General features: G+C 41.9%; 1 long non-coding RNA gene across 1 annotated transcript; it reads left to right on the forward strand.

Moving 5' to 3' along the window:
* Nucleotides 1-24,522: 24,522 nt before the first annotated feature.
* LOC138762690 (uncharacterized) lies at nt 24,523-60,160 on the forward strand. Its single transcript, XR_011357056.1, has 4 exons — nt 24,523-24,584; nt 33,354-33,525; nt 45,382-45,550; nt 60,078-60,160. It is a non-coding gene; the product is annotated as an uncharacterized lncRNA (long non-coding RNA).
* The last annotated feature ends 7,096 nt before the right edge of the window (nt 60,161-67,256 follow it).

Consider the following 67,256-nt stretch of genomic DNA (forward strand, 5'->3'; position numbering starts at 1 on the left):
CTGCCTGTGTTCTGGACAAATCAACTAGAAGTGTGGTTTGGACAAGCTGAGGCACAATTCCACGTTTGTCAAGTAGTGGCAGGTAGTACTAAATACTACTATGTGGTAAGGGCCCTTGATCAAGAAATGGCAGGTCGAGTAGTAGACTTCATCCATGATCCATCAGATCATGGGAGGTATCTGGCTCTTAAAGCCCTACTTCTCCGCACATATGGTCTCCCCTGTGTGGTAGCTGCCCATACAGATGCTCTGTGGTGCGCGAAGCAGCAGGGCAGGGCAGGTGCCCTTCAAGGGTTTTCCATTTCCTCTGTTGATGGCATTGTATAAATGGGGCCCAAAGAATTATTGAGGCCCCTTTCCATCCAGACACAATACCTTTGACCCACTACCATCAGGAAAGGGGGACAGGAAAATCAAATTCAGGAATGCCAGGCTGGGAAATAACTTCTTCCCACAGGCTGTGATGTTGATGATGTCAAACTGAGTCAATCATAACAAAATATTTATGAATATTTATTTTAATTATCTGTACGTATATATGTGCAGATTATGTCCTGAGTATTGTGTGTATATGTGTGTACACTGTGGTCTGGAGAAATGCTGTTTTGTCTGTTTGTATATGTACCATCAGTTGATAATAAACTTGACCTTGAATTTGAGAGTGGTGTGCTGGATTGGGCTTCAGAAGCAGAGTGAGGATTCAGGGTGATACACAACTCATGGTTCTGGAACTTCCTTACCCTGCCTGCACAATTGACTTACCTCTTGCATTGGATTTGTAGGGCAACCACATGCCTCCATGCATGGAATCATTGTCCCAATCACTCACACCAATGGAGTGGGGAGCTAGAAGGTCCAATTGTAACAGGGTGATCTGGAGGTTGCTAGTAAAACTGGGGGGAGCCAACTATCCTCCTGGTGTTAGCTTAGACATAGGGCGAGGTTCCCTGATCAGCGAGATGGTTGTTGTGTTCAAGAAGTTCACTGCACCCAGGAAAAAGCAGTTTGATCACCAATCCTCTGATCATAAATATCCACTGACCATCACTGTGCACCATTGCTGCAAGAGATACCATCTCCTTGAGTTGAAGGAGGAATGCACCAATTCCACTTATACTTCAATTCAAGGCAGTTTCTCTGCAATCAATGAATGTGACGAAAAACTAGGATAGTAGCATTTCACCTAAGGCAGGAAGGCAGGCAGACAGGATGTATGACAGTCATAATTCACTGGTAATTGGAATTGAACAGTCTCAGGACTTGCATTCGGTGACATTTGGACCAGCGCTGTTAGAGTAGTGGTCACCACAAAGCTATTACAGCACCAGTGACCCAAGTTTGAATCCACCGCTGTTAGAAATGAGTTTGTATCTTCTCCCCATGAATTGTATGGGTTTCCTCCAGATGCTCCAGTTTTCTCCCAGGTCCCAAAGACGTACAGGGTTAGTAGCTTAGTAGGTCACATGGGCTCATGGGCCAGAAGGGCCTGTTACCATGTTGTACACCTAAATTAAAAAATAAAATAAAATTAAATCAAATTAAAATTCAAATTTCAAGATCTGTGAGTAACTATAAGTGGGAGCAAAGTAAAATAGCAAAGAGAGTTAAAATCTAAGTGATATTACATGAAACAAACACAAAGAATGGAATGTTAAAGTCAGACAGGTGAAAAGTAGATCAAAGAAAAGGAAATAATTAAAGATGAGTGTTTAATTAATGTAAATTGAAATGTAATGCCAAATTTAGAAATGTTTTATCCAGAAATATATAAATCTTTAGAGAAACTAATCAAAATTCCTGGGTAAAATCAATAAGGCTCCACTTTGTTCAGCCAATAACTTTCTTAGTCCATCCTTTTCGTGTGAAGTTTAAGTTTGCATATTTTCATTCTTCACATTCAGGCAGGTAACAGTGAAGAAAATAGAAGAGGTGAAGAGCCACTTCATTTTGCTGCAACCAAAATCATGAGGGACAAGCTGACTCTGGCACAAATGATGGTGATAATGATAAACAAGAAGGGACCCTTCATTAATGTCATAACCACCACTCTCTTCATGCCTCTCACCGTCTTCCTCCACAGGGCAGGACAGGGCAGACAGCTGGGAGGTGGGAGTGCAGGTTGGAATAGTCCCTCTTTTCACCCAAGTGCTTGGACTGGGGGTGGCTCATCAGACAGGGCAGGGAACGTAGCTGAGTGGTGGGGGAGAGTCCCATGTTTGATCGGGGCCTCTGTTGGCAGAGAAACACAAAGTTTTCAGTGCCATTTCTGATGTCCTTACTCTTTTGGAGTAATTCTTGGCTTGGGGTCCCATGAGTTGATGAGGGCATAATCTATTTCAAGGAGATTTCTTTGTTGCCAAAGGTGTAAATATTTATACATTTTAAAGGTTAAAATGAGGGAAGAAATGCTACGTTCAAGTCTGCTAATGAGAGGAAACCAGACAGAGAAATGTGAACAGTTCACAAAAAGACTACAAATTGACATTTTCAGGCACCTGCCTGCTTTTTGCTCATACCTTGATGAAGGGCTCAGGCCCAAAATGTTGGTTTGCCTTTGATTTTACATATTTTCAAACAAACAGCCCAGTAAAAGACCCTTCTGTCCCACAATCCTGTGCTGCACAAATATTCCCAATGAACCTACAACAACCCCCTCCCAAAGGTTTTCTTTGAAGGGTTGGAGGACACTGAAGCATCCGGAGGAAACCCACACAGATATGGGGAGAGCATGCAGACAACACACATACAGACAAACAATAAATATGCAGGACAAGTTTTATAGCTATAAAAATAAATAAATAAATAGGATTTTGTACAGCTGAGAGTCTCGGATGGTTAGTGTGAGCAGTTCCTTTGGTCGTTCAGCATTCTCACTGCCTGTGGGAAGAAACTGTTCCTCAGCCTGGTGGTGCTGGTTCTGATATTCCTGTATCTCTTCCATGATGGGAGCAGCTGTAAGTTGCTGTGTGCAGTGTGGAAGGGGTACTCAAGCATTTTGTGCGCCCTCTTCAGCTAATAATCTCGGTAGGTCATGTTGATGGGTGGGGTGGGAGGGAGACTCCAGTGATCGTCTCTGCCACTCTTATGGTCCTGTGGATTGACCTCCGATCCATTTCTCTGCAGCAACCATCCCACATTGTGATGCAGCTGGCCAAGATGCTCTCGCTAGGGCTCCCATAGAAGGTTGACATAATGGTGTCCATTTTAGTCTTCTCAGTAAGTGCATTTGCTGTTGCACCATCCTGACAAGTGAGGAGATGTTGAATGTCCTAATGTGGTAACTTGGATCCACAAGTTTACATATGACACTAAGATTAGAGACCTGTTTTACTCTTCTAGTGAAAAGATGTGGGCTGAAACTCTCCCACCCCCTTGGAAAATCAGATGTTATACTGGGGAAGGTGGTGGGGGGGAGGGGAGGGGAATTAATGTTTTTGCAGATGCCCACTTTGGAGGTTGGGGGAACTGGTTGATGGAACAAGTAATATCAGCTGAATTGTGGTGAAGGTGAGAAAAGTGACGTGTTCCTTCACCAAAGGCTGAGGGGGTGCTTTCCAATTGCTCTGAGTTTTCGTGGGATGATATGGTACCTGAGATATTCTGCAGGACCCAAGCACCCAAAGACAGGAGCTGTTAATTGGGGATGCAGGAGGATTAAGAATTAGAATCAGGAGTAGGCCAATCATTCATCCCAGAACCACTTCTCCTGCATTTTACTTCTATCCCTTCATTCGTTTAATATTGAAAAAAATTCTTTCCTCTCATATCAAACTGAGCCTCTGAAACCCTCTTGGGTATGTAAACAAAATATTCACTATCCTCTGCATAAAGACCTTTCTTCTTATTCCAATTCTGAATGGCTGACCTCTCATTTTGAGAAGTAACGCATGCTGTGAATGCCTGATTCAGAAGGAACACCACTCTTACATCTTCCCTGGGAGAAACGCAAGAAGTGCCTATGCCTGAATCTTTCACCAAGCCAAGCTGGAGGGATTCAATGAGTCCAGGCAGCATTGATGGGGCGAAATGGTCTGTCAAAGTTTCGGGTTGGGACTCTCTTTGTGCCGACCTGTAACATTGATTGACCATTTCCCTCTCTGGACTCTCTCTGAACTTGCAAAGTCCCACCAGCTTCATGTTGCCTGTACCTATCCTGTCAAGCTCTGAGACTTGTTTCAATGAGATTGCATCTCATTTTTGTGCGTGTCTCAGGATGAGTTGAAGACAGTGGGTGAAGAAGTTATAGGTGTCAGGTGAAGTTCTGAGCCCACCTTCCATTCAATTTGACAGTCACTGCATTTATTTCAGCATTGACCAGGATAATCACCAAACTGGGATACACGCAGCTGAAATATGGAACAAAACACAACCTGCTAGATAAAATCAGTATCAGTTGAAGGCAAAGAATGTCTGAAATTTCGTGTTGCGACTTGAGGATCCCTTTATTCAGGGTTCTGACCAAAACACTGACCATTTTTTTTCCCTATTGATGCTCGACAACCTGTTGAGTTCCTCCCTTAGACTGGAGTAACCATCCAGCTGATTGAACTAGTTCTGTCGGTATGTGGCAATACATTTGCACATTGCTGCTCTTTGGAGCGTGTGGTTAATTTCAAAAGTAAAATACTGTGGATGCTGGTCATCTGAAAAGAGAACATTCACAGCAGGTCTGTGGAGAGTGAAAATTCAGCTGTCAGACCGACAGGATGATGACAGTTGGGTGTTGTATGACAGATTATAGATATGTTTTTGGGAGATAAATTGGGGCAGGTTTTAGTGTAGGTCACATACAAACATTTTAAAACAGATCTTATTTAAGTTACTGGAGCTCTGCTCATGCTAGATATGTGGGCCCCAGAGCATTTGAAAAAGCTTTGGAGAGTACCCAAGAGACTTCATTAATGGATTGTTGTTTACAAAAAGGCAACAGATGAAAGAACTTGTTGGAGCCGCAGACTCACTGGAGTGAAACTTGCTGTTCCACGAGGGTCATGTGATTTTACAAGCAGAGAGTCAAACAGGCTTTTTCTCTGAGAGAGAGGAGAGAGAGAGAGAGAGAGAGAGAGAGAGAGAGAGAGAGAGAGAGAGAGAGAGAGAGAGAGATCAGTTCTGCAGCAGCAGCGAGGACTGGAACAGGACAAGCTGGCAAGCTTGTGGAAAACCCCATTTGGAAGACAGGTTGTGAGTGTTTAGTTCAGCCTGGTCAAAGCCCTGGTGGTTCATGCAAGAGGAGAGGACTGGCTGTCTAATGTTACACTTGAAATAAGAGAAACAAAAAGGAACTCTGTGGTGACCTGAAATAAAGAGGTTATCATCTGGAGAACCCTGAGGGGGCAAGTTTCTTCGGCAAGACACTGAAGTGGCTAATTAAAAAGGAATCAATTGTGGGTGTCCAGCGTACAACAAATCTCTCTCTGAAAACCTTCAAGAACCTTCCTGAGGGGCAATCATTTACCTTTCAAGCACCAAAGCCTGGTGAACTTTATAAATGTTAAATTCTGTGAACAGTATGAGAATTGCCTGCTACCAATGAACTTGGAAGAATGAGAAGTGAGATTGGACTGTGAACCAAAGAACTTTTCTGAACTTACACACACATGACATAAACATGCGCTTAGAATTAGAAGGGGGTTAAGTTAGGTTAGTTAAATCAATAGTGATAAGTTAAAGTGTGATTCTGTTTTCATGTTTAGAGATAATTAAAAGCAACTTTTGTTTAAGTAACCATTTTTCTTGGTGTATATCTATTGCTGCTGGGTTTTGGGGTCCTCTGGGGTCGTAACAGTTGTCAATCCATGGTTCGGGATCTCAAATATAAACAGAAAACTCGCTGCAATTCAGGCTGCATCCGTGAAAAGAGAAACAGAATTGAATACTTTTGGTCATAAATCTTTCATCAGAAATTCTCACGAGATGTCATGAGGTCTTCACGTCAGAGATCTAATTGCCTTCTGTGATCTGAAAAGAACTCCAAGCCAATACAATATCTGCTTTAATATGTGAGCAGGATTTTTGAAAAAACATTGATCCTAAATCGAATTCTTTGGCATACCAGATTGCTCATCTGGTTAAACAATAAAAGAGTCATGTCATAAATACAAGGAAGCTACTAAAAAGTTTGCAAAAATTGAAGTTGTCATGTTACTAAACGGGATGATGGAAAATAATTTGTGGTAAACAGACAAGAGGTCTTTGGATTTATTATCACCAAACAGTCCAAAGTTTTACCTTTGACTTTGATGGAGTGTTCAATTTTGGTTTCTGTAAAAAAAAACCAGACAGAGCTAAATTGAAGTTATTTTGGGGAACTTGGCAGTGGTTAGAAGGAAAATGATGTATGTTATGCTGAGCCATCTATACTGGAAGGTTCAATCTCATGTCCATGCAGAGTAAGCTTCTCTGAAATGGATGCTGGACCAATCTCCAAGCTTGTGTACCATGATCAGATCATGGTACCATACTAAGATTAGACCTATATTTCCTACAAAAAAAATTACATTGACAATTCTTCATTAGACATCAAATATTGAGAGACTCTCTGGCATTATGAAGCAAACTCCTGCCTTCTTTCCTTGGCAGACCCAGAAATGGATGCATGCAAATATCATTGCAATGCTCCCCAATTGCCTTGTGAACAATTGGTATTTCAGATTTGGATAATTATACTTTTAATTGGTTTATTAACCAATTAGACATGCAGTTTCTCTGCTCATTAACACAGGATGGGAACAGGAACATTGACCTTCTGCTTAGTGAATTGATGTGAGTGCTTTGCTTCCTTGGCTATTAAGAGCTGTGTGTGATTTAAGGAAAGTTCCATGCACCTTGAAGTCAGGGGGCAGAGGGTCGCTTCATCGGAGGGCAGGAGCAAACAACCCCATGACTTTATGACTTCAGAGGTGTGGGGGTGATTTTGGCTTGGTGCCGTGTGGGGCTCTCTCTCTGTCTCTGTGAGATGCAGACTCACCTAACTCTGCTCTGTGACCAGCTAGTTATGTTGGGGCCACATGAAACAGATTGTGCAGAGGGATGCCTCACTGCAGAGGGATTTCTCTCCCAAGAGGGTCGCCTCTCCCAGACCAGTGTCCCTCTCCAGAGTGATTGCCCTCCACAGAGGGGTGTCTTTCTCCAGAGGGAAGTATCAGTGCAGAGGAGTGTCTCCCCATAGAAGTAGGCAGACCAAGACAGCCCACATTCCATCTGCTTCCTCTTTGAACACTTAAATGCAGGTGCACCCAGCAGTGTGAGAGACTGAGAACAGGACAAGGTGGTAAACCTTGACCTTGAAACAAACAAGCATTTATTGGAAGGGGGAGTCTGGTGAATTGCAACCTCAATTTATCACAGAGGATTATATAAATTTAATCTCATTTTCACTTATTTTTGTTTTAAATTTAGAGAAACAGCATAGTAACATGCCCTTCCGACTCACGTTAATGCTGCCCAAATATACACGTGACTAATTCACTTACTAACTCTAAGTCTTTGGAACGTGGAAGGAAAGTGGAGCACTTGGAGGAAACCCATACAGACCACAGGGAAAACATACAAAGTCCTCACAGACAGAGCTGGATTTGAACTCAGGTCGCTGACGCTGTAAAAGTCTTGTGTAAACTGGTATGCTAACCATGCTGCCATAAGGCATGAAAACAGGGCCTACTGCCCACTGAGGCCCCATAAACCCCCAAGCAGCCAGCTGCACTCAACCATTCTCCTGAATGTCACTCAAATTCTCCCCAGAATATGATGCTCACTGACACACTGAGAACAATTGGCAGAAGCCCAGTAATGTGACAGCCAGCACCTCTTATTTGGATGTGAGAGGAAACTGGAACATTGGGGTTGGGGTAGAGGGGGCAATCACAAGGAGAACTCGCAAACGCCGTTGTCACTAGAGGTGCGATTGAACCAGGGTGACGGGACCAACTCCACCCACTATGGCCACTGTATCATCCATCCATCTGCATCATGCTGATACCAGTGAGAAGTGTAGTCCCCAAATTAGCTCACCTTCCTTCCACAGTGAAAGCAGCAAAGGTTGCTGTTTTTATTTCACCGAGTTTGTTGACAAGACCTTGGGGAGATAATTCATTCTTGGAGACTAGCAGCAGTGTGTTGAGGCTGATCACTGAAATTCTTGGCTGAGCCGCTCAAAAAACAAGTACGGCAGAAGTTGGCCTGCATTAATTCACCTGGACCACAGAGATAATTATTTCAGCAGATTGGGAGCCTGTCACATCAACGGGAAAAATCTCGAAGAGCAAATGATTTTTAGTGCTAGTAAAATGTGCTCCTTGAGTTTTTCAGAGGCCTTGCGATTGGGATCAAGGTAAAAGCATCTCGGAGGATAACTCCGTGACCGTCAGCTTTCCCCCGCTGCACTGAAAAACTCATCTTGGGGAGAAAGAGACTTTGACAGAGAGTCGGACTTGAAGTAGCCTTGCCATCTGATTATGGTGCCTCCAGCAGTATTGGTTGTGGGAGCTCTCACAGTCACAGAGCAGGCGTCTCATCCCAACTCATCCAGACCAGCATCATTGGTATTCTGGGCGGGTCCTTTTTGCCTGTATTTAGGTCCTTCTCTGCTTTTCACTTTCATCTCTCCATCCAAATGTATTTTTCGGACATTGCAGTTGTACTCGCTTCTCCAGCTTTCTCAGGCAGCGTATTCCAGATATGGACTGACCTCTGAGTGAAAAGGTTGCGCTTTAGCCCCTCTTAAATTTTTCCTCTCTTCCCTTGAACCTGCGTCCTCCAGTTCTGGATTCTTGCACTCTGGGAGAAAAAAAAAGATTGTGAGCATTCACTTTGCCATGCCCCTCATGATTTTATACATCAGGTCACCCCTCAGCCTCCCAAGCTCCAGTTAACTTCTCCTTAGAACTCAAGCCCTGCTGCCCCAGCAATATCTATGCTATTGATTGAACAATGGCCGTGTTTCTACTGAGCGATGAAAATTCGGGGAAATGCGAGGTGATGCGAGGCGATGCGCGGTGATGTGCGGTGATGCGAGGTAACACCTCAAATTTTTCCTCAGTAGAAACACATCAGGTTGTGGCCGATGCACGGTGTTGCGAGGTGCTCTGTCGTCCACCTTTTGAGGTGGTCGATGTGCGGTGATGCGAGGGACGATTTTTCAGTAGAAACACAGCGAGTAACGAATTCGCGGTGTACTGGAAGTCTCGATTTTTCGCCCGCGCTTTTCAAATGATCATCGCATGCACGGCGCATTATCTTATTGCGTATATATACTGCACAAGCTACCTACTAGCTAGCTATACTGCGTTCATATCGCCTCCGCTGTTTCTTTGTTTATCATTAAATTGGAGTAATTTCCCTGGACAAATATCAAGCTTGTCTGTCGTTATAATAACTTTTTCGTTTCTTCGTTGGAATATGTCGGACAGTATCAACTGGACATTTGATCTTCAGCGATTCTTGATCACAAAATGACAGGAAATGATGGTGAAGGGCATTTTGGATGGGAAAACAAAATGACCTGATATGTGATCTTAAAATACACGACTTGCTGGTCACCTCGCATTGCCCCGCATCACCGCATATTTATCGCTCAGTGGAAACAGTTCGGGTAGTCGTAAAATACGCGGTGATGCGGGGGACAAAAATTCGCGGTGATGCGAGGTGATGCGGGGTGATACGAGGTGTCCCAGTAGAAACACGCACTATGTCGCAGTTGAAATGTCCTTGAGAACTCAGTGTTCAAACCTGCTCACTGCACAGTGCAGGCTCCAACCTGATGTTCTGAGACAGTTGAAAGGAAATCCCATTCAGGCAGCTTGATTTATTTTTTTTATGAAATAACAGAGAGAATAATATTTAATTTCTTTTTACAATACAGCATGGCAGAAATCCCTTCCAGCCCTTGAAACCCATTCCACCTAATTACATCAAGTTAACCTACAAACTCCACACAGAGTCACAGAGCAGGCCTCTCATTCCAACTCATCCAGACTGGCATCATTGGTATTCTGGGCGGGTCCTTTTTGTCTGTATTTAGAGGGTGGGAGGAAATTGGAGGATCTGGACAAAACTCACATGGTCAAGGGGAGAACGTGCAAACTTCTTACAGGCAGCAGCAGATTCGAACCTGGGTTGCTGGCGCTGTAATAGTGTTATGTTAATGAGTATGCCAACTCTGCTCCCCAAGATGTGGGGTGGCAAAACTGATATCACGTACAATTTTCTAATAGTGCTTGACAATAAGCCATACCATCGATTACTCAGCAGATTTGATTCCTGTGAAATTAATAGACGTGAATGAAATTGGGCAGGAAATCAGAAAGCAGAGAGTAGTAAGCAGTAAATGGGTATCTGATTGGAGACAAGTGTACAGCAGTCTCTTCAAGCAGTGAAATCTGGATCAAAAAGTGCCACATGAGGTTTCCCATGAGACAGGATATTTCAGAGTCAGGACATGTGGCATCCTCTGCCATCACTGTTTCCCTGGGCTAGTCGAGCTTCTCTGGCCAAGCTGTTGACATTAGTGTCCTTGAGGCAGTCCGTGATGAATCTGCAGCCACATATCACTGGGTTAACAAATTTTGTTCAGATGGAGCATTGCCAAACAGACCCAGCACACCTGAATGATATTGGATGAGCATGGAGATGGTAAATGTGTGTAGGTGTGCGTCCATTTTGAATTGGCAGACTTCTGGCTGATCCAGCTTTGGGCAATGTCCAGGTCCAGGTCTGGAATGTTGCTTATATTTTACTTCCTATGGATGCTACGTGACCTGCTGAGTTTCTCCAGTACATTTGTGTATTCTCTCTGAAGTGAACTGGGGTAGCTGAAGAGAACAGACAGCACTGTGGCACACCAGCTAGAGCTACTGCCATGTAGTTCAATCCTGAACTCAGGTGCTGTCTGTGTGGAGTTTGCAAGCCTCTGTGTGGTTGTTTGGGTTTCCTCTGGGTGCATCCTGAAGATTCACAGGCTGCTGGGTTAACTGACCTCTGCAAATTGGTCCTCATACACAGATGAGTGCATCTATGGGAGTTGATTAGAATGTGGGGACAATAAAGTAAAGGGAATTTAGACAGGGTTAAAGGCTAATTGATAGTTTGTGCGGTCACAGTGGGGCTGTTTTTGGACTGTGTGGCTTGATGATTCCATGGCCCTGATCTATATGGTGATATTGGGAATCTTTCCAACTGCTGATCCTGTCTCCCCTGTCCACCGAATGGATATTTTAGATAGAAAGGAAGGAAGAAGACACAAGGGAGTAGGAGTAGGCCACTCAGCCCTTCTAATCTCCACCGTCCCACATAATGGGACTTGATGTGCCCGAGACCTCATCCTCTGTTCCACCTCCTTTTCTCCACCTACAACGATGCCACCTCCTCCACCTCTCCTCCTGTCTTCACCTTCCATGTGGTCTGCTACCTTTATGACTCCCTTGCCTACTCCTCCCTTCCTACCAATTATCCACTTGGCACATGCCCTTGTAACCTTAGGAAATGCTACACTTACACCCATACCTTCTCCCTCATCACCATTCAGGGCCCTAAACAGTCCTTCCAAGAGAAACAGCACTTCACTTGTGAATACACAGGGTCATCAACTGCATATGGTGCTCCCATTGTGCCTCCTCTACATTGGAGAGACTACATCGTTGAGCACCTTCACTCTTTCTGCTGCAATAGTGTGGATCTCCAAGTGGCCACCCACTTCGATTCCTCACCCCATTCCAATGCTGACATGTCTCTCCATGATCTCATGCACTGCCAAACTGAGACCGACCGCAAATTGGAGGAAAAACACCTCATATTATATAACCATATAATAATTACTGTATGGAAACAGGCCATATTGGCTCTTCTAGTCCGCACCAATTTAAATGAAACTCCACTAGTTCCACCAATCTGCTCCCTGCCCATAGCCCTCCAACCCCATCACATCCATGTACTCATCCAATCTCCTCTTAAATGACAGAATTGACCATGCTGTAACTACCTCTTCCAGAAGGTCATTCCACTCAGCCACCACTCTCTGAGTGAAGAAGCTTCCTCTCATGTTATTTCTAAAGTTTTGCCCCCTAATCCTTAACTTATGGCCCCTCATTCCAATCTCCCTGACCCTCAAGGGGAAGAGCCTATTCACATCTATTCTATCTATTCCCCTCATAATTTTATATACTTCTATCAAATCCCCTCTCAACCTTCTACGCTCCAATTAATAAAGACCCAGTCTACTCAATAATTCTCCGTATTCTAGATATTGCAATCAAGGCAACATTTTTGTAAATCTTCTCTGCACCTTCTCCACATTATTGATATCCTTTCTATAATTTGGAGACCAAAACTGCACACAATACTCCAAACCTGGCCTCACCAAAGCCTTGAATAATCTTAACATCAACTCCCAGCTCCTATATTCTATGCTATGATTTATAAAGGCCAGCATACCAAAAGCCTTCTTCATCACCCTATCTTCATGAGACTCCACCTTCAAAGAATGCTGAACTGTTATTCCAAGATCTCTCTGTTCCTCAGCATTCCTCAATGCCCTCCCCTTCACTGCATATGTCCTATTTTGGTTATTCTTCCCAAAATGAAGCACTTCACACTTATCTATACTAAACTCCATCTGCCACCTTTCAGCCCACTTTTTGAAGCAGTCCAAATCCTTTTGCCGTCCATGAAAACCCTCCTCACTATCCACAACTCCCCCTATTTTTGTTTCATTCGCATACTTACTCACTCAATTTACCACCCCATCATCCAAATCATTAATGTAAATGATGAACAACAAAGGACCCAATACTGATCCCTGAGGCACACCGCTCATCACTGGCCTCCATCCTGACAGACAGCTCTCTGGTGCCTATCTTCTAGCTACCATTGAACTCATCTGACTAGTTCAACATCTATTCCGAGTGACTGAACCTTCCTCACCAACCTTCTTATTGAACCTTATTGAAAGCCTTACTAAAATCCAAATAGACTACATCTTCTCCTTTACCTTCATCAAATTTTCTAGTCACTTCCTCAAAAAATTCAACAAGATTTGTCAAGCATGACCTACCCCTCACAAACCCATGTTGGGTGTCCCTGGTCAATCCCTGCCCCTGTAGATACTTATACATACTATCCCTAAGAATACTTTCCATAGGTTTACGCACCACTGACTCAAACTTACTGGCTGATAATTGTTGGGCCAACACCTTAAGCCCTTTTTAAACAGTGGAATAACGCCAATCCCGCGGCACCACACCCTCCTCCAGTGACTGTTGAAATATCATTGTCAGAGCCTCTACTATTTCCTCCCTTAAGGTCCATTAAGGTCCTGGGGAAAATCCCGTCTAGACCCGAAGACTTATCCACCATTATGTACCTCGGAAGTTCTCTTTCCTAATCCCTATCTTTTCCGTAACTACCCCTTTTACCTCAATTATCCTACACAATTCCATATCCCTTTTCTTTGTGAATACCAACAAGAAGAATTCATTCAATATCTCCCCCATCTCATTTGGCTCCTCACACATTCGTCCGCTCCGATTCTCTAGTGATTCTATCCTTCGCACTCCTTTTGCTATTCACATATTTGTAAAAACCCTTCAGATTTACTTTCACCTTATTTGCTACAGCCACCTCGTATCTTCTTTTCGCTTTCTTGATTTCCTTCTTAAGCTTCTTTCTACAATCGATGTGTCTTTCAAGCAACTCATCCATCCCTGGCATCCTGTATTTAATGTAAGCCTTCCTCTTATCTCGAACCAACTTCTTAATCTCTCTTGAAAACTATTATTTTGAATACTTGACCCTGCATTTTATCCTAACAGGAACATAAAGATTTTGCACCCACAAAATCTCACCTTCAAATGCCCTCCAATTCTCCTCTACTTTCTTCCCAAAAAACAAATCTGCCCAAACCACTCCTTACAAATCCCTTCTCATTTCATCAAATCTGGCTTTCCCGCATTCAAAGACCTTCATTGTTAGACCAGACTTATCCCTTTCCATAATTAAGTTGAAACTAATAGTACCATGATCACTGTATCCAAAGTGCTCCCCATCACACACCTTCGTCATCTTCCCTATTTCATTCCCCAACAGTAGATCTAACACTGCCCCCTATCTAGTGGGTACCTCAACATATTGCTGCAAAAAGCAATCCTGCACACATTCTACAAACTCTAAGCCATCCAGCCCTTTCACTGACTGTGTCTCCCAATCTATGTTAGGAAAGTTAAAATCCCCAACTAACACAACTCTGTGCTTATTGCACATCTCAGCTATTTCCTTACAAATTTGCTCCTCTAGTTCTCGCTTCCCACTAGGTGTTCTATAATACACCTCTATAATTGTAACCTCACCTTTTCTATTTTTTAATTCCACCCACACTGTCTCCCTTGATGAGCCCTCCAATCTATCACGCCTCAGCACTGCTGTAATATTTTCCCTGACAAGCAATGGCACCCCCCCCAACCCTCCAATTCTATCACATCTAAAGCAGCGAAATCCCAGAATATTTAATTGCCAGTCACATCCCTTCTGCAACCACGTCTCACTAATCACCACCACATCACACTGCCATGTCTATCCACACTTTCAGCTCATCAACCTTCCTTACAACACTCCTTGCATTGAAGTAAATGCACTTCAGAGACCTTCCACATCTTACCTTCTGCCTATTCCCCTCTTTACCTTCCACACTATTATTTATTACCATCATCCCTCCCCCCATCATAGCACCTATCCCTTTCCTCCTCGATCAAATTTTGTCTATAAGCCTTTTCTCTTTGCCGACAAAACCTCTCTCTGCCGTTCTCCCTCACATGGACTCCTATTCTATCTGGACACCCTCCAAATAAATGACATAACATTGAATTCACCAATTTCTGTTAGTCCAAACCCTCCCCATCCTGTCTCTCCCTTTCTCTATCCCTTTTAGAACTATTAGTTCTGCATTCACAGAATGATCCCCTCCCCTGATCAATCCTCAGCTTTTCTCTCCTATCCATGTCAATCCATGTAATCTTGGCTTTTGGCCTATGCTCCTCTTTCTGCCCCTTCTTCCCTCCTCCCTGCACCTTTTTACTCAGATGCCCATCTTTTTTTTGGTCCTACCCTGAGGAAGGGCTCAGGCCTGAAATATTAGTTATTTATATTTGCCTCCTATGGACACTGATAGACCTGTTGAGTTTCTCCAGCATATTTGTGTATTAACTACAATTACAATGTACACAGACTTCCTTGTTTCACTCATCCTCTGTGCCAGTTCTACAGAGCCCTCAACTCCTGATTTTCCAAAAAGCAGAGGAACTGAAGAGTGTGAAGATATTCCTCAACATCTGTAATTGTGATGTGAAAGATCTCTGCAGAAGCAATCTATCTCTGTCTGATGTGTGGCGGTGAATCCTGAAGCAGCTCCCTCAGCAAGTCTGCCTCACACCATGTCTCGAATGGATTCACATTACTCAGCAATAAGCATTCTTCCTTGTTGGCCACAGCCAGCTGGATGCATATTTGTGTTGTTCAACTCCTCCCCACATGTGCAAAGTACAGGAGTTAATTTCCTCCTGCAGTCAGTCCCTAGATTCAGCACTAGTGAAAAAAAATGTGTGCAGCAATAATTTGTCCCTGTGCCAATATATATATTTATCTCCCTTGAATGCCTGGTGGTATGAATATATATAGAGCTAGAGTAGGTGTCCTGGTTACCTAGAGAGAGTGTTGGGTCTGCATATCCAATTGCTGACAGTTGAAATTTTTGGCACTCCTGAAAATATTTGCAGTGCCAGAATTCCACTTTCTCAGGAGTTTGCGGAGTTTTGGTATGACGTTGAAAACCTTGGGTAACTTCTACAGACTTTCAGTGGAAAGTGTGCTGACCAGATGCATCATGGCCTGGTATGGGGGCCCCAATATCTCTGAGTGCAAAGCCTTGCAAAAGGTAGTGGACACAGCTCAGTACATCACAAGCAAAAGTCTCCTCACCATTCAGATAAACTACTTGGAACGCTGCCTTTGGAAAGAAGCAGTGATCATCAAGAATCCACACTACCAAGGACATGCTCTGTTCGCACTGCTGCCATCAGGGAAGAGATTTGGGTGCCACAAGACTTGTACCACAGTTCAGGAACAGTTGCTACCTCTTCACCATCAGACTCCTAAACAATGAACTCATTAAGAGACTCATTTAAAGGCTCTTACTTTGTGTAACAGGTTTGCATAGGACGTAGAAGAAGAGACAACTCATGGAACTGTTTTCCAGCATTTATTCGCTCCCTTTTTGAAGAAAAACTAATATAACCATAGTCGACTGAGCTTTCTTCCTTTTCTGCCCCTTTTTCTCCCTTATTCACACCACTAGATAACAGTAGTGTGATTCCCATTCACCCTTTTCCACAACTGCACACATATACTTTATTTTAATGTTTCAATATGTACTCAAATCAGTGTACATGGTATTAGCCAAGAGATTTTAAGATTTGCCCAGGAAAACATTTTTCATTTTAAAATCTTTTCAAACTATTAAAAAAAACCACTATATTTACAAGGTGGAAACAGTGGCCCCTGGTGAGCAAGTTCAGAATTGCATGGAGAAACTAACTGGCCACAATCATACATTTAACAAGAAAAGCCTGTACCTTTTTGAAGACAAAATAATGCAACCATTGTCTTCTGGGTTTTCTTTCTTTTGTGCCGGATTTTCTCCTAAGCATGTAAAATTACAGAATTTACACTGTGAAATCGCAGCACAAGTATGTTGATCACATGACCAGCACGTGGTAGTGGAGTCAAAACACCAGTCAGATAAAAGAAATCCATAAAACTTATATTAATGGCTAAAACAACATAAAACCAACTGTGGAACATACTAGTATTAGTAATGTAAAGTATACATTAAAATTGATGACATAATCAATTAATTTTCCAAAGAAATATTTAAAATGACCCAATAGCAATCTTTTCCCCCATTTACCCATAACAGCAGTGTGAGAAACAAGAGGGTTTGCACTGCCAAACTTATTCCCACCAGAAACATTATTGAAATGATAGCAAATACAAGTAACTCATTGAGATAAAATTTACAAACATAGCATTGAGAATAGAAATTAATAAAACCCATTTTTAACTCTGTTATATTTGCACATGATTCATTATTGAATATTTAGTTTCTGTATTGCTGTTTGTTTGTACTTGCTTTTTGTTTACATTTCCCTCTTTTGTAAATGGATCTTTTTTGAGTACAGTTTATTGCACAACTGATAAGTAGAAATTCTACCTGGCCTGCAGGAAAAAGAATCTCAAGGTTGTATGTATATATCACGTATATACTCTGACAATAAGCCTGAAATTTGAACCTTTTGAACTTTGAATTCTGACAGCTGCTGGCACAGATTTGACAGCCAAATGGTCCGCTATTTTGAGAAGGTTCGATTATTTTAGCTCAATACCATCCTCACTGATATGCAGAGCCATGCATATTCACTCTCTGACATACACGGCCACACATGCCTGCTCACTGATACAATATACAGAGGTGGTCCTTTCTGAGCCAGAGACTAATGAGTACCTGGAATGCACTGGCTGAAAGAGAAGTGGAAACATCATTGAAATGTGTATGAGTGAGCACTTAAGTAGGCCAGGCAGTGAAGGCAATGGGCCAAGAGCTGGAAGATGAGATTAATGAGGATGGGTCCTGACTGACTGATGTGTGCATGGTGAGCTGATTAGGCTCTTTCCAAGTAGCAGGTCCTAATTGGCTGGTGTTTACATGCTGAGCTGATTGGCACCTTTCCATGTAGCAGGTCCTAATTGGCTGGTGTTTACATGCTGAGCTGATTGGCACCTTTCCATGTAGCAGGTCCTAATTGGCTGGTGTTTACATGCTGAGCTGATTGGCACCTTTCCATGCTGCCTTACTCAATGACCAATTAATCCAAACATTCAGATAATCTGAGTTCCAGAGTCATGCCTGAACATTTGAATTTGTAGTTAGTGCATAAATAATAAAGCTGTTGATGGTGAACTAGGCAATTAAATGATCATTTAGACCAAGTGATTCAGTGAAATAAAAACAAAAAATACTGGAACCACTCAGTAAGTCAGGCAGCGTCTGAACCTTTGAACATTGCAGCATAAAAACAGGCCCTTCACCCCATCTCATCTGTGCCACTGTTATTCTGCTGGCCCTATTAACTTGCACCTGGACCATAGCCGTACAATGTAATTTTTGTCTTAAATGTCAAACCAAATTTTCATAACCAAAGCAAAACATGAAAGCTTAGAAACAGGAGATTAGATCAAGATACCCCTGAAAGTATGTACATGCTGTACAGGTTATGCATTGAAGGTTGCCCTAATATGTTTCTGGCATTTGGAATATTACATTCAGTTCTGGTCACCTCACAACAGGAAGGATTCTACAAAGAGGGTGCAGAGGAGATTCACAAGGAATTTGCCTGGATTGGGGACCATGCTTTATGAGGATAGGTTGCAGGGAATTTGGTCTTTCCTCCTTGGAGCGACAGAGGATGAGTGGTCATATGATAGATGTATACAAGTTGATGAGAGGCATCAGTCGTGTGAATGGCTCAAGGCCTTTTCCCAGAGCTGAAATTGCTAACACGAGAGGGTAAGTACAAGGAGATGTAAAAGCTAAGTTCTTCACACAGAGAGGGGTGGGTGCATGCAATGTGCTGCGGCAATGGTAGTGAAGGCAGGAACAATAGGATCTTTTCAGAAAAATGGGGGGGGGGGGGTGATGCAGTAGGAAAATTCCAGTGGGACCACACTGTTAGTGTAGGTTATTAGGTCGGCACAACACTGTAGGCTGAAGGGTATATACAGCGCTTTAGATTTCCATGTTCTTTGTTCTATGAGAGAAAAATTAGACTGTCGATACCAACCTGAACTTAGAAGAATGATCGGTTTTCCCACAAAAAATGTTTTGCAGAGCTTCACAAGATAGAGCCAACGATGATGTCTCCCTTGGATAGGGTATGTGAATGGCCTTCATGTAACATAAGAATATGATAAAAAAGATGTCATTTGGTTCTTCAATAAAATGATTGATGGGAACATTTGATTTAGAAACGATGCTGCCTAAAGTCTAAGGGGCCATACCCCAAGTCCTTTAATCCATCTTGGATATGAGATGGGCCAAGACAACTGGAGCACTGCAATAATGTGCACTTGTTAAAAAAAAAATCCTTGATAGTTGTGAAACATAGATAGAATTCAATAGAAACTAAATACCTTTTTTTGGTTAAATATGGGTAAATAAATGTAAGTCAAAATGGACATAAAGGGAAATTTGAAAGGGCTGGATAAAGTAGATGTGGAGTAGATGTTTCTGGCAGTGAAAGAGTTCAAGACCAAAGGCCACTACTGCAGAATAAAAAGATATCCCTTTAGAACAGAGATGAGAAGTTTCTTCAACCAGAGCATGTGAAACTGCTGAATTTGTTGCCACAGACAGCTGTGGAGGCCAAGTCAATGCGTTTATTTAAAGTGGAGGTTGATAGGCTCTTAATTAGTGAAAGGTTATGGAGAAAAGGCAGGAGAGGAAGGTTGAGAGGAAAAGTACATCAGCCATGGCTTGAAATCACATTTATGGATATCACATTTTGAGCAAAGTCTTTGATGTCTAGAAAAAGTTTATATGAATTGTACTGTTATGCGTTTACAAAAGGCATTTGCTTGTGTCATTGACAAGTTTATAAGATTAAAGAGACAATGACAGGATGCTTCGTTAAATGGAAAAGAAATAAAATGCAGAACTAAAACGGAATGATTGTCTTACAGCACAGAGGGGAGTCAACACCTGTGATCCTTGGGGATGAGTTTTAGAACCAATGAATTATATTGATTTGAGCTTCGCGAGGACGTTACTTGTATCTGAGCAGCCACATGGCATGTGAAATTTAGGGCAGTAAAGAGATATATTTGGGTGGAAAGAATTAAAGTATGAACTAAACAATGCAATTTTGAAGAGACTGCAAAAATGGAGACCAAAGGGTACACCCTCATAAATCTGAGAAGAGATGGAATGTTGGCTTTATTTATTACTGAGTAGATCATAGAAGCAAAACAAATGATGGGAATCCTTTACAAAGTACTAATTCTGGCTCAATGAATAATCTGCATAAATCTGGCAACCACAGGTCAGGAGGATGTCATGTTGTGAAAAGGTTGTGCAGGAACTTTGTTGGAACACTGCCAGGAATGAGAAACTTTTGATGTGGAGACACTGAAAGAATGGAGATTGGATTTTGTGGAACAGAGAAATTAAAGGAATTATGATGGATTCAAACTCATTTGGAGATAGAGTTAATAATGAGAACTTATTTCTAGCAGAAGGAGGTCATAGGTTTCAGATGATTGTGAAGCAAATCAGATGTGCCCTGGTGGAAGATGAGGTGCTATTCCTCAAGTGGATGTTGGGGGTTATTGGAACACAGAAGGAGGTTAGAGGCAGAGAAGTCCAACTTAGAGCTATTGACAATGGAGAAACCAAACACAGGTGACAGCAGAACATCTACAGTCAACCCTGAACTTCCAGTTACCTGTCATATTAATTCTCTACGTGATAGGACTCTTGCAATCCTTGCATGAAATTTTACAGAATTAGATTAACCTGTGTTTTCTATTCCCATTCTTCATGCCCATAAATGGCAGTGATGCCGGAGCTGCTGTAACGGCCGAATTACCACTGGTGCAGATCCAGGAGAGTGGGGAGTGGAGACATAGCATTGCTCTGCAGGGTCCTAATGCCTGGTTCTAATGCTGACATCACAGTGGCCTGATAAAGGAGATGGCTTTTTAAAAAAAACTCTGCAACCTCGGGATCTGTACCCAAAACGGCAGCACTTGCACTGGGCAGTGTGTCATGAGGGGTTGCAAACACCGGAGGTGCAGCGGACCAGCAAAGGGCACCAGAAATAGGAAAAATGTCCCTCGTTCAGAAGGAGAAGCACAAGAGACAACCCTACAAGATGGTGACCATGGCAGTGGACCAGCAAGGGGCTCTGCAGCTGAAGAACCCACACAGGTTGTGGGCTGTTGGTAACTTGTGTTTTTTTTTTAAACTTTATTTAAGATTTTATAACATGAATAACATATAGGATTACATTAAAAAAAATTAAGAATAAAATAATAAAATTACAATACAGTATCAGTAATCTAAATAAACTATACCCTCCCCAACAATTATTACACATTAATAACCCAACTCAAATTAGTCCAACCCCCCCTTTCCCCCCCAAAATAAAGAGTGAAGAATTAATAAAGTTAATAATATATGTGAGAAAAAAAACCAACTGACAAAAAACAAAACAAAAACATAACCAATTAAAATACTAACAAAAAGAAAAGTAATTAATACTAAGATATCAGACTTAAAAAACATATTTAAATCAAACTTAAATGCATATATTTAACAAACGGAGTTAAGATGAAACATATATTTAACTCAAACTTAATGTAAAAAATTAGTAAAGTTAATAACATTGTCTATCAAAAATTCTTAAATAATAATGAATTCTTAAAAAAAATTGTAGCATGAGAAAAAAAAAGATGAAAAAAAAACTTTCTCTATAGAGATAAACCTTCACCAAATATCAACTAACTTCACATCTATCATCATATTAGTCACATAAACCACCATCTTAAAACAAGATTCAAACCTCATTAAGCATTGTACAATTTAATTTTAGTACTCTTCCACCATTTTTCCCTTTTATTCTTGAATAATTATCCAATAAAAGCACCAATACCACATTTAAATATTCCAAATCATTATGTTAAAAGTCAGATATCCAAGTAATAAAAACACATCTACAACGAAATCTATATCTTCAACAAATGGAGCATAAACCACAAACAAAATTTAAGCCTCATTAAGAATTGTACAATTCAATTTATAACTTTCACCAATATTCCCTTCGTTCTATAACTAAAATAGCAAAATAATATACACCAAAATTACCACTCCTTTCACCTTAAAGTTAAAGAAAAAATATAAAAAAACTTATCCATCCCATTCACATTTAAATTTCAAATATTCCTTATCTACTGAATAAACTTTACAAAAAAAACCACATCAATTTTTAGTTTTTTAAACAATCAAATACTTTCTTATGCTTTTTTTTAATAAACACAAAAAAACCCTTCACTCTTTAATCTAATAATACAAAAAAAAGGAAAAAAACCAAAACGGGTAGGAGGTTAAAAATACCTCCTCCCGTTTAAACTGCGTAATGCGGTAACTCCCAAAAAAAAATGGGTGTGAGATAACTCACACGTAGCAGATGACTTTCAGGAAATAGTGCCTATCCAGTTCTCTCCCCCAACTCTCACTTCATCTTAAACTAACATCATCATTATTTAATATCCCTTTTTTTAAAAAAAAACATTAGAAAAAAAAAAGGACAACTCTTCTTTTAATCAGCTCCAACTGCCGAGTCACCATTACAACCATTCCTTCTTGGAGCACGGCTCTTTTCTTCCATCTCTTGTCTCCTTAGAGATCGCGGCGGACTATGTCTCTGTTGAAACTGAGTAATTGGCAGCTCTTGAGCAAATGCTATAGCTTCCTTTGGAGAATCAAAAAACTTTGGTTGGCAACCATCTTGAAAAACCTTCAAAACAGCTGGATATCTAAAGGTTGCCTTGTAACCTTTCTTCCACAACAACTCTTTAGCAGGATTGAATTCCCGTCGTTGGAACATAACTTCTTGACTCAAATCCGCATAGAAGAAAACTCGATTATTTTGAATCATCAAGGGTGATTTTCTCTGTTGTGCATTTCTAATAGCCACTCGTAAAATTACTTCTCTGTCATAATAATTCAAGCAACGAACCAAAACAGGTCTTGGACTTTGACCTGAAATAGGTCTTCTACGCAAGGCTCTGTGAGCACGTTCCAGTATTATACCTTCCGGGAAATGTTCTTGACCCAGCACCTGCGGAATCAATTCAGTAAAAAATTTTCTTGGGTCTGGTCCCTCCATACCTTCCGGCAAACCAATAATCTTTATATTGTTCCGTCTGGATTGGTTTTCCAAATAATCAATTTTTTTCACCAAATTTTTATTTTGAGTTTGTAAGTCTTCAACCATTTTGGTCACATCAAGAACTTGATCCCGTATTTCGTCTATATCTTCTTCACACAAATTAAATTTATCTCTCACTTCAAGCTTAAAAGCTCCAAACTCAGCCATCTGTTGAGAATGTATTTTCACCAGGTTATTAAACCTAGTACCAAGTTCAGTCATAATCTTGGATAATCCCTGCATTGTATAAGATAATTTAGATTCAAGATTCACAAGAATCTTTTCAATTGGAAGAGATTCTGGCTCAACAGATTCCTGCTTCTTCTGCATAACCAAAGGATCTTCTGTTCCTTCCTTCATTCTGTTTGCCTTCCTTGTAGTATGACTGCGTGTGGAAACCCCAGCCACAGCCTCTCCAGCAATAACTGGAGGACACTGGCCGGGGTTTTCTCCAGTCCATAATATATTAAGTTCTCCCAGTACATCAAGTTGTATAGGTTCTTCCATCTCAAGAGGTGCAGTTTGCAGCGCCACCACTACAGTTGACAAATGCCTTTCCCCAGCCGATGTTTCAGCTGGTAATACTTCAGCTGATGATACTACAAGCGGTTCATTCATAACATTGCCGTCAGATGCTACTGCGCATGTGGGAACCTGAGTAACTCTTTTTTCTAAAGGCTGTTTGGCGCCCTCTTTAGGGGGCTCTACCGATGTAACATAGAGCTCTGCATCCGAACACTGTACCTCTCTCCTGGGATCCATTTCACGCTGAGTCCCGGTGTCTTTCCTGTAGGTAGGCTCCAAAACTTTTGGAAAATGTAGTTTTTTGATGATCTGTTGTCGTTTTTTTTTGCTCTTTTCCACCAATTGTACCATCATAAGTTAAATTAACAGCACTGAAATTATCTAAACTTTTAAAGAATTTTAACGGGCATTTCTAGACAAAACAATAAGATAGAGTCAGGAGAGGACTGGAAGGCACGTCTGATCCTTACGCCATCTTGCCACGCCCCCGTAACCTGTGTTTGAAGGTCCCACACAGGCTGCAGGCTGCTGGAGACCAGCTCATGGAAACCAGGTATTGGAACTGGGATTCAGAAGGTGCCAAGGGAAAGAAGGGTTCCCAAAGGGCCTTAGGCACTGAAGGATTCCTGATCATATCGGAGGTTTTGATCTGGAGCTCTGCTTGCCAACAGATTGAACTGGTGTCTCTGTGGCTGCAGACACTACAGGCGAACTGGAAGTCAATTCATGAATGCTCAGTGACTCTGAAGAGACTCTCTTCTGCTTCTTTTTCTCTATTGGCAAGTGCTACTATGTGATCATGGGATTACGAAGCCCTGACTCAATTGGGTAAATGTGGTGTAGACAGTTGCTCCAGGGTTATTCCCATTCATTGGATGATGTCAGCAGCTGCATATTTTCTGTAGACATCAATCTCATTGTGATGTAAGTGAACAAAGTTTTCACAGATGAAAACATGAACCACATATCTGTGGCGATGCTTACGTGGGACCATGAAGAAGAAACAGGATCTTGTAAAATAATGCAGCAATAGAGGTCAGTAGGCCAAAGAATTTTCACATTAGAAGAAAAGGAACAATGATTGATTTTATCTTGCACACCGTATCAAATTACTTCTTCATGTTTAGACCTCTTTTCACTACACCCACATTAGGAACTGTCCAGAAATCCAATAATTCATTCCATTCTAAGCTGAGCTTTGGATCGTCCTCATTTCAGATTCAGTCGGTTCACAGAGAGATGAGTTTGGACAAAAGTGTAACAATCACACATAACTTTTATTAACACATGGGAAATAAATGGGGAAAATATTAGATGGTATTCAATCATTATTTCACGGAAGCTACTATATAGATATTCACCTCGGACTTCGGTTGGACTCTGACAACAGTAAACCTATACTCAACCCACTAACACTCTGCAAACAGGGACTCTTACACACAGCTAGTTCCCTTACCAACGGAGATGCGGCTCTCTGCAAGTATTGATCCATCACAATACTATGGCTCAGCTTCAGTGCAATGCACACCATACCTGTGAATCTTCCAGTGATATCCACATCAGCAACCTGGCATGGAGCGATGCCCAGGACTGGGACCATGAGGCAGAGAGAAAGAATGTGCTTGCATTGGTGTTGTGTACAGTGCTAATTTGTGGTTCTAACCAATAATAATCTTCTGTGATTTAAATTAGACAACAGCAAGGTGTGCACTAATGGGTAGCTGGAGTCCAACCTTGATTGACACACGATGTGACTTCCAAATAAGTTTCAGACAGTGACCACCTGCAATACACACATTCAAGTAGGGAAATCACGTTTCCTTCACACACAACGGGGAGATGGGTCTTTTGATGATGCTTTTGCTATTCCCTTTAATTTCTGGTATGGATAAAGGTTTCTTTTTGTCCTGAGTGGGTTTTTGGATGAAGGAATGTCCAGTACGCAGCTTACTTCAGGAATGAGATCGCTGTGCATTTTGCTTCTTTGTGCACAAAATGAGGGGTTGCTTTTCATTTATCATCATCGGGGCAGAAGGAGAATACGGATGAGATAATAGGGTTATCGAATGGCCAATTACACAGAATCCGATCCATTGCAAGCACTTAAAAATGATCACTGCAGTAAATGTGTGCAATTGACAGCACTCATTCTCATGAAAATGAATCCCCTGAAAAGTTTTGTTTGATTTGTCACGTTATACCATGTATGATGAGAAGGGTTCTTTAACAAGCAGTCTAACAGATTATCTCTGGCATTCATACAGCTGTGGAATGAGCATGGGTATTAATCTGAGGAAAAGTTAATTGACCTGAAACTTTTTATCTGTTTCTCCAGATGTGTGCACAAATACAGCAGGTGGATGTAGCCCACTATTCCAGGAGGCTGGTGGCTCCTCCCCTGCAGGCCACACTGTTACTCCTTGTTTTGTTGGAGCAGAGAGGCTGTGGTATGGAAGTTATTAGCAAACATTAAGAACAGTTTTGGTAACTTCTGAAGAAATCTCTTCAAAGGTTATGAAAAAGTCAGATTGCAATCAGATTTAATTTGAATTGTACTTTAATTGGGAAGTGTTGCATAAACAGAGGTCCTCACCTTCAATTCATCCCAAAGGAACTGGGAGCTGTTTAAGAAAGCACTTGTCTTGAGTTAACAGAAGCAAAGACATGCTATTCAACCCAAGTTTCCAATTTGCCAAACACTTTATCATTCATTCTATTTGTACCCATGTCTCATCTCCGACTGCACTGCACGCTGCAAACCAAACTTCATCACAGTCATCAGGTGAAGCAGGTCAATCAAAAATAGTTCAAGGTGCTTATGTTCTTTTAAAATCAAGAATTATAGTCATAATTTATGCTGTGTTTGTATTCATAGATTGGTTAAATTGTCAGACATTTACCAGGTAAGAACACCATCCTGGTTGGAGTTTGGAGGTTTACTCCACAATTTGGGCTAAGCTGTTTTAATTTTTTTAAAATTTGAGATACAGTACAGTAACCAGCCTTTCTATTCCACAAGCCTGTGGCACCCAAAATACACCAATTACCCTACAAACTCTGAACTTTTTTGGAGGGTGGGAGGAAACTGGAGCACCTGGAAGAATCTGACATAGGTCATAGGGAGAAGCTACAAACTCTCACAGTCAGTACCGGATTTAAACCCAGGTCACTATTGCTGCATTAGCGTTGGACTCTCCACTATGTTAACTGTGCCACCACGAAGCTAAACATGCCACCACTACACTAACTATACTACTGTTGCCCAATGTAAAATTGGACTGCAACAATGCCACCATTGATGGGTTAGTTTACCTCTGCCATCCATTATAAATGCATACATTATAAATGCATACATGGGATTGGTAAAGATACATAGTATGCAAGAAATATTGCATCTTGAACAGGGCATTAAAAAGCAATTGCACAAACTCCTCTCTTTAAATTCTGTCTCAAACTTTTAAGATAAATTTATGAAATGCTTGAAATTGCTGTATATCGTTCCATACTTTATGAAGGAGAATGTATTGTGTCACAGATTTTTTAAAAATTATTTTGAGTAGTTCAAGAATGTCACCCTTTTGTTCTTATTATTAAAATAAGATATTTTAAAGTTAATTTACAATTGCACAATTATATTAATTGGTTGAAATCATTTGGAACGTTTAAAATTTTTTAAAAAGATACTAATCTGTTTTCGCCAGAGCATGTGTTAGTTGTGACTTATTTACATTATAAAGACATTGAGTCTGCTCAATGGATGATTAATTAAGGCATTTTCAATTTTTAAAGATTCTGACACACAGCACTGTAACAGGCCCTTTTGGCCCATGAGGCCTTGCCACCCAATTACATCCAATTGACCTACAAACCCTGGTACATTTTGAACGGTGGGAGGAAACCAGAGTCCCCAGGGTAAACCCATGCAGACAAATGCCTTACAGATCACGCAGGATTTGAACCTCAGTCCTGATTGTTGGTGCTGTACCATGCCACTCTTTTTCGGCGTATCATTAACCTAATGCAGAGTTTTGATTGAGGGTGGCTTGCTACCAAGATGAAGGACATGTATTCCCAGTTCAGGGTTGAGCTCTTGCTGTAAATAGCCCTTCAACATCAATAACATGGCAGGAATGTAGAAGCGAACTGAAGACCACATTTTTTTCTATTCTGTGCAAGCTTTGATTTTGGTTTGTTGGTCCATTTCATCCCACAAAGATTCAGATACTGTTACTAATTTTTACAGTGTGCACAGTTATAGCAGTCCAATGGCACTCAACCAATATCACCATGGTTGGCTCTGAGCTTTGTAAGGAAAGTCAGGTAGAGTGATAGTGATAGGGGAATCAACAGTTAGGGGAACAGATAGGAGATTCTACAGCTGCAAAAGACTCGAGGGGTTTTGGATCCAGGATGTATCGTGGCAGGGTATAGAATACTCTTAGAGGGGAAGGTGAGCAGCGAGAGGTCGCGGTATATGTTGGTATCAATGACATAGATAAGAGTGGAGTAGAGGTCCTGCCAAGTATGTTTCGGGAGTTAGGAAAGAGGCTGAAGAGCAGGAGCTTCCGGAGGCATGAATTAGGGAAGGTCCGAACAGGAGGATTTTGCAGACAAATGAGTGGCTGAGGAGATGGTGCAGGGAATAGGAGGTAGGGCTTCAAGTTCCTGGGTTATTGAAACCTTTTCTGGGGAAGGGGTGCCCTGTTTAATTGGGATGGGAGGCATCTGAACTGGAATGAAATCAATACCCTGGCAGGGAGGTTTGCTAATGCTGTATGGGGAGGGGTTTAAGCGAGATTCACAGGGAGATGCGGAGGAAGGGACAGCTGGTAGGGAGTTTGTGTGGAAGGACAGGCAGATAGGGCAGAATCGCAGCAATTGGATCGAGTTGCAATGCAATAGGGACACAGAGTCAAAAAAAGTAACAAATAAGGGCTTAAAGTTTTGAATTTAACTGCAAGCAGTTTAAGAAATAAAGTGGACAACCTTGTAGTACAACTACACATTGGCAGGTATGATGTTGTGGTCATCATAGTGTCATGGATAAAGGATATATGTCATTGGGAGCTGTATGTCCAAGGATACACAGTGATTCAAAAAGAGACAGGTAAGAGAGAGGTTATCGTTGCTCTGTTGGTAAGGAACAATATTAAATCATTAGAAAGAGGTGACAAAGGATCAGAAGAAAATAATCATTGTGGGTTAAATTATGGACTGGTAATGGTAAAATAGACATTGATGGCAGTTATATGCAGACCTCCAAACAGTAGCCGGATGTGGTCAACAATTACGACAGCAAATAGTGTATCAGGAGGACAATGTTGTGGTAGTTGTGGAGGATTTTAACATGTAAGTAGATTGGGAAAAACAAGTTGGAAATAGATCACAAGAGAGAAATTTTGTAGAATGCCTCTGAGATGGCTTTATAAAGCAGCTTGTTTCTGAGCCCACTCGGGGAATGGCTCTAATGGAGTGTGAGTTGTGTAATGCAACAGAGGTAATTAGAGATCTTCGAGTAAAGGAATCATTTAGGGGCAGTGATAGCAATATGATTAAGTTCAATTTGAGATTTAACAAGGAGAAATTAAAGTCAGATGTGTCAGTATTTCAGTGGAATAGAGTGGCATGAGAGATTGGAATGGGGCAGCAAAACAGCAATGGATCAGGACAGATACATACCAAAAGAGAAGAAATATTCATAGAACATAGAACATTACAGTATCGTACAGGCACTTCAGCCTACGATGTTGTGCCGACCTATAGAAAACTAAACCCCTCCTACTTCAAAACCCTTATTTTTCTTTTACCCATGTGCCTGACTAAAAGTCTTAAATGCCCCTATTATTCTAGCCTCTACCAGTGCCCCTGGCAATGCATTCTAGGCACCCACAACTCTCTGTAAAAATTTTGCTCCTAATGTCTTCAATAAACTCTTCTCTCTTCGCTTTGTATAGATGTTCTCTGGTACTTGCTACTCTGGGATAAAGGTGTTGACTGTCTACCTTATCTATGCCTCTTGTGAACTTCTACTGTCACCTTTCATTCTTTTTTGCACCAAAGAGAAAAGCTCCAGCTCTACCAACCTTGCCTCATAAGATATATTTTCCAATCCAAGCAATATCGTGGTAAATCTCCTCTGCACCCTCTCCATAGCTTCTGCATCTTTTCTGTAATGAGGGGGCCAGAAGTGAACACAATATTCTAAGTGTTAACTCACCAGAGATTTATATTGCTGCAACAATAACTCTTGACACTTGAAATCAACCCCCTGATTAATGAAACTCAGCATATCATAGGCCTTCTAACTACCCTATTAACCTGCTGGGTTAATGTTGGGCATCCTCAACATCCATTGGAGCGCTCACACCCCTAACGTCGAGGTACTCGAGATGGCAGAGGTCGACAGCATCGAGTCCACGCTGCTGAAGATCCAGCTGCGCTGGATGGGTCACGTCTCCAGAATGGAGGACCATCGCCTTCCCAAGATCGTATTATATGGCGAGCTCTCCACTGGCCACCGTGACAGAGGTGCACCAAAGAAAAGGTACAAGGACTGCCTAAAGAAATCTCTTGGTGCCTGCCACATTGACCACCGCCAGTGGGCTGATAACGCCTCAAACCGTGCATCTTGGCGCCTCACAGTTTGGCGGGCAGCAGCCTCCTTTGAAGAAGACCGCAGAGCCCACCTCACTGACAAAAGGCAAAGGAGGAAAAACCCAACACCCAACCCCAACCAACCAATTTTCCCTTGCAACCGCTGCAATCGTGTCTGCCTGTCCCGCATCGGACTGGTCAGCCACAAACGAGCCTGCAGCTGACGTGGACTTTTTTACCCCCTCCATAAATCTTCGTCCGCGAAGCCAAGCCAAAGAAGAAGAAGAAAGAAGAAGAAACTTAAAAGATTTATGGATTTGGACCCTAAGATCCCTCTGTTCTTCTATGTTGTTAAGTATCCTACTATTAACCATGTGCTTTGCCTTCAAGTTAGACCTTCCAAAATGCATCACCTCATACTTATCTGGATTGAACTTGTGAGAGATAAGTAAAACTGATATGAAAATATGAAAGATGAGGAAATAGTATGGATATATGTGTACTGAATAAAGCCAGTATGAATAAGATAAGGATAGAAAATAGATAATAGAATGTGGGAAGTAAAGTTAGTCTGAATAAGATAAAGGTCTTCTAGCCTTTTAGACAGAATTATCAAGTTCTGCATATAAGAAGGTTGTAGCCCTGAGAGTCAGGAAGGTGTGAATTAGAACAAAGGCAGGTTTGTGAATAAGGACAATAAGGACAATGACATGATAGGACACCGACAGGATACCCCCCTGGTCCTCCAAGTTCACAGAAACAGCACGCAGGCAGACAGGATTGCCTCATGCCAAACTCATCCAGGAGGCAGAAGAATGTGAAGGGGAGGGTACTTCTATACTGAAATAAACTGTATAAAAGTTGGGTGAGCCCCAGTGTATGTGTGTATTCCCAGGGTAAGGGGAAGCACCCAACTTTGCATTGTTGTATAATAAATGTTCTTTGTTCTCAATTTTTGTCTCGAGCAAATTCTGTGAAGGTACTTGTTTCTCACAAACTCCATCTGCCACTTTTTCTTCCAACTCTGCATCCTGTCTCTATCATGTTGTAAACAACAACAGCTTTCAATACTTTCCACAACACCTCCAAACTTTGTGTCATCTGCAGACATTCCTCTACTTCTTTATCCAGATTATTTCTAAAAATCACAAAGAATAGGGATCCAAGAACAGATCCATATTGAATTTCACTAGTCACTGACCTCCAGGCAGAATACCTTTCATCCGCTGCACTCTGCTTTGTACTGGCAAGCCAGTTCTGATTCCACAAAGCCAAGGTTCCATGGATTCCATGCCTCGCGACTTTCTGAATGAATCTCCCATGGGAAATGGGAAACTGTCACAACTGTGACTGACATGGGAAGTCAAAGTCAAAGTAAGAGAGAAAGAGAGGCCAGATAAGGAAGCAAAAATTAGTGGGAAGAAAGAGGAGTTGGAGGTTTTAAAAGAAAACTTGCCAAATGAAATTAATAAATCATAAGGAAGGAAAAGATGAAACATTAAATTGCCTGAGCAAATAATATTAAAGAGGATACAAAATGCTTCTTCAAGTGTATAAAGAATAAAAGAGAGATGAGAGCAGATATAGGACCACTAGAAAATGATGCTAGAGAAATAACAATGGGAACCAAGGAGATGGCAGAGGAAATGAATGAGTATTTTGCATTGGAAGACATTAGCAGTACACCTGACTTCAAGGGGTGTTAGGGAAGGAAAATGAATGCAGTTACTATTATAACAGAAAAGTGCTCAGAAAGCTGAATGTTCTAAGTGTTAGTAGGTCTCCCGAACCAGATGGATTTTGCCCTTGGGTTTAGAAAGAAGTAGCTGTAGAAATTGTGGAGACGTTGGCAATGATCTTTCAGGAATCAATATACTCTGGCATGGTCCTGGAGGACAGGAATATCACAAATGTCACCTCACCATTCAAGAAGGGAGTGGAGGGGGAAGCAGAAATAAAATTATAGACCTATTAGTATGATGCAAATGGTTGGGAAGATATTGGAGTCAATTACTAAGGATGAGGTGATGTAATACTTAGAGCAATGGTATTAACCTTTTTCTTTCTATTCACATATCACCTTAAGCAATCCCTTACTAATCACAGTGCACCTATGGCATAGGGATTACTTAAATTGGTATGTGAGTGGAAATAAAAAGTTGAGAAATACTGGTAGAGGCACAAGCCTGTGTGATATTGTTAAGGAAAACCTTTCTTGACAAATATATTGAAATTCTTTGAAGAAGTGACAGATAGGGTTTAAAGGTGAGTGAGAGGGAGTCCTGTGATGACTCATGTTGGGATATTGTTCCCTTGCTGGAAACTGGCTTTTGATGAATTGAGATGAGGGAACCACGCAGGCTACGGGTTGCTGGCGTCTACGGTCGAAGGATTCATAGCAGGCTGGGAACTGCTGAAGACTGGCTCAGGACTGGCTGAAGGGGTACCAGGTATCGGAACTGGGATGCGACAGGGTGCTGAAGAGGAACTAATTGTGTCGGAGATTTGGATCTTGAGCTCGGGCTGCTGATAATTTGGACTGGATTCTCTGTGGATGCAGGGGCTGCGGAAGCACTGAAGGTGAATCCATGGTCACTGAGAGGACCCTCTTTTCCTTCTCTTTTTCTGACTGTAAGGGGCGCTTCAGGCAATTACTGGCAATGGTGAATCTGTCAGTCTTACAGTATCTTTGACCCATTACCATAAAGAAGGAGGTGCAGGAGCATCAAAATCTGGACCTCATGACTGGGAAATAGGTTCTTTCTGTAGGCCTTGAGATTGATAAACAGTATCCCGTCACTGAGTTGCAAAATATTTATAACTATTTAAATTTTAAATTTAGCAGTACAGCATCACAACATTCTGGCCCACGAGCACTAATTAATCTATAACCTCTTACAATCCCTGTACGTTTTTGAGCCCCTGGTGTAAACCCATGCAGACAAGGGGAAAATGTACAAATTCCTTACAGACAGCTCCAAATCGAACCTGGGTTACTGGCACCTTAATAGTACTGTGCTAACCATTGCACTAATTATACTGCCCCAGGACGGTTGCAAGTTATAATTATTTATATTTTAAATTATGTGATTATTATGTGCTGCATATTGTATATGTATATGTGTGCACTGTGGTCTGGATAAACACTGTTTTGTCTGGTTGTATATGTACAGTCAGATGATAATAAACTTGAACTCTGCTTCTCCACAGAATTGCTATTCCAAACTTCCGTTCACTCATCCCAGGAACAGAACTTTCCTGCAGTTAAGTCACTGAAAGTGTGGCTTTTGTTGCAATTGGTGATGGTATCTGATAGTTTCATGGGCCACGTAAACTAATCAAGAGCAGTGACGAGCCAACAGATCCTGCAACCGGAACTAAAGTATGTATCTGAGGAAGCACAAGGATAGAGTTCCTGAAATTGTACAAAAGATTATCTGTATTCTAGAACTGAGAAAATTTGTTTGACACTCACTCCTCTCATCCCTACAGCAGTGGAGATACCGACTAGGTTAAATTGTGTAGGTTCATATCCCTATTAAATTAAAGCAGAAGGAATTCGGGCAAGTGCTTTAAATGTTGATTCATTTTACATTGTATTGGAGGTTTGGATCTGGAGCTCGGGTTGCCAATGGTATGGACTGGAGTCTGTGTGGCTGCAGAGGCTGTGGGAATGGTGGAGGTGAATGGACACTCATTGACTCTGGGGGGACTCCGGGGGAACGCTTTTGTTTCTTATTTCTCTGCCTGTAAGGGGTGCTGGGCAATTTCTGTTGAAGCTGAATGAAAGGAAATTTTGTGTAATATTACATTTTCAGTTTTATTACATGAAAATAATTTAAAAAAAATTTTGCTGCAATAATATTTTCAAGATGTAGAAATAAACTCTGTTTATTTAACTTTATGAGGATCTATATCAGGGTTTCCCAACCAGGGCTGCGAGATAACATTTCAGTTTTTTTGTTTATATTAAGGGTACTGTCCTATATATTCAAGATAAAAATATTGATTTTTTAAAGTCCAAATTAAAGATGGGGATGTCCTCTTTTTTCTCTATTCAACAGAATGAGATTCTCTATGAATTTTAGAGCATTTCGACGTGCTGTTTCCTTTTAAATGGCATTGCCCTATAACTTTTTTTTAATCGGGACATTTAAAAGGGGGGCCAAACTTGTTTCGTGTTTTGTAGCGAATTATATTTGATTTTTTTTTCTTATTGAGATGTCTCATGTTGGATTGAGGAGAATGAAACATGTTTATCATTGCTCTTTATCTCCAAATTACAACAGCACCGAGGTCATTTGGCCCAGTGGGTTGATCCTCAGTGAGTAAGTCATTAGTTCCATTCCACCTCTTGTTTACTCACAAGTCCCACATTCCCATCAACTCCACTTTAATGTTTTGTTTGCTGTTTCTTTTCAACAAGGGATAGTTTGCCAGTTGTCTGTCAAACTTCTGGCACATCTTCAGGATGTGGAGGGTAACTGGGGCATCTCCTGGAAACCCACACCATTCAAAGGAGAACATGCAAAGCTTTGACAAAGATCATCTTGGGCCAGGATTGAATGTCAATCTCAGGAGCTGCTTGGCAGCAGTAATAACTAGTTTTCCACCATCCACCACAAGTTCCCTTCAATCTTGAAGCAGTGTTTTAGCCTGAAATGTAAATGGTCCATTTCCTTCCTCCTGTTCTTACCTGCCTCACACAGTTCATATAGCTCTTCAATATTATCCCTGTATTCACTCATGTTTTATCAGGTTGCTAGACAGATAAAATCATATGAACTTTTCTATATTATCTTTATAAAAAAAGTGCAACACCACTAGATGCTTGAACTGGTCTTCAGTCAGTGTAGAGAGTTTAAAATGCTCGCTTTGTCAATTTACCATACTTGGGTATGCCACAAAATCTTCAGTATCTCTCTTGGTCATTTTTAAACACTGATACCGAATGTTAAAGAGATATTTATTCACTGAATATTTCTGCCATTACCTCAAGTGTTTCCCTGAAACTGAGCTTCTGGGGAAGTTTTGACAGAATGAAGTTTATGTAGCGCTCGAGTTCTCGGGTGCCTAATTTCCTCAACCACAGCCTAATCTTCCACGCCCCACTGAACTTGGAAAAATCTACTGAAAACAAATCTTCATACTTTCTATACCAAGTTTCAAAAGTGCATGACTTTGTGTCATAATTAAACTCAGTGATAGGGTTTATTAATGCATCTGCATAATTTGTTTTAAGTGCAGGCTCACCTTCCTCAACAATTAAAGCTCCCATGGACATTTTTGCAGCCAGCTAGTCCATTAATTTTGATTGTATGAGCTCAAAGCTCTCTTGCTGCTGTTTGAGGATGGCCTTGAGCTGTTCCATTGTTACTGACATATGTTGTTAAATTCAATTATCCAAGGTCCTCGTCGCCAAAATATATTGTAACCATGGCCAGAAATGTTAAATGAGGAACCAAACTCCCACTCTTGGTTATCCAGAGTAATGAAATGACAGACACAGAGATTTCCCAAAACAATGTGCTCTTTACTTCGATTCTCAAGACATAGACTATTTACAGAAAATGGCGTAATCTATTTATAGTATTTACACAAGCTTGTGACTTTGTCACAAGGCAATCTTGTGAGTCCTTTTGCTAATGGATGGCTCCCATGGCACTCCTGGTGACTGTGGGTCACTGTGATTAGGTTTCTTCTTTAATGGGGGGGGGGGGGAAAGAATATAAGAATTGTATGACTTTGGACCTTGGTGCTCCCTTAAAATGGCAACTGCAAACTGTTGCGGTTGTCATTAAAGTTTGTTGTTTTTTTTGGTTCCTCATTTCATTCGAGATCCAATGAAGACTGATTTGCTCTGAAGGATCAAGTTTATTTTCCATCCTGATGTTTTCAGAGAAGAGATAATTTGGAAAAACACGTGAAAAGCATTTTTGAATGAGTTCCTTAAATACACTGATCTCAACACTCATCGAAACAAACTGGAACATTTAAGAATGTAGAATTAGATCATAGGTTAAGTTAAAGCCAAAGTTCCTGTTGGAATTGGCTCAGCCGAATGATCAGAGACTCATCCAGTTGATGTAATTCACAGGAGGTTTTAAAGAGGAGCTGATGATGTTCCATTTGAATGAAAATTATTAAGGTTCATGGAATCTTAATTTGATTTGGACTGAATGTGACTTTAGCAGTGGGGAGCAGAAGGTGATGTTAATGGATAAATTCAGAGATAATGGCTTGCCTAATTTAGTATTTCTTCATTGCTGATCACAGGCTGCATTTCAAGTGCTATATTGTCATTGTGTTAAGTGTAACTATGCTGTATGTCTAATTTTAAAATTTAATTTACAACTCAGCAGATCAGACAGCATCCAGAAGTAGAAACAGTCAAAGTTTTGAGTCAAGACTAAGATAAAAAGGTTAAATTACGTTCAAATTGAAGGAAGGAAGTTAGAGGAGGGGCCCAGAAGTGAAAGGATAGAAGGTGTGAGAGGTGATGAGACAGGTAGAGGGAGAAACTATGAGGAAGGGGGGGGCAAGAAAAATGAGAGAGAGAGAGAGAGAGAGAGAGAGAGAGAGAGAAACATTTTGAGTGCATGAGTAGAGATAGAAACGGTGGGTGTGGGGATTACCTAAAATTAGGAAACATGATGTTCATACTGTCAGGTTCAAGCCTGTGCAGGAAGAGTGTTAATCCTTAAGTTCATGTTCGTACTCACCCTGATGATGGATGAGGCCGAGGGCAGACATGTTGTTGTAGGAATGATTGGAGGAGTTAAGATGGTGAACCACAGGAAGCTCAAAGTTAGACCATCAAACAGCGCATGGATGTAAACCCTATCTATTTTACTCTTTCCACCTTCTTTACCTACTCCTGAGCTTGTTTTTTTTTTCTCTCTTTAACTTCTCCCACCCTCTTCCCAATGTTTTCTCCCTCTGCCACCCAATTTGCCGATTGAAGTTAATTTTCAATACTGTTTTTAAAAAAATATGTTTTAATAGCTGACAAGATGTCACAATCTAATTTTTTCCTTGCCTACATAATCTCACATCTCTGTTCATCCATCCAGAGGCTTGTTTTGACATATATTTCTCATCACTAGTTTTTTGGAGAAGACATTTTATTCTTTGCAGTTTTACATTTGGTTAATTTGCTTCAAGTTAGACTTGAGTCTGAGGGCAAAGACCATGTCAGTAGTTCCTCTGTTTGTGCGAAAGCCGCACTGAGATTCTGGGAGAACATTCTCGGCGACACTAGGTATTATTCTATTTAGGAGAATCCTAGCGAAGATTTTGCCTGCAATGGAGAGCAGCGTGATTCCCCTGTAGTTTGAGCAGTCTGATTTCTCGCCTTTGTTTTTGTACTGGGTGATGATGATGGCATCACGAAGGTCCTGAGGCAGTTTTCCTTGGGTCCCAACAAAGCTTGAAAAACTCATGCAGTTTGACATGCAGAGTTTTGCCGCCAGCCTTCCAGAGAACAAAACAAAGGACTCTACATCACCTTTGTTGACCTCACCAAAGCCTTTGACACCGTGAGCAGGAAAGGGCTTTGGCAAATACTAGAGCGCATCGGATGCCCCCCAAAATTCCTCAACATGGTTATCCAACTGCACGAAAACCAACAAGGTCGGGTCAGATACAGCAATGAGCTCTCTGAACCCTTCTCCATTAACAATGGCGTGAAGCAAGGCTGTGTTCTCACACCAATCCTCTTTTCAATCTTCTTCAGCACGATGCTGAACCAAGCCATGAAAGACCTCAACAATGAAGACGCTGTTTACATCCGGTACCGCACGGATGGCAGTCTCTTCAATCTGAGGCGCCTGCAATCTCACACCAAAACACAAGAGCAACTTGTCCGTGAACTACTCTTTGCAGACGATGCCACTTTAGTTGCCCATTCGGAGCCAGCTCTTCAGCACTTGACGTCCTGTTTTGCGGAAACTGCCAAAATGTTTGGCCTGGAAGTCATCCTGAAGAAAACTGAGGTCCTCCATCAGCCTGCTCCCCACCATGACTACCAGCCCCCCAACATCTCCATCGGGCACACAAAACTCAAAACGGTCAACCAGTTTACCTTTCTCGGTTGCACCATTTTATCAGATGCAAGGATCGACTACAAGATAGACAACAGACTCGCCAAGGCAAATAGCGCCTTTGGAAGACTACACAAAAGAGTCTGGAAAAACAACCAACTGAAAAACCTCACAAAGATAAGCGTATACAGAGCCGTTGTCATACCCACACTCCTGTTCGGCTCCGAATCATGGGTCCTCTACCGGCATCACCTATGGCTCCTAGAACGCTTCCACCAGCGTTGTCTCTGCTCCATCCTCAACATTCATTGGAGCGACTTCATCCCTAACATCGAAGTACTCAAGATGGCAGAGGCCGACAGCATTGAGTCCACGCTGCTGAACTGTGCTGGGTAGGTCACGTCTCCAGAATGGAGGACCATCGCCTTCCCAAGATCGTGTTATATGGCGAGCTCTCCACTGACCACCGTGACAGAGGTGCACCAAAGAAGAGGTACAAGGACTGCCTAAAGAAATCTCTTGGAGCCTGCCACATTGACCACCGCCAGTGGGCTGATATCGCCTTAAACCGTGCATCTTGGCGCCTCACAGTTCAGCGGGCAGCAACCTCCTTTGAAGAAGACCGCAGAGCCCACCTCACTGACAAAAGACAAAGGAGGAAAAACCCAACACCAACCAATTTTCCCCTGCAACCGCTGCAACCGTGTCTGCCTGTCCCGCATCGGACTTGTCAGCCACAAACGAGCCTGCAGCTGACGTGGACATTTTACCCCCTCCATAAATCTTCATCTGTGAAGCCAAGCCAAAGAGAGAGAGACTTGAGTACATCAGTGAGAGGCTGTAATCACTTTGTAGTCAAGGTCTTCATCTTTCTCCTAATAAATGAAAGGCACCCGTTGTTATTTTATAATCTCTCATCTTCATGAAAAATGTTACCCCTATCTTATTTTTTTTTTCTGGATTAATCAATCTGCAGTTGTGCAGTTGGAATTTGATTACTACCTCAATTAACATGGATTGCTTGATTCAGCACTTTGGCCATTTCACCTCTTCTGTTCAACTGGAGTAGACCTGAATGCTGGAATTGTAATCAAGTGGGCACACTGCCCTTCACGGTGGAAGGAATATAAGTCATAAATCAACTCCAGTTCGTTAGGCCACATACGGCAGTAACATTCCTGCCTTTAGTTTAGACTCTGGCACAACAGGGTGAGAATTACTCGAGGAAAACCTGCAGTGAAGTTCTGGTACTGTGCTAAATAGTGAGATCATTCAACTCTTCTGCCCAGTGTAATTCCATGAAACAATTTGCATTGAACCCTACTAATTTCTATTTCACTTCAGTTCCCTGATGCAAAGCTGATTTGAATGATTCCTTGATGTAAACATCTTGCAATCAACATTTCATATCCTTATTTGAATGAAGTCTATGAAAGACTTTGGAACCAAATCGTTTTGGCAGAACCTGAACCGTTTATCACGTTATTTGTGAATAATTGCTGCTTGATGGCACTGTTGATGATTATCCATTGCTTTACCAATGTTTGGGAGGGAGCTGATAAGATGGTGGGTGATGAAAATTTCATTCTATTTTTCTTCATTAAATGAAGAATATTATTTATTTGTCCAAGGTTTGCTCTGAACAGCAGTATTTAGACAGAGTTAGATAGGTGTTATTCCCAATAAATTTTTCTATGACCAAACTTGGGTGCTTGGAAAAGAATATATTTCTTTCTCTGGGCTAACCCATTTTATCTCTGAGATAAAATTCAGATGCACTAATTGTCCACTCTGAACAGGTTTCCAAGCCTCTGAGAATCCTACTGAAAGCAGATGCATCTTGGATTCAATTGGAATTTTGTTTCAATCATGTCAAACACTCTCTCCAATTTCTTCAAAGTGGAAAAGTCTTCAGAGCTGTTTATTAGTTAGTGTATGATCAGTCAGAATGAAGAAGTGTAAGGGAATTTCAGAAAACTGAACAATACAGCAGAGTACAGGCCTTTCAGCCCATGATGTAATCCTGATCTATATAAACATTGATTGATCTAACCTTTCACTTCCTCCTTCACAGCCCATAACCCCTGTATTTTTCTTCCATTTATAGGCCTATCTAAGAGTCTTTTAAATGTTCCTATTGTATCAGCCTCCACCAGTAACCCTAGCAATGTATTCTAGGCGTGCACCAGTCTCTGTGTTTAAAAAAAACACAACCTCTGACATCTCCCCTAAACATTCCTCCACCTGTCTTAAATAGATGTCCTTTGCTATTAGCCGTTGCTGCAATGGGGGAAGGTTCTGGCTGTCCACTTCATTCATGCCCCTCATAGTCTATAATTTTACACCCCTCAATTAATTTGCTTCACTTTCTATAACACTTGAAAGAAAAAAGACATTTTCCAATCCAGAAAACATCCTGGTAAATCTTTTCTGTGCCCTCTTTAAAGCTTCCACAACCTTTCTTTAATGAGGAGACCAGAACTCAACATATTATTCTGTGTGGTCTAACCAGAGCTTTATCAAGCTGCAACAATAGGGAGGCATGGATAGCGTAGATGGTGGCACGGTTAGTGTTGTGGTTACAGCACCAGTGATCGGGACCAGGGTTTGAATCTGGTGCTGTCTGTAAGGAGTTTGTACATCATGAGTGGCCAACCTTTTACATTCCATGCATCAAAATAAACGGTCTTGTGAGAGCTGGCCTTGGTGGGTTGCCATGTTGCATTTGGCTTTGGTCTTTTAATAAGTTGAGAATGAATGAGAGGATGAAGAAGGGTGGGCGGAACAAAGAAGAAAGAGGTATGTGTTTGTTTTAGTTGGGGGTGGTGGTGCTGGCTGGGGAGGGTGGCGAGGGGTGTGGAAATGGACTCCATCTATGTAAATTGGGCCTCCGTCTACGCTAATTGTGCCTTCTTCTGCATTTATAGTGCCACCCTCTACACTAACCACGCCTCCTTCAATGCATCACTTCTAATAGTCAAATGCACCACTTTTGGTGCATTTGCCATAGATTTGGCCATCCCTGTTATGCATTGTCCCCAGGGGCTCCAGTTTCTTCCCACCATTCAAAATGTACCAGGAGTTGTAGGTTAATTGGGTGTAATTGGGTGGCATGAGCTCATGAGCCAAAAGGGCCTGTGACCATAATGCATGTCTAAATTAAAAATTCAAAGGTTGGCCACTCCTGCCATACACCTTCTTAACCATACTATCAACTTGCATGGCAACTTTAAGAAATCTATGGACTAGGATCCCAAGATCATTTTTTTCCCTCCACACAACTTTCAAGTTTGATCTTCTATCGATATCACTTTACACTTTCCCAGTTTGAACTCCATTTGCTATCTCTTTGCCCAACTCTGCATCCTTTCTATATCCTATCATAGCCCACAACACATTCTACTGCATGTCATTTGCAAACTCACCCTTCAAGATTCAAGATTCCTTTATTATCATGTAATAAAAACAGTGTTATATTACACAAAATCGCCTTTTGTCTGATGTAAGCCAGATAGATTCGCCATCTGCGGAAATTGCTAGGTACCTCTCACAGTCAGAAAAGAGAAGCAGAAGAGAGTCCTCCAAAGTAACCAAATGTCCATGGGGCTGCTGCCAATCATAGGTGCTACCATCTTGGGTTCAGATCCTCCAGTCGCAGGATGTTAAATAAAATCACCATCGGCTCCTTTAACTGACTGGAGGCGCAGTCAGATGGTGATGGAACCCCTCAAAGGTGTGCTGTGTCTCTGGTCCTACTCTCCATGTGGCAGTGCTGCCATTACAGCAGCTCTGGAAGCACCACCATTATTCATTAGTCATTGCTAAAAATCACTAAAAGGAGAGGGTGCAGAGCAGATCCCTATGGATACCACTTGTCCCAGATCTCCAGGCAGAATAGTGCCCATCTACTGCCACACTCTGCCTTCTGTGGGCAACCAGTTCGAAATCCACAGCCAGGTTGCTATGGATCACATACCTCTTGACCTTCTAGATGAACCTACCACAGGGAACTTTGTTGAATGCCTTCAGTCCACATGCATCACATCCACCGCTCTATCTTTGTTTTGTCACCTTCTTGAAAAACTCAGTTAGGCTCGTGAGGCATGCCTGCTCCTCACAGTCATGCTCACCACCTCTGAGAATACTATGCTTCTCTAAATGCTTGTAAATTCAGCTCCTATGATTTCTCTCCAATACTTTGCCTGCACCAACATAAGACACATTGGTCTATAATTCACAAGTTTATCCCGATTGCCTTTCTTGAACAAGGGAACAACATTTCTCATCTTTCAATCCTCTGGTACCGCCTGTGTGGCCAGAGATGATGCAAAGATTATCATCAATGCCCTTGAAGTCGCTTCCCATAGTAATCTGCAGTATATCTGGTTTGCCCCTGGGGACTTGTTTATCCTCATGTATTTCAGACAATGCTATTTCTTTCTTAAGCTCAACATGTTTCACCACATTAGGCTTTTCTATGCTGACTTCATATTCACCAACGGTCATCTCCGTGGTGAACACTGCAGCAAGTACTGTATCCTTGAGGACCTACCCTACCTCCTACCCCTCCAGGCACCTTTATCCCCGAGTGCACCTAACTTCATTCTTGTCATCCTCCTTTTCTTCACCAATGTGTAGAACACCTTGGATCTTTTATTAATCATACTTGTCAAGGGCTTTTTGTATCCTCTTCTAGCTCTCCTAAGTCACTTTTAAGTTCCTTCCTGGTTATCCTATAATTCTCAAGAGCCCTGCCCAATTTTTGGTTCCTTCTTCCTCCTGATTAAATTGTCTATCTCTCTTACTGAGGTTCTTAATCTTAATCTTCTGAGTGAAGGACCTTTTCTCAACAGATTGTGGTTCAAAAGCCGGAACGAAAGTGACAAACAACTCCAAAATAATACCATGAACAGTTCCATCACGTCTGAGAGTTTGGCTTCATTAACTTTATCCGCAAACAGTTGAAATATTCCATTATTTCTGTAAATGAATTTCTGTCCCTAACAGAGAGAGTTAATGTGAATAATTCATTTCAGACTGCTAAGTGGTTACAGCAAACTGTTGATGTTCTTGGTGCATGGGTGTGATCTCCTGTCTGAGGGGCACTGCTGTATCATCAAGCAAATAGAAACTATGCTGGAAGACATCAAAGAATAGTAGTAGAGTCTAAAGACATTCCATCTCATTCTATATTTGGCTCAATGCCTTGGCACTCTAATGTACAGAGAGTTGTTTTCAAGCCATGAGTGGGTGTGATAACTAGATCATCGAGAAAGCAATACGGCTGCAGGCCACAGCCCGCTGAAAGAATGGGAGTGGGAGATCATATCAAGATTTGGCTGATCTGTGCAATGAACTCGGTGACCATGTACTTTGGTCTTTGGTGAGATTTGTTCATTGGACACCTTTAGCACTGATTATCTGAAGATCGAACCCAACATTTAACGTCATGCAATTGGCGGCGGTGATCAATAGGAACTTTCTGTGGGCTGCAGAGACCCTTAGTCCCTTTCCTTTTAAATATTCAGCTTCTGACCTCCTTGCACTGCAATCAGCTGCATGCAGTCTTCTCACTTCTGAGCAAGGCTGAGTCAGGCTGATTGGAATGTAGAGGCTTTAAAGGGCTAAACAACCACCTAGGCCAAAGCCAGAAATGTGATGTGAGGGTCGGGATCCAAAACAGACTGAAGTGCAGGGGACTGAGAACTCCCCTAGCATCTATACTACTGGTGTATGTCCAGTCATTAGAGAATAAAATTGATGACCTCAGGACAAAGCTGCTTTATCAGAGACAGGTGTGACAAATCTCAGTTGTTTGCTGCATCGAGTCCTGGCGAACAGAGAACACACCATCTGACCAGAGAATTCCACCATTCACAAATTGAATTGGAGCTCAGATTTCAACAAAGAGAGAAAAGGCACCATGTGCTTTTTAGTTAATAATGGCTGGTGCATGGATGTTGGGGTCATGTTGTCCTCCTGCTCCACTGCCTGAGAGAAGAATTCAATTAAAGAAAAACCTTTCTATCTACCTCAAGAGTTCTCATCAAACTCTCACTGGAGTTTATATTCCTCCCAATGCCGATTACAAACAGGGGCTCATGGACCTGCATGATGTGGTCAGTAAACAAGAGACGGTCCAGCTTGATGCACTATACTCCATAGTTGGCGACTTTAATTAGCCTAATCTCAAGAAAACCTTGCCCAACTAGCAGCAGCACATAACTTTCTGTACCAGTGGTCCTAGTACATTTGATTAGGCCTTCCTTATATCAAAATAAGGAAGGCCTAACGTTCTTTCCCGAGATTGCATTTTGGCAAGTCATATCACCTGGCTGTGCTCCATGCAGATACAGGCTAAAAATAAATGTTTCAGAGATCAGAGCAGCCAGAAGGTGGTTGCAATGTTTGTATATATTGCAAGAATGGTTACAGAACTGACTTGAGTTAGTGAATTGGTTGGTGTTCAAGCACTCAGAACCTCGAACAGTATAGGGCCCTCACCCCTCGATGTCGTACCAACCCATATATTTCTTAAAAATACTAAACACTCCCTACCCTGTAACCCTCTATTTTTCTTACATGCATGTGCCTGTCTAATAGCCTCTTAAATACCCCTAATGTTACAGCCTCCACCAGCCTTCAGCCCTCAGCTGAGGATCTGAAGGATTACACTAGTCATAACAGAATTTGTCGAAACAGCTGTGGCAAGTGTGTCCCTGCCAAATCCCTGGATGAACAAAGAAACCCAGAACTAACATGCAGGTACAACCTATGAAAAGCCATCTCCTGGGTGAAGTGGAGATTCAGGATGAGAATGGAAATAACGAGGAATACTCGATAACTATGAAAGGACCTAAAGGACAAAACCTGCTACAAAACCAAATACAATGCCATAGGAGATAGTAAAGCTTTACTCCCTGACCAATGCAATGCCTTCTACACCTGCTTTGACCACTTAAACAAGGAAAAGCCACTGTGTGTAATGACAGTGATCATGTTTGTATGGCCACTAGTAAGGCCTTGATTATAGTTCCTGTTTGATTAGACTTGCTGCCAGCAGGGGCTGACACAGAGAATGAGAGGCAGTATGTGAGATCTGTAATGTAGGCTTGCAGACTCAAGGCCTGCCTCATGGTGCTGTTTACGTCAACTTTAAAGAAAATAACCTTTTCCTTCGTCATTGTGTTGTCTAGGAACTCACACATACAAATACGAGATGAAACATGGTGTCAGAAGTAGGATGAAGGAAATTAGAAGGAAATACTTTAATAGGAAAATCTAAAGTCAGCAACTGATCAGTGAAGAGAAGCTAACACTGAAAAATGGAAGGATTACATCCACCAGCGAAACATCAGCTGACAGGTAATGTGGCTGAAAATTGGAACAGATTTAAATAGCATTTTGGATTGTATTTAGTGGCAGTCAAAGCTGACGAGAAAAGTGATAAAATGTAAGTATCAGTTTTCTTACATATTGTGGGTGATGAAGCCCTGGAGGTGTATATTAACTTCACATTTGCTACTGAAGGAGACAAAATGAAACTGGAAAAAATAATGGAACAGTTTGATGCATACCACACATCTAAACGTAATGTGATTTTTGAGAGGCACAGATTTTTCATGTGTACAGAAAATGGAAGAAAGTATTGATTAGTATGTGACTGAATTGACAAATAGGAGCAAAATGTGTGAATTTTGTGGACTGACTGACTAGCTGATAAAAGACAGACTTGTGTTTGGTTTTCCAGATAATAGTCTAAGGCAAAGACTGCTAAGAGAGCAAAATCTAGACCTGGAAAAAGCCATAGCACTCTGTATGGCTACAGAAACTGTAAAAATGCAGGCAAATGAGCTGTTCAATTAAACTAAATGCAACGTGGATGCAGTGAGCAAAAATGGTCATAAACCGTTGAACAAAAAGCACACCAAAATGGAAAGAGAGGCGTGGGCAGTGAACCTAAATGAAAGGGACAATCAAAAGCAATGTCATCAATGCAGTACACAACACCGACCAAAAAAGTGCCCAGCATATGGTAAAACATGCAATATGTGCAACAAAAACCACCATTATGCCCATTGCTGTAGGAACCAAGTGCAACAAAGCAAGGTCCATGCAGTAGATGAAAGGGAGATAGAGGAATTCTATGTAGATATTGTGACTGAAAACAAGAAAGAAAACAGACTAGATGTTGAGATCAAAAGTGAATGGCATATACATTTCAGTTAAATTGGATACTGGAGCACAAATTAATGTAATATCAGAGACTGATTTTATGAAGATTAGACCCAGTCCAAAGATGTATGGAACAAAAGTGAAAGTGACAGGATATTCAGGTACTGATATACCAGTGCAAGGAGATTGCATGGTCAAAGTGAAACACAAGGACAAAGAGCACATGCTAGCATTCATCATGGTACCAAAGGATGTGCAGGCCATACTAGGTTTAACAGCCTGTGAGAAACTGAACCTGGTAAAAAGAGTCCTCGTGGTGGAAAGCGAAGGAGTGACAGTCTATGATGAACTCATGAAAGAGTACAATGAGCTATTTCAGGGTCTAGGGTGCTTTCCACAAGAACACAGGATCAGAGTGGATAAAGGTGGGCCACCGATAATACATCCATGCATAAAAGTTCTATTTGTAGTTCAAAAGCAACTAAAATCAGATTTGGACACGATGGAAAACCTGAACGTGATTCAGAACATAGATGAGCCAACAGAGTGGGTGAGTTCACTCGTTGTTGTGGACAAAAAGAATGGAAAGCTTAGAATTTGCCTGGATCCAAGAGATCTAAACAGAGCAATAAAAAGAGAACACTTTAAGCTTCTGACGCATGAAGAAATCATGTCACAGTTTGCAAATGCAAAGTTTTTCAGCAAGTTAGATGCATCAACAGGATTTTGGCAGTTAAATTTGGATGAAGCAAGTTCAAGACTGTGCACGTTCGATAGTCCATTTGGCAGATACAGATTCCTAAGGTTACCATTCAGAATTGCCTCTGTTCCTGAGGTTTATCACAAAACTATCCATGTGATCTATAAGCACCTGGACAAAGTTGATACCTCAATGGATGACATCATAATATGGGGAACCATGAGAATGGAGCATGATGAGAGACTAAGGAAAGTGTTGGAAGCAACAAGGATAGCAAACCTGAAGCTGAATAGAGAGAAATGCCATCTCGGGGTGACAGAACTAACATTTGTAGGAGATATTATTGGCAGTGAGGGCATCAGACCAGATCCTAGAAAGGTGTCCGCCATTGGGAACATGCCAAGACCACAATGCCGAAAGGACTTACAGTGGTTTGATGGAATGGTCAACTATATGGGTAAATTCATATCCAACCTCTCAGAAAAGATGTCTCCATTGAGAAGACGAACAGAAAAGAACATTGAATGGGAGTGGGATCATGACCATGAAAAGTCATAGAGGGAACTAAAGAAACTGCTCACAGAGGAACCAGTTCTGAGATTTTACAACCCAGTGAGATCCATCAAGATATCATCAGACACATCAATAGTGGGCACGGTGCAGTTCTACAAAAATATGATGACTGGCAACCCATTGCATATGCATCACACTCAATGACAGACACGGAGACACGTTATGCTCAAATTGAAAAGGAGTTGCTTAGCATCACATACACCTGTGAAAGGTTTCATTAGTTTGTGTCAGGACAAGCAATCAATGTTCTTTCTTTGGCTTGGCTTCGCAGACGAAGATTTATGGAGGGGATAAAAAGTCCACGACAGCTGCAGGCTCGTTTGTGGCTGACAAGTCCGATGCGGGACAGGCAGACACGATTGCAGCGGTTGCAGGGGAAAATTGGTTGGTTGGGGTTGGGTGTTGGGTTTTTCCTCCTTTGCCTTTTGTCAGTGAGGTGGGCTCTGCGGTCTTCTTCAAAGGAGGTTGCTGCCCGCCAAACTGTGAGGCGCCAAGATGCACGGTTTGAGGCGTTATCAGCCCACTGGCGATGGTCAATGTGGCAGGCACCAAGAGATTTCTTTAGGCAGTCCTTGTACCTTTTCTTTGGTGCACCTCGGTCACGGTGGCCAGTGGAGAGCTCGCCATATAACACGATCTTGGGAAGGCGAAGGTCCTCCATTCTGGAGACGTGACCCATCCAGCGCAGCTGGATCTTCAGCAGCGTGGACTCGATGCTGTCGACCTCTGCCATCTCGAGTACTTCGACGTTAGGGATGTAAGCGCTCCAATGGATGTTGAGGATGGAGCGGAGACAACGCTGGTGGAAGCGTTCTAGGAGCCGTAGGTAGTGCCGGTAGAGGACCCATGATTCGGAGCCGAACAGGAGTGTGGGTATGACAACGGCTCTGTATACGCTTATCTTTGTGAGGTTTTTCAGTTGGTTGTTTTTCCAGACTCTTGTGTAGTCTTCCAAAGGCGCTATTTGCCTTGGCGAGTCTGTTGTCTATCTCATTGTCGATCCTTGCATCTGATGAAATGGTGCAGCCGAGATAGGTAAACTGGTTGACCGTTTTGAGTTTTGTGTGCCCGATGGAGATGTGGGGGGGCTGGTAGTCATGGTGGGGAGCTGGCTGATGGAGGACCTCAGTTTTCTTCAGGCTAACTTCCAGGCCAAACATTTTGGCAGTTTCCGCAAAGCAGGACGTCAAGCGCTGAAGAGCTGGCTCTGAATGGGCAACTAAAGCGGCATCGTCTGCAAAGAGTAGTTCACGGACAAGTTTCTCTTGTGTCTTGGTGTGAGCTTCACATACACCTGTGAAAGGTTTCATTAGTTTGTGTTAGGACAAGCAATCAATGTAGAGACTGATCATAAACCCTTGATTACATTGTTCCAAAAGCCATTAAATGAATGTCCACTGAGAATACAAAGAATGATGATGAGGCTGCATTGCTATACACTGAATGTGACGTACACTCTGGGTAAGCTAATGTACACAGCAGACATGTTGTCGAAAGCACTAAAATGGATGAAGATGTGAATGTCTTCATGGACATGATCACAAGTGCACTGCCCATATCAGATGCAAATTCAAGCTCATAAAGTCAGAGACAAAGAAAGATGAAACACTGAGACAACTGAGAAAAAAACATCTTGGATGGATGGCCCAACATGAAGCAGGCAGGACTGCTCACCTGATGTTTCAGAGTACTGGAACTGCAGGATGGAACTATCAGTGGTTGAAGACATTATCTACAAAGGAAATAAAATACAAAGAGTCTGAGATAACTGTAAGAAAAGAGCACGAGAGGTAATGTACTGGCCAAAAATCAACAATGATCTAACAAATGAAGTGTCAAACTGTACAATATGCTGGAAATATCAAGCAAGCAATCCTGCAGAACCACTAAAGCCTCACCCAGCACCACACAGGCCTTACCAGAAGGTAGGCACTGACCTATTCGAATGTCAAGGGAAGGACTGTTTTGTAGTCACAGACGATTACTCCCTGTATCCAGAGGTGTGTAAACTGAACACCACCACTGCAGACGCTGTAATAACAGGTATGAAACCATATTCTCCAGACATGGCATTTTAAGCGAGGTCTTCACAGACAGTGGATCCCAGATATGCAATTTAAAGTTCCAACAGTTTGCCAAAGAGTGAGACTTCGTACACACAACATCAAGTCCTCATTTTCCACAATGCAAAGCTATAGTGGAAACATCAGTGAAAAGACTGATGTACAAGGAAAAAGACAATGGAACCGACTTCTACCAGAGCATGCTAGTATACCGCACAATGCCGCTCGAGTGTTGGATGTCACCAGCACATCTCCTTATGGGACGTAGGCTAAGATTAACCCTACCCATTCAGGAGAACCTCCTAAAAACAAAAGAGGGAGAGAAAGTGAGGAAGTTCAAAGAACAACAGAAAGAAAAGCAAAAGTATTACTTTGACAGAGGAACAAAAAAACTACTGGAACTCTACACTGGTGACCAAGTAAGGCTAAAAGACAAAACAAACTTATGAATTCAGAATGGAACTGTCCTTAGTGAAGTCCATCCAAGATCATACACCATTCAGACAGATAAATGTGCTGTTCTGTGAAGAAATTGTCAAGGTCTTCAAATGGAATGAGCCACAGTAGATGGAAGGATGGATACTGTTGAACAACCTGAATGCACATCTGAGAGGGCATCGTCAAGGACGATCAATCAGGAGATCGTCAACACATGGGAATCCTCCGAAGAGACTCATTGAGCAAATTGAAAGACTCCTGTTATAGAATCAAGTAGTGCTATCTTATTCGCTCTTCAAGTTTTAGTGTACGTAAATGTGAACACACAAAACAAGTTTTAAGAATGTTAACAATGTTGATAATAGCAAAAATATAAGTTTTGATGTTAAAGTTCAAATTGCAGTTATACAAAGAAACCATATTAGTTAAAAGTCAGCTACTTTTGTTTTTCTTTTGTGTTCCTTCATTGTTTATTTATTTTTCTTCTTTCTTTTATTCTTGCTTCATGTTGTAGGGGGTGGGGAAGGTGGGAGGAAGGGGAGAAAAATGAAAATGTCTCTGTGTATATTTTAATGATGAATGTTTACATATATTGTAATTGACATGGTTCATGGTGAAGTATTAAATTTAAAAATATAAAAAAATAAAGGGAGATGTAATGATAGTGATCATGTTTGTATGGCCACTAGCAAGGCCTTGATTATAATTCCTGTTTGATTAGACTTGGCTGCCAGAGGGGGTTTACATCAACTTTAAAGTAAAGAACCCTTTTAAGAACTCACACACACGAATACAAGATGAAACATTATATACCCCATTTCCCCTGATGATCCTCTTCTGATAGTATCCGAGGCTGACATGCGGGCTGGCTTCAGGAGAGTGAATGCAAGGAAAGCATCTGGTCTGGACAGAGAACATGGCTAAGCACTAAAATCCTGTGCCAATGTAGTCACAGATATCTTTAACATCTCACATCAGTAGGGCAATGTACCCACCTATTTCAAACAGGCCTCAATCATACCTTGATGAAAGGCTCAAGTCTAAAACATTGGACACACCACATCTCCTCACTTGTCAGGAAGGCACAACAGTGACTGGACTTCCTGAGAATCCTTAAACAGGCAAGGCTACCAGCCACCATTCATCAACCTGCTACAGGAACTCTAACTAGACCGTCCTGGCCGGCTGCATCAAAGTGTGGTGTGGTTGATGCAGAAAAATGGATGAGGTGAATCACAGGACCATAAGAGTGGCAGAGATTATCACTGGAGAGTCCCTCTCCCACCCCGCCCCCCCACCCCCATATACGTGATATGCAAAGATCATTGACTGAAGAAGGTGTGGAAAATCATTGAAGACCCCTTCCACCCTGCATGTTTAGTTGCTCCCGTTGGGATAGAGATACAGGAGTATCAGAGCACTCACAGCCACCATGATGAAGTGTTTTGAAAGGCTAGAGTTGAAGCACATCAGGTGATCAGCAATGACATGGATCTGTTTCAATTTACCTATGCAGTAACATGTCTACAGCAGATGCCATCTCAGTGGCTTTACACCTGTACAGCAACTATGCAGACATCATGATGTTCTTTATCGATTACACTTCGGCATTCAACACCATCATCCACTCAAAACTGCTCAACAAGCTCCAAGACCTTGGGCTCAATACCCCACTGTGTAATTGAATCCAGGAATTCCTCAGCTCCAGATTACAATCAGTGAGGATTGGTGAGAACATCTCCACAACCTCTACCAGTACGGGAGCATCACAGGGCTGCATTCTTATCCCCCTGCTCTACTCGCTATACAACCTATGTATGGTTCAGCGCTATAACAACACCATTTACAAATTCACTGATGTCACCACAGTAATGGGTTGTATTAAAAAGGGGTGATGAGTCAGCATACAGGAGGGAGATTGAAAACTTGGCTGAATGGTGCACCAACGACAACCTCGCACTCTATGTCACCAAAACCTAGGTACTGATTGTGGATTTTAGGAGGGGTAAACTAGAGGTGTATGATTCAGTGTTCACTGGGAGATCAGAGGTGGAGTGGGTGTGAAAAATTTAAATTCCTGGGATTCACTATTTCAGAGGATCTTTCTTGGACTCAACTCACGAATGTCATCATGAAGAAAGCACGTCAGTGCCTCTACTTTCTCAGGAGTTTGTTGAGGTTTGGTATGAGCCTCAGCCTGAATACGCCTGAGATTGTCTGATCTCAGAAGCTAAGCAGGCTCAAGCTGGGTCAGAACTTGGAGGGGAGCTCTTCTAGGAACACCAGCTGCTGTAGGTTTCTGTGAGGGGCGCTGGACAAAGTGGCGATTCTCTGTCTGCCTTACAGTAGAGAAAAGTTAAAGAATTTCATGTACCTTGCATTATAAATGTAGTATTACATGATAATAATGGAACATTTACCTTTGTATTGAAAACTTCCGCAAACCTCAATAGATTTGTACTGGAAAGTATGCTGACTGGTTGCATTATGGTATGTTATGGGGGTCCAATAACTCTGAGCAGAAAGCCCTGCAAATTGTAGTGGACACAGCCCAGTACATCACAGGCAAAACTCTCCCCACCGTTGAGAAAATCTCTATGGAACATTGCCGTCGGAGAGTAGCAGCAGTCATCACCACCCAGGATATACTCTGTTTTCACTGCTGTCATTGAGAAAGAGGTATAGGATCCACAAAGACTCGTACCACCTGGTTCAGGAATCGTGGTTACCCTTCTGCCATCAGACTCCTAACAACAATCAAAGACTCATTCAAGGGCACTTACTTTACACGTTATTTATTATTGAATATTTATTTTCTGTATTGCATAGTCAATTTGTTTTGACTCCTTTTTTTTTCATTTCTCTCTTTTGTATCTTATATTTTCTTCAGTACAATTTCTAATGTTTTTTTTTTCTCTCATGCAAGCTGGAATAAAATAGGAATTGTTTGTTAAGTTGAACAACCTGGCCCGCAGGGAAAATATACTCAGGGATGCATGTACTCTGACAATAAACTGAACTTTGAATTTTGAATTTTGGTGTTTTTTTAAAGTCCCTCTGTTAATTAACTTCTGACACTTTAACCTGTAGACATTAGTCCTTGTGCTATTACCTTTTACTCCTGATGCTTTATGGTTCAAGCTGGTGTGAATTTCACTTCAGCTCAGTGTTGTAAACCGCTGTCAGAGCCAGAATTGGAAGCAGAATGAAGCCCATCAAATAATCAATAAATAATGTTAAGCTGGGATTTATGGAGAGTTATCCCAATCAGTGGAAATAAAATGAAATGCCAGGTGCTGGAAATCTGGAATAAATTCCCGAGACTGGTTGAAATCAATGGGCTTTGTTTCTTTTTCCATTGATGCTGCATAACCTATTGAGCATTTCCAGAATTTTCTGCCTTAATTGGTCTGCCAAATGTTGAATCATGTTTACAAAATATTATTTGGTGTTAGATTGTTGTAGCTTTAGTTTATAGAATTGATCTGATTCTTGGAGTGCCTCTGTAGGCAATGACCCTCTCATGGAGACTTCAGAGGGACCCCCTCATCTTTATGTTTTATAAACGTAGACATACTGCACTGTAACAGGGCCATCTGGCCCATGAGCCCGTGCTGAGCAAGTACCCCAATTAACCTACAACCCCAGTACGATTTGAGGGGTGGGAAGAAACCAGAGCACCTAGAGGAAACACACACACAGACACAGGGAGAACGTACAAACTCCCTACAGATAATGCCAGATTGAAACCCAGGTCATTGGCATTGTAATAGCTTTGTGCTAACGACTAAGCCAACCAGGCCACCTTTCTTTTGACTGCAATCTGAAATATTGCTTTTAAGCAATTACTGTTCATCAAGAATTGGCCAACAATTACTGGCTTTTGGAATGAGAGTAGGAACAAATTTTCATATTTTTCTAAAAGGCTTATTGAAAGATAATAGTTGAATGGTTTTGATTGTGTAAAACTTGAGGCAAATAATATTGGCTCTCTTGGGAACTCATGCAATCAAGTGGTAGATAATTTTTTTTGTTCAAAAATGTTTGTCGTATGGTTGCCTGGTGATCACTGGTTGTTGAAGCCTTCTGACTCCCAGTCAAATTTAATGACCACCAAAAAAGGAGAGATAGCAAGTAATGCACCTTAACGATAAATGAAAAACACACACTATCACTTAGGATACCTTTAAACAGAACCCAAACAAATGGAAATTAAGGTTAAGTAGCTGATCAGAATCCTCTATTAAGTACTGGAGTTCCTTAATAGTGGAAAATTAATGCCATATTCAAGCATTTAAGAATGTCATTACTGGAATAGAGAGCACACATTACTAAGGTTTTCTTAGAAAGCCACAATGAAGCTCTAAGAACTTCAAGTTATTGGGAAGAAAATGCCAGTGAAATACCTCATCAGGTAAAACAAACCACACTTCCCCCACCCCCTACCCCTTCTCCATTTATTAACATTGTTATTCTGTTGTAATAGCCACAGATTCTTTGTTCTTGGCTTCTCCTGGTCTGTGCCTTTTTGTGTGCACGTGCTCATCTTCTCATTAGATCTGATTTTATTTTTCACTTGAGTGCATGACTGCTACGAGCTATGCGTGACCATTGCTAGCAGCCCACTACTGTTTATATTGATGACTCACAACTGTACTGCCAGATCCATTTCTAGCAGATTCATCAGATTTGTAGATGATACTTGGAAGGGTAAGACGTCCAGAGTCTTCATAGAAAAATTATCATGGAAATATGATTTGGGAGGTTTACAGTTCCTGAATTAAAAAAATGATTACCGAGCAGCCCAGATGAGATTTCTTATTCCTTTTTTGAGGAAGGAGACAAACCTGCATGGTTGAAAATAGAACTAGAAAAAGTAAGAGAGAGAATAGCAGAAAATTTTATATATAAATGGGAAGTGGAATTAAAATCTGGTGAGAAACAACCCCGCTTGTTAAAACATATAATTAATATTTTGAATGAAATAAATTATGAATTTGGAACAAAAGGGGGTCTGTCTCCTAAAACCCATCTGATTCAAAACATGCTTATTATCCCTTTTACAATGGGTAATAACATTTTACAGACCTGGTCTTGTAAAGGGATTAGATATGTTGAGGAATGCTATGAGCAGGGGCATTTTATGTCATTTGAATAATTAAAAAATAAATACGGAATCCTTAACAACATAATCTGCTATTTTCAATCAAGAGCATACATAAGGAAAAAATTGGGGCCAACAATGTTTTTATCAAAGTGTAGTGATGTGGAGACTCTCATTCGAAAGGGAAACACAAAGAAATTCAGTTAGGCAATGTATTTCTTACTTCAAACAGGAGCCCCTAAACAAGGGGCTCATATGTCTAGGCAGAGATGGGGATCAGACTTAAATGTAAGTACTGATGAGCAAAATTTGTCTTATTTATACAATAAATGTAAGCTATAGATTAGTACAATACAATTTTTAGCATCAGCCATTTTTCATGCCACAGAAATTAAATAAATTAAAGACAGACTTATCAGATAAATATTTTAGATGTGGCGAGGAAATGGGAACTTTCTTACACTTGACTTGGTCATGTTCCAAAGTGAGACCTTTTTGGGTGGATTTTGGACATTTTTTAGAACAGATTATTGGAATTCCATTTCCACAAAACCCAGAATTGTTTTTACTGGGAAATATAATGGGGATAAGACCAACATTGAAATGATCTAAATATCGAGCTGAATTTGATAAAATTGCATTGGCAGTAGCCAGGAAGTGTATTGCAGTTACTTGGAAGTCTGACTGCCATCTAAGTACGGCACGCTGGAATACAGGAATGCATAGCTGTGTTCCCCTTGGGAAAATGACTTACAACCTCAGAATTAAGCATGACATATTTCTGCAAACAGGGAGACCATTTTACATAGCTCAGGTGTAAATCTTTAGTTGAGTTTCTTCCAGTCCTCTCGTCCACATTAACCTTCTCCAAAGAAGACTAGTTAAATAACGAATTGAAATCTGTGGAGTGATAGGCGCTTTCTGCCAAACTTGTTTATTTTTCCACTCTATCTTTCTTTTTCTCTTCTCACACACTTTTTTTAGGGTCTTTTGGGTGGGTCAGGAGTTGAAGGTTGGGCTACACACATCATGCAGCATAAATTTATCTACTTATGTATTAGTATTTTTAAATTTTGTATTTGACTAAATGTATGGTCGAAACATTTTTAAATAAAATATTAAAAAGAAAGTTTGTAGATGATACAACAGAAGTTAACCTCTCAAGCAACAATAATGAGTCAGTTTACAGAAAGGAGTTGAAAGGCTCATAAAATGGTGCAGAAACAACAACTTGAGTCTTAATGAGCACAAGGCAAAGGAGGTGATTGTGGACTTCAGGCAGACGAAGATCAATTATTCTCCCCTACACATCAATGGGTCTGTCATGGAGAGCAAACATTTCCTTGGCTTGCATAGAAAACGACACGTCAATCCTGGACTCATAACATCTCGTCATTAGTCAAAAAGGTCCAGCAGCACCTACACTTCCTAAGGAGTTGGAGGAGGGAAAGACTACAAGCCCCCATCTTGACAACGTTTTACAGGAACACAATTGAGAGTGTCCTATGAGGTTGTATCATTGTGTGGTACGGTGGCTTTAGAGCACTGAACCTGTTGTCAATGCAAAGGATAATCAAACAGCCAAGATCACTGGTGTCTCCCTATCTTCCATTAATGACATTTACTGGAAGCATTGCATAATTAGTGGTGAAAAGGATTATTGTGGACCATTTCTATTCAGCAAACTTCCTGAGAAAACTGAAGCAGGTAAGGCTACCGGCCACCATCATGTCAATCTTTTACAGGACGTCGATCGAGAACATCCTTGCCATCTGCATCACAGTGCGGTACAGTTGCTGCAGACAAATTGATAGTACGTCAATCCTCAGAACAATAAGAGTGACAGAGGGGAGCAATGGAGTCTTCCTCCCCTTCCCACCCCCAACCCCCACCATTAATGTGATCTAATGGGATTGTTGTCTGAAGAAGGTGTGCAAAATGAATGATGGCCCTTGTTATGTGTTTCAGCTGCTCCTGTCGGGGAAGGGATACAGGAGTATATATCTCTTCTCCTTACTTGAGAAGGGATATATTAGTTTTAGAGGTGGTGCAGAGGAGATATACCAGGTTGATTCAGGAAATGGTGGGATTATCTTATGAGGAGAGATTTCAGTAGACCTTATGGAGACATAGAACATTCTGAAAGGAATGGTTAAGAGAGAACCAGGGAGGTTGTTTCCACTGGAAGGAGAGACGAGAACTAGAGGACATTGCATCAGAATTTGGGGTGTAAATTTAAAATGGAGGAACTGCTTCTCCCCAAGAGGAGTGAATCTGTGGAATTGTCTGTCAAAGGAAAATTGGAGATTGGGGGCACACAAGAGACTGCAGATGCTTAAATCTAAAGGGAATGGGAGGTTTGTATGATTTTCTAAACTTCATTCACCATCTTCTGCGGGTTCTTTTGATCTTGAGCAGAGCAGTTCCTATCCCACTCTGTGCTGCATCCAGTAAGTGTGTTTCAGTGGTTCACCTGTAGAAGTTGTTGAGGTATGGGGGAACGTGCCAAATTTCCTTGTTCTTCCAAGATGATGGTGTGCTTTCTTGGCTATCATGTCAATGTGTTTGGTCCAGCTCAGGTCATTGACAAAGTTTACTCCTGAGAACTGGACACTCAAGTCAAGTCAAGTCACCTTTATTTATCGTTCCTACCATGCTTACACAGTAAAGACAAGGTAGTGTTTCTCCAGGACCATGGAGCATATTTACATAAATATAAGAATAGAAGTTAGAATAGAAGTTAAACATAATAAAATATTAAAATATTAAGACGTATATAGTAAAGGTCAATGGTATACTATCCACATATTTTCTGGGAATTCAGGAGCCTGATGGCTTGGGGGGGAAACTGTTGCCCAATTTGGATGCAAGGGTCCAAGTACTATGGTGCTTCCTACCAGATGGCAGAAGGGAGAACAGTTGGGTGGGTGAGGAGTTGAAGGTTGGGCTACAAACATCATGCAGCATAAATTTAAGTGAAGGGTGTGTGAAGTCCTTCACAATGTATTGAGTGTTGTAGATGTCTTTCATGGGAGGAAGAGAGCTCCCTCTGATTTTTTTTGCTGACCGCTATCCTCTGAAGGGTCTTGCTGTCTGAGGAGGTACAGCTTCTAAATCAGATGGTGATCCAATTGCACAGGATGCTCTCAACATATTCTCTGTAGAATGTGGTGAGGATGAAGGGTCGGAGATGAATTTTCCTCAGCCTTCACAGGAAGTAGGGGCACTTTAAGGCTTTCTTGGCTATGGAGCCAGTGTTAAGGGACCAGGTGAGATTCTCACCAAGTGCACTCCAAGGAACCTGATACTCTTGACAACCTCAATGGTGGAGCCATCAATGGTCAGTGGAGCATGGTTCCCCCCAGGTCTTCCTGAAGTTGACAACCATCTCTATTGTTTCTTTAACGTTCAGATACAGGTTATTGGCTCTGCACCAGTCCTATAGTGACTGCACCTCATCTCTGTATTCTGGCTCCTCATTCTTACTAATAAGGCCCACCATGATTGTGTCATCAGCGAACTTGATGATGTGGTTTGAACTGAGTTTAGCTGCACAGTCGTGGGTCAGCAGAGTGAACAGCAGTGGACTAAGCACGCAGCCCTGGGGGAGTCCCCGTGCTCATTGTGATGGTCTTGGAAGTGCTGTTACTGATCTGGACTTCTTGAGGCCTCCCCGACAGGAAGATAAGAATCCAATTGCAGAGGAAGGTGTTTAGACCAGCAGGCTCAACTTCCTTATCAGGTACTGAGGTATGATTGAATGCCGAACTGAAGTCAATAAACAGCAGTCAAACATAAGAGTCCTTATTTTCCAGATGGCTGAGGATGAGATAGAGGGTCATCCGTAGAGTGGTTTGGTCTGTATCTGAACTGCAGGGGGTCCAGTGACAGGGGAGCAAGAGCTTGATGTGCTCCATGACGAGCCTCTCAAAGCACTTCATGACGATGGACGTGAGTGTGACAGGGGTGGCGATCATTGAGGCAGGACCACAGATGACTTCTTCAGCATGGGGACAATGCTGGCAGCTCAGAAAGATGTTAAGGATGTCAGTGAGAACATCTGCTAGCTGAGCTGCACTTCTCTTGAGCACTCTGCCGGCAATGTTATCTGGTCAAGCAGCTTTCTGTGGATGGACCTTGCCTAATTCTCTATTCACATAGGCCACAGCAAGACACAGGAGGGGTGATCTTCTTCCCTGCCACATCACTTTTCACCTCAAACTGCATGTAGAAATTGTTCAGTGCATCTGGGAGGGAGGCATCACCAGCACAGGCAGATGGTGTAGTCTTGACATTGGAGATATCTTGGATTCCCTTCCACATGCGTCACATGTTCTTGCTGTCCAGGAAGTGACTGTGAATGTGCGGGGCATGTGCATGCTTTGCTTCTCTGATGGCCTACGACACCTTAGCTCTCTCAATACCTAAGCTACCTTGTCGTTCACTCTGAAGGCAGCGTCTTGTCTGAGCAGTACACACACCATCGCAGTCATCCATGGCTTCTGATTAGAGCGAGTAATGATGGTCTTGGGTACAGTGATGTCATTAGAACACAATAATGTAGCTCTCCTCCTTCCACATCAATGATGTTGATATGGAGATGGGTGTGGTCTCTGCTCCCCCACACAAAGTCAGTGATCATCTCCTTTATCTTAATGATGTTGGGATAAATGCTATTATTTAGGCACCATAACACAAGTCTTTCAAACTCTCCATCATTGTGTTAACAACACATGATTCTCCACCTGCGCATTCTCCAGTTGGATGGAATTAACATCGACTTTTCTAGTTTATGCTGACCTGCTCTCCCTTCTCCTTTGCTTTCCTTCTCCCTGTCAGCTCTCCACCCCTTCCCTCTCTATTCACCTGGCCATTGCTCCTCTCCTTGCTTGCTGCTGTGCCTTCCCTCCCTTCTCCACCTCCTGTCTTTGCGACCATGCCTCCCCCTTACCCTTTTATTCGAACACCTGCTGACGTTGGCCATCTTGCCGCACCTCGGTGTCAACGCCATCTGTCAGCCCACGGGTCAAGAGGAGAGAATCGACATCATCATGAGGAGCAATGGGGTTTCCATCCTGGATCAGGCAATACCTCACCAATTGAATAACTCGATGATGGAGGTGAGGGTAAGCGGACATTTGATTGATTACTTAGTAGACACTGGCTCCACTGAGAGTTTTATAAACTCTGCGGTACAACTTAAGAGTGTACCCGATGGACTATCGTGTGTTCCTAGCTTTGCACTCTGCGACGATCCAGGGGTATTGTATAGCACATCTAACTGTAAAAGGTGGGGGGGGGGGGGGGGAATTTTGTAAGTTCCGACTGTATGTACTGAAAGGTTTGTGTGTTTCTGTGTTGCTGGGTCTGGACTTCCTGTGTCACCTTAAAAGCGTGACCATGGAATACTCTGGCCCACTTCCTCAAATCATGGTGCGGAACGGAAGGTCCCAAAAGCCGGACACCTCATGCAGTCTCTCCACCCTAAATAATGATACCCCCCCCCCCCCCCCACTGTTTCTGAACCTGACTCCCGATAACAAACCAATAGCCACAAAGAGTAGGCAATAGAGTGTGAGGGATCAGGATGTTATTAGAGCTGAGACACAGTGGCTGCTCAAAGAAAATATCCAGATGTTTCTACACACAGCCAAGGCCCTGAACCTCATGTACAACTCAAGTAAGTGCATGTTCTGGGTGATCCTGGGCTGCGTGGTGGAGAAAGGCATCATTGTCCCTGACCCTGATCGAATGTACCCCCATTAGATCCTGAAAACCATGAAATCCTTAAGGAGTTGCCTGGGCTTCTTCTCCTACTATGTCCAATGGGTCCCTCACCACATGGATAAGGTCCACCCCTCTTAAAGTCCACCTCTTTCCCATTGTCAGCCAAAGCCCAAGTGGCTTTCATCTACGTTCGGAGCTACATTGCAAAGGACACCATGCATGCGGTGGTTGAGAATGTACCCTTCCAGGTGGAAAGCGATGTCTCTGATGTAGCTCTGGCTGCTACCCTTAACCAGGTGGGCAGGCCGATTACCTTTTTCTCATGCACCCTACAAGACCATGAGCTTTAGAACCCATCTGTGGAAAAATAGACTCAAGTCATTTTAGAGGCCATTAGGCACTGGAGGCATTACCTGACTGGCACAAAATTTGCACTGCTCACTGACCAGCGATTGGTGGCATTTATGTTTAATAATGCAAAAAGGGATCAAACTCTCCACCTATAATTATGACATAGCATACAGGCCAGGTACTCTCAATGAACCTCCAGATGCCCTGTCAAGAGGAAGCTGTGCCTCTGCACACACCAGCCAGTTGCGGTCACTGCATTATGAGCTTTGCTACCCAGGCATCATTCACAAGGCTAATTTCGTCAAGGCACACAACCTGCTCTAATCTGTTGAGGACATCAGGGAAATGATCAGGTCCTGCCAGGTCTGTGCTGAGTGCAAACTGCACTTCTACCACTCTGACAAAGCGCACCTGATAAAAGCATCCTGCCTCTTCGAATGGCTCAGTGTCGATTTCAAGCGTCCCTCTCCCTTCCACTTTCTCAACGTCATTATGTACTCACGTTTTCTGTTCTCCATCCTCTCCCCAGACATGACCACCACCATTGTCATCAGGGCCTTGCACTCTATTTTCACCCTGTTCAGTTATCCCAGCTATATCCATTTTTGAGTGAGGAGCTGCACCAGTATCTGCTTGTAAGAGGCTATGCCTCAAGCAGGACGACTAGCTACAATTCCCGGGGGAACAGACAAGTTGAAAAAGAGAATGCAACTGTATGGAAGGCTGTGAAATTGGCTCTCCAGTCTAAAGGCCTTCCGGTCTCATGCTGGCAAGGAATCCAACCCAAAGTGTTCCACTCCATAAGGTCACTCCTCTGAACAGTGACGAATGCAACTCCTTACGAGCTTATGTTTACGTTCCAGAGGAAATCCACATCTGGGACTACTCTCCTGGCTTGGCTAATGGCACCAGGGCCAAACCTGCAGAGAAAGCACATGAGGAGGAGCAAGACAGATCCCCTGATCAAGAGGGTGCACCTGCTTCACACCAACCCAATGTATGCCTACATGGCATACCTGACGGCAGAGAGGACACCATCTCGATCAGAGACCTGGCAGAAACTACTGAGTACCCCACTCAGGATCCTGGAGGACACTGCTCGGGAAGTGGTCCAATCCACTCGGTCACCAGAGCCGGAACCCTCGAGACTCATTGACCCTTTACCACAGGGATCCAGGAGGTTCAGGAAGTCCAAAGTCTTCCAGTACTGCGGCACTCAACCAGAATTACTGGACCCCCTGACAGACTTGTAAATATTTGTAAACTATTCATTTTTTTAATGAAAGAATGGTCTCTGTTTTACGCCCACAGGTTCTCTTCTGAGGGAAGGGGTGAATGCAGTGAACTGGAATTTACTGTTTATGTATTGTTCAGATGGCTGGCTCCTCCCTTGGCTCCACCTTCACCTACCCTGATATAAACCCTGAGTTTCCCTCGTTTCCTCAGATTCACCTGAGCATTATTGTGTCTACTGGCCATTCGTTATAAGCTATTAAAAGCATGTTTGAGCTCTTCTCAAGTCTCTGAGTGCAATCAGTCATGTTACATGAGTCTGCTCTGATGAGCTGGCAACAGTGAATCATGATTTGTCAGGGGATGCTGGTAGGTTGTGACTTGCTGCAGGGGGTTGCCACAGGGGAAGCTACTTGAAGTGAAAATTGTTCTGCTCATGTGTCGTTTCACAAATATGCATGTGTATTTATAAACATCTTACTTGCTTAAAAATATTTGCTCAGGTTGTGTTTAGGGGTGAGCAGAAATCTCACAAGCAGATTGAACACATTTAAAGAGTTCTGGATGTTCTGGATTTGGGATTATTTAATACTTGAGACTAGATCTTTCTGTGCCTCCACATTCACATCCGCTCTCTGTGATAGGCATAAAACTGTTGATGACTATTGATTGGGAATGAGACGAGAGAAAGTTGAAACTCAGCAATAAGAAATGAAACTTGCTGCCACTTTTATGGTCTCAGGGTGTCCCGAAAAATAAGTTGAGTAACAAGATATTTAGGAAGGGAATAGTTAATGTGATGAGATGATCAAAGAGGCTAGAGGTCTGTGCCTCGACTCGTGTTCTCTTTTCATATTAACGTGAGAGTTGAGCCATCTGATTAGATCTGTGGAGATCTTTGGGGCTGGCATCATTCCCAGTTCCACTGCCTTAATATGCTTCAATGTAGGGAACTCCTACCATAATAAATCTTTTTTGTGCTCCATCCAAATCGAGTCCAAGTTCTTTACTTCTTATATTACTTAAAAGAAAGATCTCTGGATTTTTTGGTATGTTGCTTTTTGTGATTTTATTTAATACCTGGTTTAGATCTTCCCAAAACTTTTCCACTTTTCACGTGCCCAAATTGCATGTACTGTTGTTCCCGTTTCCTTCTTACAACGAAAACATCTGTCTGATACTGATGGGTCCCATTTATTTAACTTTTGGGGCATGGTGTATAGCCTGAGTAATCAATTATATTGTATCATGCGTAACCTCGTGTTTATTGTATTTCTCATAGTTCCGGAGCATAGCTTTTCCCATGTTTCATTCTTTATCTTTATGTTTAGATCTTGTTCCCATTTTTTTTTGGGTTTACAGTTTGTAGCAAAAAAATGTATTATGTCAACCTGGAAATTAGAAGATAGCCTGAGAATACAGCAATGGTACATAGAAATGAATAAATATATTCCATTGGAAAAAATAACATATAATTTAAGAAATAACATCACAGTATTCGAACAAATTTGGGAACCGTACATGGAACACAACAAAGAAGTCCTACCGTGGACCTCCACCGCCTAAAATGACAGAAGGACAAGAAGACAAAATGAACTGATCCAGTATGTAAAAGTAGATGACACAAATTTCTTGTTTATTTTCATTGTGTGATGACATTGTTTAATGGGTTTAATATATCATATAGGTTGAACGTTGAGTCGGTGGGGAGGGGGGGGTGAAGGAGGGAGGGAAGGGAGGGGGGAAGAGGGGAGAAAATGACACTGTGTATATTCAAGAGGGAAATGTTTGTGTGTATTTTGGTTAGTATGGTTCATAGTGTGAAAAATTTTAAAAAATTTTAAAAATGTAGGGAACTCCAGGAAGACGTGCTCGCATGTCCATAGAAGAATGACCTGCAGATATTAATGGAGTGCATTTCAGAAGAACAGAACTTAACTTAGAGTGGCATTAAGTAGGATTTACAAATTCAGAACTTGCTGAAGCAGGAATGGGCCAACATCTGTTACTGATTCCATTGGAACCAAATAGTAAGAGCATTGTGGTTCTGTATGAAGGCCATATGTAGTATTCCTAGCTGCTTGGGATGGATCTTGTCTCAGTGTCAGGAAATACAGTTACACTACACTACCTCCCTCTTTTACTTATTTGCCATCCTCTGAGAGGTCCATTTGGACACTCTTAGCCATTTTCTTTGGTGTACCAACCTGAACTGCCCCATTCAGCTTTTTCACTGTCTGTCCTACATCGAGTGGTTTCTGGAGGCTGCATTCCTTCATTTCATTCCTCAGCTTTTCCTGTGGACATTGACAATGCACCATTTACCTCTGACTCTCTGTATTCCACCTCAAACTCCCATAGGATAATGACTGTCCTTGCAATCATACAAGGCTTTTTCCCACCGACTCCAAGTTCTGATATGGATGCTTCCACTTATTCCATCATCACCAGCTCTGAGCCCTCATTGCAGGTTTGAGGCTAAACCAAACTACTTGTTGTCTTGGTGATGCATTTAATCCGGCAATTAACTTCCAATCACGGAGTTTGTCTGGGACTGTGACCATGAAACACCCCATCTCATTCTTGCCCCCAGCTCATAGGTGGCATAAATTCTCATACCTTCCTTGATTTGGTTTCTCCGACCTGCTGTGGTCAGCCTCCAGCTTCCACACCCCATTAACCAAAGAGCATCCAAAACGCTACCTTTCCAATATTGTTCACCCCACCCTTTATCCCCCATTTAAGCAAAGATTCAATTTTAAATTGTTATAACTAAACACAAAAGTCTGCAGACACTGTGGTTGAAGTAGAAACACAATGCTGGAGAAACTCAGCAGACCAAACAGTGTCCTTTCTATAGCAAAGGTAAAGATACATAACAGGCATTTTGGGCTTGAGCCCTACTGCAGTGAATGGTTCAAGCCCGAAATGTCAGTCATGTATCTTTTTCTTTGCTATTTAATGTATAGTGTTTGACCTGCTGAGTTTCTCCAGTGTTGTGTTTTTACTTTAAAATAATTATCCTTGTTTTAAAACTCCCTTGCCTTTTCTGGCTCTCGTGCTGAAAACCCTTCCATTTTTGACCTCGCTACCTGTCTGATTGCGACTTCAAGCTCTGGAATTCCTTCCTTGAACTTGCTTCTCTGTTTTTCTTTCCTTCTCCAAGGTGCATTTTAAAATGGACCTTTTTGACTTCTTTTATTTCATTCTTTTGCTCTAAAAAAATTGTTTCTTGCTGTTAAATGTTATTTGAATTGGTCTCCACAGCAGCCCAAGTGGTAGTCTGCAACATTTAAAAGCTCTTTAAATCTAATTGTGGTGGCTATGTTTTATTTTGCTTTGGTGATGGATGAAGACAATGAAGAGAAGACTAATCTGTAGATTTCCATTTAATTCCTCCACATTTTGTGTCTTTATTCATCACAGAGCCCTTCATCCATGGAGTTCACACCGACACTGATCCTTCATTCATCTCTTTCATGTATTCTCCTCACATTCCCATCAACTCCACCCCACTGTAATGTGTGGGGAAATTCCTAAGGTTCCATGTGCAAGGGTCACCACGTTGAAGATTCCTTTCCGAGAACCCCAAGTTTCTCTTTGTGGCTATTCTCCCTTTTATGCTGTGGTCCATCACCAAAGGGTGGAATTGTGGCAACATTCCAAGGACACTTACATTCCCACTGCAAAATAATGTCCTTATAATGTTTTCACTGATTCTCTGCCCTGCACTTCTGTTTAATTTTGCACCAGCTGCTGAACTTGGTTTGGCTTGACACAAGAGCACACAGAACAAAGTTTTATCCCACTCTGCCTCAATACATGTTACAAAATAACCTAGTCCTATGTTTATTCCGCAATTTCTGTTCATTGTTTTGGCTTTCCAAGGTAAAGTCATGATCCTGATAGGTGAGAAAAGTTAGTGGCTGACTCACTGTTAACTGGTTTTAGCAGCAGGATCTGAAAGGCCAGGAGGGTGAAATTAACCCCTCAGAACAAGTAAACCAAGATCACATGCTCCAAGTTCAAAATTCCATCTCAGCGAGCCACAAGGTTGATGGGAATCAAACAGTTTGAATAATGGACTGAACAAGCATCAACAGTCAACTGGGTTTCATCATAATTTTTGTGCCTTGCATAACATCAAACAACAGTATGAGGTAAATCATGGAGAGTCTGATGTTCATCAATTATTTCTGATACTGTCAAATCACTGTTTAGATCAGAATAGTTATTGCTGAATTATCAATTCCTGTTGGATAGTGTACAACAGTTGAGTTACTTGACTTGTAAACCAAAGGCTTTTGACCCATTTTCAAACCCCACTTTGGCAGCTGTGGAATTTAATTTCAGTCATTAATCAGGAATCTTAACAATGATGACTACACAAGGCTCCTGAATCATGATCTGTTAACATGCAGTGGATCGATGTGTTGGTGGTGTGGAACCTGCTCTCCTTATCTGCTCTGTATGTGACTCCAGCCCCATCCTATGTGGTTGACTCTCTCTAATGGCCCTGATAATGATACATGACCAAAAATACATGTATTCCAAATAAATCTGCCCAATTTTTGCAACATTATTAGAAACTGGACAGAAATGGAGACGAGATTGAAAAACCTTCTTTCCCAACCCTGTCAGCAGCAATTATTATGCCTGAGCTCTGTGTAATAGCCAACACTACATACTGTACCTTGCTGACTTTAA

The sequence above is a fragment of the Narcine bancroftii genome, chromosome 5 (genome assembly GCF_036971445.1).
Source record: "Narcine bancroftii isolate sNarBan1 chromosome 5, sNarBan1.hap1, whole genome shotgun sequence".
Taxonomy (NCBI): Eukaryota; Metazoa; Chordata; class Chondrichthyes; order Torpediniformes; family Narcinidae; genus Narcine; species Narcine bancroftii.